Here is a 72,089-nt window from a genome sequence, read left to right on the forward strand (position 1 = left end):
TTCGGGCGCCGCCTCCCCGCCCCCGACCCGAGCTGCACCCCAGCAGCCTGCAGCTCGCGCAGCGAAGCCCACCTTCCAGGGAGCCCCCACCCTCGCCTTCCCTGCCCTTCCGCACACTCGCACCCTCCCTCCGCCCTGAGCTCTGTCTCTCCCTGGGAAACACACACACACACACACACACACACACACACACAAGCTTTTTCTTCCTCCTCAAATAGATAACCCCTATGGCGCGTCCCTGGTACCTTCTGAATAGCACTGGAGTTCAGAGAATAAAAATGCTTATAATGTATGGCTTGTCTTCAGCCAAACATTCAACACTACAGAAAGGGGAGGGGGAGAGAAAGGGGGACTCGCATTAAAAGACCTTTCTTTTAAAAAAAAAAAAAAGTCTGCAAGTCAAAAGGTCATTCTCCAAGTTTGTAAATAAAATTGCAAAGCGAGTCTCTTACTAAGAAAGTGAGAAGGAAGGAAGGAAGGTAGGAAGGCCCACAAGTTACATAAAATAATGTGGTGGCAAAACAAGGCAGGGTGATTCTTTTAACCATTTGTCCTAAAAGGCCAAGTGGGGGGACAGAAGTGGAGAGGAGGAAAGAGAGAGGAAGAGAAAGAGGCAGAGGAAAATAAAAGCAGGAGAAGTTTGCAAAGAAATGTGTGCTTCGTGTCCTACAATAGGAAAATGTAGCCACTGCCCTGCTTCAGACGAGACATTTCTAATTTGTTCCGTCTGTCAGGAGGGGACTATGAGAGATTTGGGTGTAAATTCATTATCTCTGGCAACGCAGAACGTAGTGTGGGGACTGAAAAAGACCGTGGCAATGGATGAACAATAGGGCTTCAGTTCATCAGTAACAAAAGCAGTGGGGAAATTGGTTGAGTTTCAGAGCACGTCCTCCTCGGCAGAGGGGGCTGGACTAGACCTTGGACAGCCCCCCCAAAAACTTGCCGAGCCTCGCACACACCACTTCACTCTCCACTGCGAGGCTCAGGGAGCAAGTGCCTGGCGTGGGGGGGAAAAGTTGGCTTTTTTTGCTCCTTGATCTTTTGCGCCCTGCTCTCTCTCTCTCTCTCTTCCCACAAGGGAAGACCCGTTTCAACTATTTTAGACGCAATCAAGCAAGAATCACCATATGGAATTGAGCGGCAGTTTTAAATGTGCGAAAGAGAGGAATGACCAGAATTTTTTTTTTGTTTTGTTTTTTTGTTTTGTTTTGTTTTGTTTTTTGAGACGCCAAAAGGAACCTGTATGTGTGCTGCAGCCGCGGTGGGACTGGATCTTGTCTCTTCTGGCTAGAGCGCCTCGACTCCTGTCTTGCTGGATTTGGGGGGCTGCACTGCCTGGAGCTAGGAGGTCAAGTGAGTATCTCGGCGGCCCGCAGGCTGCCACTGGGTCGGCGGTGCGGGCCGCACAGCCCGCCGCGCCCGCGCCCGCGCTCTTCTCCTCGCTCAGGAGCCCGCGTCCGCAGACCCCACCGCGGACCGCTCCGAGCGCCAGTCCGGGGCTTTGCTACAGCTAATTGATCGTGAGCCTTGGATGCCAGACCTGTTGATATCGGGAGCTGACTGAGCCTGGACTGTTAATTATGCACCAGCCTGAATCCCCCCCCTCCCCCAGTCGCAGAAGGAGGCCAGGAAAATTTCGTTTTGGAGAACAGAATTTTGTATAGGATTTTGTGTTGTTGGTGGGACTTTTCCTTCTTAAATCTCCAGCTAAATGCAGTGGTCTATTGCGTTCCTAATTTCTAGATTTGCATTTTGAATAATTCACCTCCTTTAACCTCCCCAAAGTTGCAATTACGTCCCAAAGAAAGGAGGGTCTGATTAGATCCTGTTGCAAACTTATGTAAGGAAGCTAACTCGAGCTGCTGGCTCTCCACTTCCATTTTCTCCATGCCTTTTGCAATTGGAGAGGCGAGAGGCTCTGAGCAGGGTCATCCCAAGTTAAGCTTCATCTGCGTGCCTGCCACCTTCCTGGTTAGTTGCTGGCACCTAACTCCCAGCTCCGGGAGCTGCTGGTGTCGGAGCGGAGCCTGGGGCTTAGCGGTTTGCTTGCGCTCAGACCTGGCTGGGGAAGACGAGATCTTTCTGTGGCCTGGACTTCACCGCAGAAACCCAGGGCGTGGGAAACCCGCGCGATGCATTTGCAGGAGGGTCTGTGGCGTTTCCTCTTGCACTTGTGCCCGCAGCGTCTGATTGGGAGCTGTCTGAAGGGGTCAGGGCCGTAGTGGCATCGGTCAGAAGTTAGACCGCAGGCCTGTCAAGTCACGGCCACGGCCGGGGCCCTTGGAGCCGTGGCCGCCTCAGGCTCACACGCACTTTCCTCCCTCTCTTGTGCCCACAACCGTCTGCCTCGACACCCTCCTCCACCTTGGCACAGTAATTAGGGCGCTGTCTCAGGACCGAGCTACTGTAGTCAGCGTAATTGAGCCGGGGCAGTACTTTCATTTTGCAAAACCAATAGCCCCACCCTACCAGTCCATAATAACAATAAGCATAAAAATCATAAAAGAAAAGCACCCTATTTCGGGAGGGTAAGACTTCGCGAATATTGGGTCATGGGGGGATGGGGAAAGGGAATAAAAAATCCACCACTTTACAGCAATCAGGTTTTACATTATTCATTGATTTACTGGAGAGGAGAGCCAATCAGGAGCCACAGACATGAATGCGCATCTCACGGAGCTGTGGCCTTACAGTAAACTATTTGCATCTTGCTAATGGATTAGACATTTATCCAGGGATTCCCATTGTTTGAAAGGCTTGCAAATCCACTCTCTTAAACATTTAGAAAATAAGACTTTGTTCCCAAAATCCTTACGTGGAAGGACCTTCACTCCTCTTTTGTATGGCAGGTTACAAGGTTCAAATCCCTAATGTCTCTTAAGTCCCTCTCCTTTGCAAGCTAAAAATAAAAGGGAGAAAGAAAAAATTAATTTTCCAAACCCCTCCAGATTCTGCATATTTTGCATTTCTATTATTATGCATGTCTCCATTTAAATGCAAATTAGCATATTTAACCCTGTGAGTGCTGGAGGCCATGCAATGCTGTACTGGATTTGATGGCGTCTCTTAGCATTTTAAGGATTCCTAGTAATTGCAATCCTTTAAACGAAGCCATATCCAGATACAATTTTGTGTGTATATATGTATATATATAAATTGTAATAATTTGTTTTCTTCACTATTTTTCAGATGAGACTGCACAGAAACATAAAATGAATATATTGTTCATCCAACCAACCAAAGGTAATTTTATAATATACATTTGATAAAATCAAAATGTTGTACAATCAAAACAGAGTATTATTTACTAGGTGCCAGGCCCAAAGGGTGTTCTATATCTTCTAGTGCAGCAGATATAATTCCATAAAAATTTAAGTTTCTGTATGTTAGTATTTTGCCTTGTAAGGAGTCTTTGTATATAATATGCATCAAGCATAACACCAACATAACATATACCTGCCGATATAGAAACTTGAGATACAGAGGAGACAATAGGATATTTTATTAGAAAGTAACCTAGTCAAGTACCTCACCTGAAGTATACAATTGCTATACATTAAAGCCTTTCACAAAGAACGTGCTTGTCTTGGCTGTGTCAGTGGACTGTGGTTCACATGCATGGGAATCACATAAACTGAATGCAAAAGGGAAGTTGCTGGTAGGCCAATTCTTTATGTACCTGCACTAGTGTGAATGGGTTTCACTGATGTTCTAAGTATTGAAGCAAACTTGGTGAATTTGAATTTATTGAATTGTATATCTCAGAACCAAATATGTAGAAAATCATAACTTTTTACTTTTAACTTCAGCAAAGCTTGTTATTCCCAAGTAAACTGGGATGTTTCAGCCATCTGGAGACCTATAAAAAGATTAAAAAAACAAGCATGACAATCACGTCCTAATCTACTAGCTATTAATGGGAACTTATTATAGAAGGAGCAGGGAAGCCATTTGAATTCAATGTGTCCTTCACTATGCAAATTTTAGGACAGTGCTCTGTAGCTCAGCTAAGTAGCTTTCTGAAAGCAAAAGTATGTAATTTAAAAACATGTAGGTGTGAAGAGTTGTTCTGAGTGTGCGGCAGACATTGGCAGGCGTATTTAGAGCTGCACAGTTGCTTTACCTTGTCTCACATTCTACACAATAACACAGTCCTTGAAAGGCATGGGGACGATAAGCTACAATAGAAGCCTTGGCAATACTTGAAATGTACAGGCGCTTACTCTTAAGCTTTGCTGTGTATGTTCTAATTCTTTTATATCTTGATGACAGAATGGCCAAATATTAATTGGTTGTCTAACTAGCGGACACACTGCCCACAATCTTCATACTGGTTCATCCCACTTATTGGGGTTCTCTGATGGTTGGTGGGCCAGGTTAGGAGGCCAGTCCTAGAGTAAGTTGATCTATGGGATGTTGCCTTAGCAGATGCTATTTTAAGACAGTATCTTCAGCTTCTAATTGTAGGAGCATCTCACATATGTGTGCTGGCTCTTACCATTAGTACTTCACGTCTGAAAAAGCATGTAATTGTTTAGTGTGGAAATAGAACCATGATGGTTGGAAGATTTACACAAATATGCAGTTAATACACATACAGACATACATGCACAAAGCCTCTCTACTCCCAGTATCCCCCTCCCAAGTACATATAAGGCAAGAGACATTCTAAAAATATCTGGAGTTTATTGGGCTTTGACTTATGGAATTGAATATATTTGATCACATGCTTACTTTATGTAATACATGCCCAATGGCTAAGGATTCAAGCCTAGGTCTTGGGAAGCAAAGCCACACTGATCTTCTAATACTTCAAAGCTCCTTAGAGTTTTCTATAATGTCAGAAAGGCCCTGTGCCTCTGTGTTGTTTTACATTTTTCCTCAGATAGTTCAATAAAGATCATGAGTGTGTTTCCCTAAATCAGTGTGTGTAGTTTGCATGTACGCTTCACGTCTAACCTAAGGCAGCCATTTCTGGTCGTACTTCTTGTTCCATACTTTGGCAAGATACATAGATGAGCAATCTCCATGGCTTAGTCTTTTCTAAATAATCAGGGCCAGAATGCTCACCACAAAAGTAAATAAATAAAAAAAATAAGGAAAAGTTGGCATCTATATTACTATATCTTACCCTTTAATGGTGTGATATTGCTATTTAAACTCTTCATTGGGGGCTTCTCCTAGCAACTCTGGTTTTCTTCACTTGTCAGTCTTTTCTACAGGGATTACATATGTGTGCTTTGTATGTAATTAGATAAGCATGTTCATACTCATGTCTTAAATGAATAAATGACTGAATTAGTGACACTGCATGTTAACTCTGAAAGAGTTTTAGTCATTCATTAGGGAAATAGTCAACCTATAGAAATGAGAGTATTGTGATAAACTAGGGATGTGTTTAGTGAATATTCCACATACTTTTGTAGCATACATTTTCAAGAATAGTAACATCACCAAACAAAACTTGTAATTTTGAAGAATAGCTCATGAAGTTCACCCATGGTGAACAGACATCTTATTTAGACTACCTAAGATTTTTTTTTTAATACCTAAGATGTTTTGTTGAGGAACATCTGAATGTTAGAACTATACATGTTTGAGATACAATAGACCTAGATTACCTCTTAGGAAGGAGAGAAACTGAAAGAAATAAAAAACAGGGTTCCTTGAAGTGATAATATTTGCACTTTGGAAAAGTTCTTAGAAAAGGAATTAGATGAATTAATTAATAAAATATCATTCCCCTGGAGCTAGGAGGAAAGGGGGGATGGGAGAAGGGAAAGTGGGAGCAGGGCAGGCTGTGAGCATCCAGGTGGCTTAACTGTATTTTCAAGAGGTAACAATACTTTTACAAATAGCTTCATAGGACTAGTGTATTTTGTCCTTCTGTATGAAAATAGATGTTTAAGACAATAGACAGAGGCTCAGCATTTTCATTGCAGCAGAGTTGTGTACATTAGAAACTATTGCTGCAATGTTTACCTGTGCTGCATTGTAACACACACACACACACACACACACACACACACACACTATCGATACAGTCATTATATAAAAAGCCAACACCAGGATGTGCACCTGCTTAAAGCATTCACTTTGAACTTACAGGACAAAATATGCTGCCCTATGGCCATGGCACATAGATCCAGAACACGACTGCGCTGCGAAGCCATTAAAAACACAGCACCAGAGCAAACTGTCAGTGTAATCGCACATCGACTCACGGCGTAATACAGATCTGATTCCCAACCCCAAGAAAGCAAGGCCCTGCTTTAAGCAACAGCAAAGTGCCTTCCATCTGTCCGCCTATGCAATCTGCCAGAAGAGAAATGCAGGCAAAGACATTCCCCAGACCTGAAATGCTTTTATCTGTCCTTAGAGAGAAATTTCTTCCAGTCTTTGGATATTAGCACGATCTACACTAGCGCGGAGGAGGTAAAAGGCCGAGGGTTGATTTTCCAGGAGCGGTTGGTAGCGCTAGAGGAAGAAATGTTGCTTGAGAAAAGAGGGCTTGTTGCGTTGCTGCTGCTGTGGCTGCTCCGGCTGCCTCTGTCGCTCGCTGCTTGGGCGGCAGGCGTGGGGCAGTTGGCTGATCACTGATGCATATCAATAACCGTGTACTTGAGATTTCTCATGACATCATCATTACCTTGGTCTCCCGCGGTCTCGAACCTTTGACCTTGCCGGGCTTGCCCACAGTTTGGCAGTGAAAGCCCCTCCAATGATGGCCCTTTTCTCCTTCTTTCAGACCAGGGGCAGCAGCACACCAGCAAGACGGCATCTTCTCCTCCCCCGCGGAGAAGCCCTGTGAAATCGAGGATCTTCCCCCTAAAATACTCACGTACAAGACGTGTACAATCAAGCTGCCGCCGCTTGGTTAAAAAGCTCGTGATGCCTAACCCCAAAAGATCAGGAGCCATCCTTGAATCTGCTGTCACTTCTAGAGAACGGAATTTTTTTTCCCTTCCTCCTTAACCTGCGCTGGAAATTGCCGTTGGCTTTTTACATCTCTATAGAGGAAGGCGAAAGAGTCTGGCGTGAGAACGAAGCAATTTACAATGCAAATAGAGGCCCGAGAAGGGAAGGCCGCCGCCGCTCCCTCCTAACAGCGTGCTGCACCTTAATAGCTGGTTGTATTTTCTGATATTAATAGATGAATGATTGGCTAACGCTGCCGGAGATTACTTGCTGAAAGGGGAAAAAAAAGTTCGGAATAAACTCTGAAGGCCACAGATCTTATTTGGATGTTTTAGCCACACATACACAAACAGAAACCAGGTCATATTTACATAAAAGGAGGAATCCGAAGAAGGGCCGGGTCCTGGAGGGCGACTCGTCCTGGCAGCTGCGAAGGATGGAGACCCGCAGTCTGGCGAGAGGAGGTCGGAGGCCAGAGAGGGAAGCGAGTTGTTATCTTTGGTTATCTAGCTGTATGAGTGTATTGGTCTTCATAAAGCTAGATAACCGAAAGTAAGAACTCCTTCAAGATCGCCGGGCGGCGTGAGAACGAAAGACTCCAACCAAGAGACAGTAAAAACCAGAAAGGTCAGGAATACTTATTGAATCTAACTTTGTTGTGGTTTTTGTTTTTCCGTAAAAGGTGGGATGCGAGGAAATTAAGCGACACAAGATGCTGAAATTTTTAAAAAGTGCCAGGTTTTGGGGAAGGGTCGTTAGAGCTGTGAAGACTTGGGTCGTGCTCCTGGGTAAAGATGCGTGTGCAATTTGTGCTGTTTTAAGGCCAGAGTTTATATACGAGGGATTTTTTTTTTTTTTCTTAGAAAGCTGTTGTAGAGATGTTGACAACTGGTTTAAAAATGAGTCCATGATTATGTAGACTTGGGTAGGTCCCTTCTTAGGCCCCTCCCCCCAGATTTGATGCTTGTGCTTGGAAAGTACTTTACATGTATTTGGGCTGAATGTCAAATCCTACGAAGTTAGATTTTCAGAAAAGTTTATCCTGTGAAGTTAGTAATTTGCATCTACTGAGGACTTAGTACTAGCAGGGAAAATGGGGGGAAAAGACAGCAAAGGCTGATTTTGATTCTTCTATTCAAAATACAAGGACAGATGCTTCTCTGCTCCAAGAGGGTTTCCTTGAGGAAGCTGCTGAAGCAGAAAGACGTGATGGAGACGAGATCGCCTCCCCTCTTGTCAGAGTGTTAAAAAAATGTTCTGTCTTACTCTGCGCCTAGCATTGGAAATGAAAGTGACATTTACGCCACAACCCACGTGGGCGCCTCCTCTCTTTTTGTTTAAGGATGACCAGGTCTATCCAGGAAACAGCTCTGGCATCCCAAACTGAAATAATTAGGACGTATATAGACCTGACAAAAATGGAAAGGGGGTGGGGAATCGGAGGGTCTGTCTTGCCTAATTGATTCCGCTAAACGGAACGCAGGAGATGTGAACGGCGGGACGCTCTGATTCCCACGCTCGGGGGCAAGTGGTAAAGCGGCCGGCAGCCTATGACGGACAGCCCTGTTGGGGGGTAGGGTATGAAAAAAACATCAAGTGCACACACCATACTCATCTCCATCGCTTAAGAAGGTAAAGGCATTTCCCACCCACAGCCATCTGCAGCCTCCCAAATGGCAGCACCAACTGGTCTGTTAGCTGCTGCTTGCTGTGCGTTTCTGTTCTTCCTTTCTTCTTTTCTTTCTTTCTTTCTTTCTTTCTTTCTTTTTTTTTTTTTTCTCCACCGCTGTTTAATCTGCTGGCCGTGATGAAGTTTGGCTTCTGAAGTTTGGTTGAGATTTTTCATTATGTAAGCAGACCTCGTAGAAAGTGACTCCAAGAAAGTGCCAACACTGCCTGGCCCTGGGTGACATCCTAGGCATGTCCTCAGGGCCTGCTGGCCACCCTTTCTGTTTTTGTTTTGGCTGGGATATACTTGCAAGTCCACAGCTTCTTGCCAGTCACTGTCACGACTTGGTCAGCTTGTTCACCTCTCGGTGTGCCATGCCTAGGAGCCTGGCTCCAGGATGCTAATTGGTACCAGTAGAAGTAAGACTATAAAGTCATCAGTTTAGAGAAAGTGGATTACAGTCACAATGTGAGAAAGGTGGCTTTGGAACAGTCCCAGCCAGATGCATTCCAAATGGCCACTTTCACTTAATTTAAAAATAACTATGCTTGGCACAAACTTTGGGGTTCTGGGAGCCCCCACTGCAATGCTTCCGTGAAAGTCCTTACATTAGACCACACAACCAAGCCAACGTCTGTACGGGCATTTACACATAAATACCACCACAGAGAAATGACCCAACAGCCTGTTTACATCCACATGGCCTACACTGCTTATATTCCCAAGGAGTAGACCATTCTTCTTCAAAGCCAGTCCATTTTGCTTTGTAGCTTCAACTCTTTGTGAGCCTTCAGACTGGAAAAGCCAGTAAAACCACTGTGAGTTTCACTTAGAAGCTCAGACAGACTTTAATAAGGTAAATTCTTGATTTGGCTGCTGAACACGTGCCAAAGTTTTACTACTGTGGTGACCGTTGAGAAGACCCTTGTTTATTTACATTTGAAGCACTGTTTGTGCAAACAACCTTTCGTTGTTAAGTGCCTGTATTCCTTTCATTTATTCCGTGTCCAGGGGTGCTATTTACCTAGAACCATTGTCTACTACAATTAACATTTACATTACAAAGTGTGTGGTTTTTCTTTCTCAAGGAGGTTCAATTAAGGCAATAAGATGTTTGCTGGGGAAACCTATTGTTTACTGAAAGCTCTCAATGGAGTCAAATTACTGAAGCCTTTTGCCTACATCTTGGTCTTTTCTGTAAATATGTTAAATATAACATCTAAGGAAAATAAACAATATTATAATTACGTGTTTGCCATTGTCATACCAAACTTGCTTTGTATCATACTAATGTTGCATAACTTATCAATCAATAAAAATACATTTCAATGTTCTTTTCATTTTATTTTTTGCTCTTGCTGCAACATGTCCCAATTTTTTCTTTTTTCGATTACACATCAAACTCCTGACATTTTGTTTTATTTATGTGTGTTGAAGAGTTACTGTATCTGAGCGTGGGGCTGCAGGGTGCCGAGGTGATCTCTCCAATGACCTTATAATACGGTGATATTTCTTTGAAATCTGAAATATTCCAAAGGCATGTACATTTAAGTCAAAAGAAGTGTAAATATCAGTTAAGTAGTTCTTTGAAAGCTAGTTTTTAACATTGGCAGAAACCGGATCAAGTTTATTTAGCAAACCACTGCATTGTAAAACAGCTGGAGTGAAGTTGCGGGTTGCGTGAGCGTGCATGTTAACTAGCGGCAGCCAGGCTCAGGCTTTGTGAAAGGGAGCAGCAGATTGCTGTGCAAGGCCAATGTTAAAAAGGCAGCTGAATTTAACACCATCTGGAAGAAAAGGTCCCTTCACGACTTTCTCACACCGTCAGACAAAACTAGTGTCTCTTGTTCCTAGCCCTTGTCTACGCAACCATACAATACTGAGTCATTATACTTTTGCTGAGAGAAAATTTGAGAACACAATATGGGTAACCAGTGAATGACCAAGTTTCATTGTGCCCGCTTAAGTCGATTGAAATCTACGTCTAGAGCTATGAATGGTGGTATTGTTTTCCTCACCAGGGCTGTACTAAATGTCAGCACAGTGTAAAGAAAAACCTGAAGTCTGCAAATAACTTACCAGATCTCAATTATAATATTTTCCCACACTAGAACTAATATCATTGCGAGGGGGCTACACTGCAGAAAATAAAAAAAAAAAAAGCAAGGAAAAGAAATAAGAGAGTTCATTAGGAAGTTATTTTATTCAGATAAACTTTACTTTTCAGATGGGAACTTCAATGCAGGCTGCAGGCTGAGTGGAGGACTGGGATTCATTATTTGGAAGTTCAAGTTACAAAAACGCCCCTTGTGCAGTAAAATAGAATAAAATAAACACCTACTTCTACCTGAAGCCCTCTCTTACTAAAGATCAGCAGTCTTCACTTGGTTTTATTGCTATGGTTCTGCTTAGAGTTGTGGGTGAAGATCCAGTTTAAATCTGCCTTAGATCTGAGCATACTGCTCTCTGAAAGTTTGGCACTGTGATTGACATTGGAAAAGAACACCATGGGCGTGTATTTCCAAAAATATACAAGAACCTTCTGGCACCTCCCTGGGTGGATTCTACAGCCCTCAAAAATATGCTTCCCCTTCATGTTTGCCCCTCCCTGCATTTTCTGCTTTTCTTTTCCCTCTCATGACGTGTACAAATCAGTTCTTTTGGGGGTTAACATTCACATAATCTATTTGCCTGTAAACAGTCAAAAAAGGGAAACAAAACAGTTCAAGAGAGGAAAGGAGTTGGTTGTGTATGTTTTATTAGGATGTCTATTTTAAATATAATTGACTTTGCAATTTTGTTATCGTGTCACCAAGTGTCGCATAGTTCTTAACATGTAAGTGCAAAACAATGAGTAATTGCTGTTTTGCTGAATAATACATCTGAGTTGCCAACGTCAAAGGTATTATTTTGCCTATTTCTAAACAGGAACGATAACTGCAGGTTTTGACATCTAGAATTTTTTCTTAAAATACTTATAAAAAGATGATAAAATGATACACTTAAAAGTAAACATGAAGGCTTAACCAACTCATTTTCCTTGTCCTACTTTGTGATGCTAGAAAATTAACAGCAGAAGGTCACTTAATAATCAAATTTGAAAAAAAGATACCATGAACACTGTCAGAAAAAAATCCAAAAGAAAAACAAAAATGAAAGCTGGATAGAGCTTTTAAAAAAATACAGAGGGAGGCTTCTGTAAAGTCTTTGCAGAATGCGAATGGGCATATTTACCAGGATGTGTCCCCTACTGAAGTTACCACTAATATGCATAATAATGAGATGAATGCATTATTTATATTCAAAATGGAGTATTTTCCAAAGTGGCTTTTCTTTAAGTCTTCTTAAACTCTAAATTTTGTGCCACTAGTGCTCTTTGCGTATCTCTTAAAAAATTAAAATGATTTTATTTGGAAATGTATGAAATTCTAATCTGATTTTGTGTAGTTTTATGATAATTAAGAAGCCATTTATATATAAGAGATAAGGATGAGCAATGTTGTGTGTCCAGAGAGAGACTCTCTCTGTTCATAGACCACATGTAAACACTGGAAGACGTCTTAGCATTTTAAGAATTTTGGCTTTTTAGAAATGGAGAAATGAGCCCAAAGAATTTATTTTCTTTCCAATGTGGCTAGAAAATAAATGAAGGAGCATGTAAGGATCTAGGTCTCTTCCCCAGTAGATCTGTGGAGCTATGATTGTGCCTTACGAATACTGATGCCCTTGTCCCACTTGTACCTTTCTGTGACTTACCTTTCCCCTCATTTTCTAGAACGAGTGAAACCCTGGATCATCTTTTGCACTGGGATGGTTACTGGGTGGTGCTGTGACGAGATCAGTGACAGGGGATGAGGTGTCCCTTATGATTGAGAACTCATTGGAATCCAAGTTCCTGAGTAAAAGCTATCTGGAGGAGCGGGTCAATTGTTTTAGCATTAGTGCTTGGAGACCGTTAAACAGTCCTACAGCGGTGGGGCACGTCAGGCCGTTTTTCAGTGTCTCTGGATTGTAATGGATGGCTTTGTGGACCCTGTTTTCTCTGCTCCCGAGCTTCTCAGCACAAGTTACAGAAGCTGCTGCAGAAACGAGCAGAAACCGCCAGTGCTTGGCTTCCAGAAGCCCCGCGCCCCTGGCGGGAAGCGCTCGCGTTCTCCGGGCGGGCGGAAACGCGGGCGCGCGCTGGGTGGCTGCCGAGGCGCCGGGCGCGGGGGCGAGCTCGCACGCCCCGCAGAGCCCCGACCTCCTCCGCCCGACCCTGCGCTCGGCGGACCCACGCCGTGTTAGCCCTGCGCCCGCACAAAGCAGGCTGCAGAGCTAAAAATGGTGCGGCGTGGGCGGCCCTGCGCCCAGCCGCGGACGCGCGGGGCCCGGCGAGGCGGCGGCGCAGGCTCCGCTCGGCCCCGGGCAGCACCACGCCGCCTCCCGCGACCGCCCGCTGCCCGAGTCCGCCCGCAGCTGCGGCTGCTCAACGCCCTCCCCGGAAGCCGGCGCCTGATTGGTGTTTCCCGGGAGACGGGCTCCGGGCCGCTGCGCTAGTGCGCAGGCGCGCGCGCCCCCGGAGGCGGGGGGGGGAAGGACGGGGAGCAGCCGGGTTTGCGCACGCGCGCGGGCCACCGCGCCCGCCGCTTGCAGCGGGAGCCTGCGGGACTCTCGGTGGCTGGGGCTGCTGGGCGTTCGTGGGTTCTGGAGCCACCCCCACTAGCCCCTCACCCGAAGCCTGCGCGCTGAGCCCGCCGGGACCGCGGCGGCGGGGGCCCGGGCACGGTGGCGTCGAGGCTGCTCCTGGACATGCGTCCTCGGGCCTCAGAGTCCGGCCGTGCCGGAGCTGCTCCTCAGGTGTCCTGCGGAGAGTCGATGTCGATCATACCTAACTCCCTCTTACAACCTGCGAAACCAGACGCGGGATGGGGTCTGGGCAGGGTGGTTGTTGGGGTCCCGGGCGCAGCGCATCCCGACCTGGGCCCTGGCGGTCGGCGCCGCCCCAGGCCCCTCAAGCGGAGCTCGAGGCGCATCTTGTCGCCCACCAGATCGCTGGAGATACTCATCTCCTTGTTGGATGGATACCGTAGAACTTGTTCGGAGATTACTTTAAAAAGAGAACTGGGTCTTAAGCACGCACTAAAGCCAGTTAATAACATCATGCATGGACATTTAAACTTGATGTAAGTTGCAGAGAGGATTAGCGGGAAGTCACGCTGTGCACAGCTAATGATACCATCTTAACTCTAACCGGGCTAAATCCACCTCGCCCGCCCGCCCGGCGCAGGTCTGGCTCCTTGGTGAGGCTGGGAGGAGGGCGGACCCGGGAGAAGCCACCCTGTCCTCCTGCGGGGGACATTGGTCGTCCCGGGAGGCCATGGGTGGGCGCAAGCAGGAGGTGAGCCCAGGCGTCCCGGTGTGCAGGGCCCCCCCAACGCATTTAAACTATTCTGATTTTATTGACCTTTAGGCAGAGTCTGTAGGGAGCTCCAGAGAGGTTTTGGGGTTCCTGGGACGTTGGCGTTCTTGCTGCTGGTCTATTTGCATAAGACTGATGACTTTCACTGCTACTTACAAAAGAAGTCAGGCTCAGTACTTCACAGGTAAATTTCGGAGCAAAGTATTAACAACTCCCTGTCACAGGCTTGCTCTGCTAGTTTCAAACTGATTACTGTTTTAAGGCGGTTTGCAACTACTTTATGACAAGGCCAATTAGAAATAATCCTGGGAAAATACTTCAAAAATGCTGCGTTATTAAAACACTTACCTAACGGTATTCATCTGCTTCTGTCGCTAAGTAGCTATCTGACAGGTTTCTTGTGTTCCAAGTTTCTTTTAATAGTCACTTGCCCTGGGAAAACAAGCTATCAGGAGGGTTTTAACTGTATCCTGGCTCGTGGCGTTATTTTCTTTCCCTTTAAATTTAAACTTGACAAGGCTAAACTGTTTATGCCTTATATCATTAATAGCTTGTGGGGCTTACGAATGACTAGATGCTGATTACTTTAATAATTGGTTGAAAACCTGCAAATGGTGAAGAACTGCTTGAGATAAAGATTGTGTGTAACAACAACAAAAAAACAAACAAGCAGTAAACACCTTTTGTTATTTAGGCCACAAGAGTAACCTAGAATGTGTCTTAGCTTTATCTTTTAGGGGTCAGATACAATGTTTTTGCGCCTGCGCGCGCGCACCTGCGCGATACAAACAAACTTACTAGGGTGGAAGGATTTTTAACATGTATGATTAAGATACTTTCACTGAATAAGTATCTCAAACATGTTAAAGTACTGTTTATCAAACCTGGCCTAATTTAAAAAAAACCCTTATAATTTATTTGGAGATAATATCTTCATGAAGGCAATAATAGATTTAATATCATTGAAATTCAAAAGCCATAGACTTGCTTCCTGTCAAGACATCTCTTGTACAGTAATAATAGACGTGTACTTAGTCCTTATTTTTAATTCAATGAATAATAGGAAGGTACTTCAAACTGTTGCACGAATGTGTCAATCTTTGAGAAGAACGCAAATAATAGATTTTAGGCCTCATTTTTACAAAACACATAGGTTGTATACTGTAGCTGCTCAATGTATATTATTTTGATGTATTAAATTACTCCTTGGATATGTTGATGTTTTGAAGTGATGGAGCTGAGGTAGTTGAATGGTCTGCGGATATCTCAAACCTGTTCAAAGGTTTAATTTGAAGTTTCCACCGTGGCAAATTTCTACCATGGCAAGTGGGTTGAAAGGAATGGAAGGGAAGGAATGATATAGGCTCTGTCTTCAGGGTTCCAAATATATGTGTCTTGAGTCATTCTGATAGGTACACATACCTAGGGAGCAAGGAGATAGGAATTAACTAATAGATGTACAAGTGTGCAGCTTAGGAAAGTGACTCATCACAATTTGTATGTTCTTAGAGTAGTAGAAGTAATGAAAAGTTCAGCTGTTCTACATCAAGTTAGAAACTGCTGAGTAGCTTCCATTTTCACATGGAGACGCACCCTCCATTACAGCCTGAGATCTCCATTTGCAGGTATCATGTAGGAGTCCAGTACAAATACTGCGCCTATTCCTGCCAGATTGGGCTCGGGTGGGCTAGTTGCTAAGGAAGAGCTCATAGCATGACTGAGCTATCAGCACATGGGCTACCTCCACAGTGAGGAATCTCTCCATTTGCATTTTGGGCTCCCTGACAAGAGATGACTTGAAATTCTGTCATTTTTCTGGACTTTAGCCTTAAGGTCTATATTGTCACTTCAAAACATATAAAGTGAACTACACTTTTATTAATCAATAATTATTAAGGCAGTCTTATTTTCTTAGCCACTGGAAGTAGAAATCTGGCTTTATTCCTTACAAGTTACACTTAACTAGCTCCATTTTATTAGCGATTGTCTAATTCAATTTTGATTTTTCAAATTGCATTTTATCCTATAAAGAGCACTTCTGACTAAAATGCAGTTGGAAAGGAGAAAAATATTTATGCTTTTATCATTATAAGTGATCAGATACTGCAGTACTAGACATTAGAATATTGTGTGCATCACTACACTATTAACTTAATCTAATGCTCAGAGTCATTACCACATTCATGGGTGTCTTTCTGATATCTCTCCAGTCCACTGGATTTTGAAGTGTGATTATGTAAATTTTCTCCTGATAAATAAATGACTATAATTGTACTTGAAATACCACTCAAATTCTTAAGACCATGGCATCTAAATAATATATTATGCATGCCTTAATTATTTATCAAGACTAATTCAAAATAACTAAAGGGCAAAGTGTACATTTATTTTTAAATAGTCATCCCCTTCCCCAATTTTTTTTAGGTTAAAAAATATACCAGATGGTGAAAAACGGGGGGATAAGAAAAAGGCTGATGGTTGGAATAAATAAGCAGCAAGTGTATCCTTCAAGTAAACATCTCTGGTTTGCCCAATAATATTGTAAAGTTTGAGTGAGGGTTATGCCAATCAGATTTTGGGCAGGTGATCTTAATGCCAGCTCAGTAAGAGTATTTTGGTGATGAGAAAATTCGTGTCTAAATGTTAAACGTCGTGCAGGAAATACCTCACTATTCTTTGACAAGGAAAAGGAGAAAGTTAGGAAAGGAAACATACCATTCGTGGTTATTTTTCAAGCCATTCTGCAACGTGGTTAGGAAATTGCAAAATTCGAGTAAGGGTTATGCCAGTCCAAGGGTGCTCCCTTCCAAGGATGGCTTTCCTTTGCTTAATTGTGGCTGAAGAGAGTCACAGTAATTGAATGGCGCCATTGTTTCACGTTGCAAAGGCTGTATTCAGAACTCTTGCCCTGCGCCTTTAAAGGAAGCATGTGTGTGTTCTACCTACATAAATTCTAATTGCAGAATCTACTCTAATCACCACATAGAAATCATCTAAAGCCTCCTAAGTTCATGAGCTACACACTTTTCTTTTCTGTTCTGCAAACCACACCTTATCTGGTTGCTAATGAAATACAGGAGATTGATTGCAGAAAATCTTCCAGGGAATATTTGCTGTCCCACGTATAGTAAGCTCCATTTGGCGCATTAGCATTTAGCCATTTTATGCAAATTTAGAGAAAATGACTCATGTATATGATTTAATATGCATCAGCGATAACTCATACCACCCTTATAAGAAAAAAGAAATTAAAAATTCATTAGAAAACTAGACTAGTGTCACTACATGGTTAAAACATTATTAAAGCATATTTCAATGTTTTGCTTACACTCGTGTTCCCATCACGGTGCCACCATTTCATGACAAAGGCCGTAGAGGAGAAAACATTCAACTTAAAATGTCTGCTGGCACACATCGCTGGATTTGTGTGTCACTAAACAATGAGGGAGCGTAGCCTTGAATACCAACTATTTAATTAGCACTTTTGGAAGCCATGCATAGAAAATAGCTCATTTACATGCATCTGCTTAGCGATTAGTCCCATAAAAAGCTACCATTTTTTTGTTGTTGTTTAATATAGCGAGCATTTTACCACTCGGCCATGAACAAAAAAATCAAAACATATGTTATTATTTTCAAATCCTGAAATCCAGAGATTTAATTAAAACAGGCAAAAGTCTTCATATTTCTCTTCAAGGTATATTTAAATTATTTAATTTAACCTTAAGTGTACCATAAAAGGCTGGATACAAGTAATAATTAAGAACTTCAAAGGGCAACGGAAACCCTTTAATAGTCCTTGGTTTAATTAAAGGCTATTATTAGAAAGCTGTGGAATATACAGTTACACTTAATGACAAATGATGACTAGTAAAAGCAGTATTTGAAAGTTATGAGTATCTTATTTTAAATACTAGTGATAGACTCTAGGAAGCATTTCTATCATTCCATTTTGAAAATAAATGACATGTATTTCTTGAAAACTCAAACTGATAAAATTAAAAGCCTGTTAGCTTAAGATGCTCTGCCTTTCATTAATTCTCTAGTCTACACATACCTGTCATGATCACAAATTAATTGTATGCTTCTTCAAAATCATTTCTGCCAATTTCAATGCCTTTAGGAGGGTATGTTTTCCTAGCACAGTGGAGTATTTATGAAGACATGCATGCAACTGTGGAAGGGCGAGGAACCCCAAGGCTGGGTTTTGCTTGAGCATTCTGGAATGTACGTTCTTCTTGGATGCCAACTGATACTTCATGTAACACTGACCAGTCCTTCCAAGTATTTGTATTATCTACTGCATTTGTGTGAATAGATGATTAGGCAGAAAATGGGTGATTTCTAATAAATTTTGAAGCGCGTAAGCCATCTGTAAAATAAGAATAGGCCATTTATGTAAAATTTACTGTTTTATTATAAGGATACTCACTAGCCTCTTTTGATTTATGTGTATTTATTTGTATAAGGAATGTACTTGGAATTTCCATAGTTATAATTCAGGAATTATAATACATATATTATAATTTAGTGATATATATATATATATACATATATATATCACTAAAACTGTTGAATACTTTCAAAGTTTATTTAGAATATTTCACTGATTCTAATTGTTAATAATCTTTACTAATTGGCTTAGGAACACATCTATAATAAAAATCACCTACTTACTAAGCATATCAAATTTCACTTTTAATATGTCACTTAGAATGGCATTCACTGTAGGCTACGGAATACCAGGATGTGTGATCTTGGAAAGATTACTTAGATTAAATATGTGGACATGAATCAAAATCTATCTAGCTTATTTTGCCACCTAGATGTGCCTTTTATATATCAAGTTCTATAATTTGAAAGCATTTGACTTTGATTTCTTACTCGATTATCCTCAAAACAGTATTATTCTTTATTGCTCATTGTTCTCTCCTGCTCCTCTTCCCAAGCATTGGCTCTCAAGATATGAATGCAATGCATAGAGTAAGAACTATTTCTGCCTTTTAAAAAAAATTATGAATTTGGTACAGGGTTTCACTATACAGCTCAGATTTGCAGTGATCCTCCAGTTTGTAGTGATCCTCCTGTTTTCAGCCTCCCCAGCACTGGGATTACAGGCGTGTGCCACTGTGCCTGGACTTGGTGGCCTGCTGAGTGTACCCAGAGGAGGGGCTGACATGGCATGTGGCATTAAGGATTGAACCTTGGTCCCTGTGCTTGCCTAAGCAGGCCCTTAATCCACTGAGCTATCTTGCTAACTCTTGAAATACTCCTGTCTTGCGCTCTGATCAATGTTATATCTAGAAGACTGTTGGACACAGGTGCTCAGTAAATGTTAGATGATGAAAGAATGAATGTCTTTTGATAAGAGATTGATCTTTTTGCGTAGCTATTTATTTCTCTAGGAATCTAAGAAACTGATTCAGATAGACTGATTTCCCCAACATGGAAGCCTCCTGAAGAAGCTGCCCAGTTTTGTTGATGTTACCTTTCCTGGATGGAGTAAACCCACTGTCATTTGGGAGCGAGCTAGACTGTGAAGCCTCTGAGCTAGCTTTGGGCTCTGCTTGCAGGATACACAGTGGGGGTTCCCCCATGGCTGTGTGCAAAATTGGCCATGGTAGAGGGCCCACTCACTGAACACCCGGAACTAAATCCTACAATGCAGGATTATAAACATATGTCAAACAAAACATGTTCAGCTAATTTTAATATTTTTATTTCACTTTGATTAAAAAATCTAATGCATAGAGACATGTTCCTGGTCAATGGCCTGAAGCACATTCAGTTCCAATGGATAATGAGAACTAAAGGAGGGTCAGAGTCTTCCTGCATAAACCCTCTCCCTGCCCAACTTAGGACCATTTTGTGAAGATTCTGTTGGTTTCTTTATAACACTTGGAATTATGAGGAAAAATGTGAGGCAAAGCAGAACTACTGAGGCTTCAGAATTGGTCTTTGCAAGTACATCACCTGCAATCAAAGAGCTACTTGGAGAATTTACATCATTGATTATATTTTCATGTAGAAATTGGAATATATGTTTCTTTTTTTTGGAGGGGGAGGGAACCAGGGATTGAACGCAGGCCCTTGAGCTTGCCAGGAAAGCGCTTATTCTACTGAGCCATCTCCCTGCCCACCCGCTGTGATTCTTATAAATAGTGAAACATTGTCTTTTCACATTTTCTCATAACATGGGTTCAAAATAGCAAATGTAAGATAGGAAATTCAATCTAATGAAGGGTTTATTATGGTCCCACCATTTTATACCAATAAAGTTCTGAAGTTCTTATAAGATAACCAGTCAGTTCCTGAGATGATAAGCAACAAGCGGGTGCCTTCCCAAAAAGTAGAAAAAATGCATCATTAAAGAAGTGCTACCCTTTCCCATTTATGTGCTATTGAGAACAAATATTCTGGATTTTGGAGTGGGTTATACATTTGATCAACTCCATTAAGTCTTGCAAGATTAGTGTTTTCTTGTTTTGTTTTTACTTTTTGAGGTAGGGTCTTGTTATGTAGCTCAAGCTAGCCTCAAACTCATGACAATCCTCCTGCCACAGCTGCCCAAGTGCTGGGCCTACAAACATGTTGCTGCCTGGCTATTTCTTACAAAATTACGAATGTAGTACTTTAATCTATGTACTAGGGGTGGGGGCTGGGATGGCAACCAGGGCTTTGACACTAAGATATTTTTGCTGCCTCTCTTGACCTTTGTTTTTATTTTAAAATAGGATCTCCCTAAATCATAAAATTTCCCAGATAAGGCTTGAATATACAGCCCCCTTGCCTCTGCCTCCTAGAGTTCTTGGATTACACGATTGCACCACCACACCGGACTAACCTATGCATTTTTTAAAGTTATAATGAATTCTGTTTTGGTACAAGAAGGCACCAAATGATAAATTAAGAGACGTAAATATGATGACTGACTCTGAACTCTGGTAAAATCTGGGCACAGACTGATATTGTCAACAAGTTTTATTATGAAGTAAAGAAAAAAAATTTACATGAAATATTTCATATGGATTATGTTCGTGTTTCTGGCCTTTATTTACAAAAGAATCTCCATATGGAAGCTGCCATTTACTTTTTCCTTAATTGGTGTGTGGAAATCAAGTGAGACTTTCTGGACCTACCGACAGTACCCAGAAAGCACGTATGAAGAACCTTGTAAGAGTATGCAATGGCCATGGCTAATTATGTGTTTGTACATGTAGGCTTGGAGGATAGAAAGCTTTGAAAAAATTTGGATGGGGAGACTTAATAAATATGAAAAATTAGTGAACAATGTAAGATAATATTAATCTATGGAATACATTAATAGCATCACAGAAACTCGCAGAAAAGATGAATCGGTGTGGGGAACCTAGTGCTTGCAGCTTTGAATCTGGGCCTTGAAAGGACTGGAGAGTGAAGATAGAGGTGGGAGTTACTTTGGGCCAGAAAAACAGAATGATTAATAATTATCGGGATGTGTGAATGTGCAAGGCATGCTTTGGGGAATAAAAGAGAAGAGCTTTTGATTCCATAAGAGTGATTCCCGCTTGCTGATGGGTGAGGTGGGGCCAGACTGTTTATATTCTCGAGACCTGGCCAGACGTGATGGTAGAAAGTACAGATTGGTACGTTGGGTTTCTTCTTTGATATATTTGATATGTATTTGCTGACCATTTTCTATGTGCAAAGCACAGTGCTAAGCGCTGGGAAAACAATGCTCAACCAAACTGCTTCAGGCCTAGTATCGTAAAGTTTGTATTCTAGCAGCAGGCTGAACTTTAAACAACAGATTGCAGAACCAACCATGGCTCTGACAAATTCTACAGTGTCATGGGAATGAGTCTAGCACAGAAAGCAAGAGTGTAAATCTTCCCTTTAGATGCCATGTTTGAGAAGTTGAGCTAAAGGAAGAATAGGGGATGGCTTATAAAGGACAGGGAGGCCGACTGAAATCTACAGATGAGAGGGCAACATCGGCTAAGGCCTTAGGCATGAAGAAATCTGCCACATATGGAAAACTTCAGGATTGGCGTGATTGGAACACAGCCCACAGATACGAAGAAGAAAGGTAGAAGAGTGGTAGACTTTGGTAGACTTTGAATGGTTTTCATATTTGTGCTGCATATAGGTGGAAGCAACTGAATGTCTGGAGTTAATCATGGACTAGCTTGTGTGCATTTACATGTTAGGCAGGTCCTTCTGCCTGCACCAAAGATTGGAGGAAGGCAAGAGTGACAAGGGAAACCCAGTCCCAACACTGTGCTGAGAAATGAGGGTGGTTCAGCTAGGGTTGTTGCGGTGAAGCTGAAGAGAGACAGATACGCTTGGGAGGTGTTGAGGAAGCGGACTGTCATCAGTTAACAAAATGAAGCAAGCAGCATTTGAAGCCGAGGGCACTGTCATCAAGAGTTCAGCGAAGGCTAACACTGAACTAGGGGAGCCAGGTGGAGATGTTGCAGTGCTGACAAAGGTAAGTCCTAAAGGCCTTTCACAAAGAATAGCACAATGGAATTCTTTGACTTCAGGGTTTTATTTCTGTGCTATACCAGGTTTTCATTTTGGTAACAGTTATTGAGATCTATTGGCTTATAAAGAGGAAAAGTAAGGTAGGCACAACATGGTGTGCTCATGGCCTTGGAACTGTGGGAGGCTGAGGCAGGAAGACTACAAGTCTGGGGCAAATATCAGGGCAATGTGCAATATGGCAGGACCTTGTCTCGGAAATTAATAATAATAATAATAATAATAATAATAATAATAATAGGGGCTTCAGCATCTTCTAATCTATTTCATTGATCTTTAGGTCTATTTTGTTGCCAGTACCATGCTGATTTTATCACAGTGGCCTTGTAGTATTATTTCAAGTCAGGAATAGTAATGCCACCTGCCTTGTCTTTATTGCCCAGGATTGCCTTTGCTATTCTAGGTCTTTTCTGGTTCCAGATAAATTTTAGGAATGATTTCTCAACCTCTGTGAGGTATGTTGGTGGTAGTCTGATAGGGATTGCATTAAATCTGTACAGCAATTTTGGGAGTATGGCCATCTTCACAATGTTGGTTCTTCCTATCCAGGAGCATGGAATATCTTTCCATTTTCTGAAATCCTCTATGATCTCTTTTTTTTAAAGTACTGTAATTTTCCTTGAAAAGATCTTTGACTTCTTTAGTTAGATTAAAGCTACAACTCTTGCTGCATAGGTCCTGCTTTACCTTGGTCTTAACCATCCAGCAGAAAAGTATAAAAATGAAGTATAACAAGTAAAGCTATGGCATTATGTTGAGCTGTAGGGGACTCAGGTCAACAATTTCTGACATTGCCAGTGAAGCGGAAGACCCAATACTATTATGGGCTACTGGACTTTTTTAGAATATTTTGCTGAGTTTACACACCTATAATATTTAAATGACAGAATTTAACAAAAGAAGGGGATACAGATGAATGTCCATTTTGTATCTGTTCATTCAAAGTGGTTAGGATAGATATATAGTTACATTCTCTTAATGAATAGAGGGATTTGTTCTAATGGTGTTTGTAAATAGGATATCATGTCCACATCTTGTACAGCAATTAACCACTAGGAAGAATGTATGCAATGTGTTAATTATTGAAACTGTCCTACCAATTTGGTTTGAAACTGTCTCATTGCTATTTGCTTCTCAATAAAATTATGGGAAAAAATAATAATAGTGAGCTGGTGCCAAAGCCCTGGATTCAATTCCCAGGACTGAAAAAAAAAAAAAAAAAAAGAGGAAAGATGCAGTTTCTGCTCATAATTCTGGGCAGTTCAGTCTGTGTAGGTTGACCATTCCACCAGGTCCTGTGGGGAGGCATTTCACCACGGAAGGGTGTGGAGGAGCTAGCTGCCGTCTTTGTGGCACCAGAAGAGAAGGAGCACGAGAGCATGTCCCACAGCCCCTCCTCAAACCTCTGAAGCGACGCACTTCTGTGGGGTCCCACGGTCTTGCAATGATCTCCAGGAGAACAAACCTCCCACACAGGGCTTCTGGGAACTCCGCAAAGCCAACTCGGAGCACTGAGAAACTTCCGCTGCCTCAGGAGCTACAGCACCTAAACCGGAGAGAAGTGAAAAAGACCAACTCGTTTCAGAAGCGCTAGGCTTGCGCTAGGTTTGCAGTCCACATGCAGGAGCATCGTTCTATTTAGGAAGGACAAATTGAGATTTGGGATCAAAGTCAGAAAATGTGTGGAGATTGCCACGGGAAAGTAGAGTACGGAGTAGCAAGCTGTGGTACCAGTTCTGAACCCGGTAGAAGTGAGCAAGTCTCAGTCCTAGAATGGCTAATGTGTGCAAATAAGTCACTTTCAGCTGTTCTTTTGTGAAGACAGTTTAAATCTTAGGTGCGCAGCGCATGTTCCATTACTTGATTGAGTAGGGTCCTACCGCAAAGTCCATGTTGGCTGCACTTAAACACGTGTTATGTTGACAAAAAGAAACAGAGATTAGGTAAGCGCTCATGTCATTCTGGAGATCATTAGAATTTAAGTAATTCTTCATGCAATTTTAAATGATTATGAAGTTATCCAATATATGCTCAAATTCATAGAAATTTCTCTTAAAATATAAACATTTTGGGGAATCAAATGTTTATTCATTAAGCTTTTATTGAAAGCTCATATACCTGGCACTGTTTTTGGTCCTGTTGGCTTTAGTTCTATTTTTATCATCATTACCTTTTATTTTGACATAAGACCTTGACAATTTCACAATCTGGAATTTGGCATCTTCCTGCCTCTGCTCCCTGAGTACTTGGTTTGTAGGGATTCACCACCACGCCCAGTGAGGACGTGTTGTCTCAAGTTATACCTTACTACATAAAAACATAATTCTTACTTTTGAATTTATAAGGAATTACATATACCTGTCTGCCAATTTGAATCTATTTGAATATGCAGGAACAGAAGTTTTGACTTGGTCCCTTTTGACTCTTCTTTTTTTTTTTTTTTTTTGGTGGAACCGGGGATGGAACTCAGACCCTTGCACTTGTTAGGGAAATGGACTCTTCTTTCAGTATCGTAAAAACATAAGGGTAGAAAACAAAACCCTAAGCCATAGGTGGCTTTTTAACTGAATGTTTCTCTTCCTTAATTATACATGAACCTCTGAAGAAGAATATCACAGAAAGTCATTTGTTATCTGTATTTTTGCCCTTTGAACTTCAATGTCTATTTTTGAAAAAGAACTTTTCAAAATCAATATACTTTGATGAATTCTATTAAACTGTATCATGACAAAAATGTTTCTAAAACAATATGGCTGATAATATTAATTGTGTATAGAGAAATTATTTTTTGACATTCTATCACAGGTATAATTAAGGAATAGAGTAATTCAAAAGTAATGATCAAAACCAAGTTTAAGAAATTTTAGGTTGATCATTAAAAAATAAATATAAGAAATAATAAACAAGTGAGAATTTGAGACATCAATTTATTGTTCTAATTTCTTATCAGTAACTACAGTTTACATTCATGTAGAGAGATTGGCAATGATAGCTCTTGATACCTAACAATGTGTTTGTTTCAATGTATCACACAATCTTTATCTAGTAAAAATTTCCCTTTGAAGACATTTGTTAATTTCTTACATGGTAGTTGTGAGAACCACTGGTATTTTTTAATCACTAGTGTAGTTTTGAGAGTCTGACTTGAAATTATTTAAAAAACTTTTTATTAATTTTAATGAGAAAGAAATAGCAAAGAGACAGTTTCAAAACAGGTTAGTAGGACAGTTACAGTAATTAATACATTGTATGTTGTCTTCATAGTAGTTATTCATAGTACAAGATGCAGACATGATCTCTTGTCTAAACACTATTAGTACAAATCTTTCTTCTCAATGAACTAAGAGAAAGTAGCTGTATATCTATCCTAACTATTTTGTATATATATATATTTTTTTTTTCACTACAAAATGGTCTTTCATTTATATCCCCCCTTTTGTTTTTTGCTTTGTTTTGTCAGAGATGGGTGTTTCACTGCTGTTAGAGAAGCTATATTTGGAGAAGTCTTTAAAGGACCTCTTCATACCTGCTGCCAGTTCAAATATTGTAGGTACTTGAATTCAGCAAACTATCCCAATATAATCCAACAGTCCATACTAGCATGGCTTATCAGCAGAACTGGCAATTGTCAGAAGCTGTTGACTTGAGCCTTTTACAGCTCAGCATATTAATATGGCATTACTTAAAAAACATTTTAATTCAGAATTTCTTTAAAAAGATAAGGATGCATGCATGTGTTGTTTCAAAGTTGAAACCTGAGAGAGAGAACAAAGAACACAGCTCTCATGCTTTCTCCAGACTTGGCCGGCAGCTCCTTCAGGCGCAGGAAATTCTAAGTCAGAGCTGAAATTACTTTGCTTATATGCAAGTTCCTCGAGTTATAACTATATAGGACTTGAAAATATTTTTCTACTACTTCACAATTTTCTGTAAAATGCAGTGTAACAGTTATGCAGAAGTAGAATTTCAATATAAATCATTATATATTTCAGTATTGATGGGGTTATTTTTGGTGAAAACTAGACATGGTGAAGTAATATTGTTAATATTTTGTGGAATTCATATGTAACAGTCTTAAGTAAAGTTACGGGTCATTTACCCCCCAAAGGTGCTTATTTTGGCCTCTTGGAACTTCATAAACATTATTGTGAGCCTACAGAATTTACAATTAGGGGTTTATTTATAAACTTTTTCCCAGAAAAACCCTATAGGCTTGCCCAACTTTCACATTCCAAGATAGTTAGTGGTTTCCCACTCCAAATTAATCTGTAAATTTTAAGTTAGGAATCTGTAATTTTCACTAGTCTGTGAATTTTAGCTTGAACCACCACCAATAACCTTTTCGTCAACCTCTAGACTCATACGAATCAGCGCAAACGTTTAGGATGGAATGCTTTTGCAGAATCAGGGGCCAGGCTCATCTTCATCACTGCCCAGTGGATGCCTACGGTTTCAAGGACAGTGACCCCAGGGGGACAGTACCCAGTCAGTGTACCTACGTGTTAGCAGAAAGATTAACAATGGGCATGCCGGTTCTACTCAGATACCCTTAAGTCCAAGCGTTTACCCTTGAACAGTTTATGGCAGTTCAGGCTTTGTACGAAGCTGTCGCGTTTCCGCTAGTCCCAAAGCTAGCCTTCAATCGAGTACCCCCGCTTGGGAGCAGCGGTAGCTGCCGCAGGGAAATCTGACCTCGCTGCTGGGAAGTCTCCCTGGGCAGAATGGAGCTGGAGGATTGCACAGCTGGAAGGGAGTGGAAGCCTGGGCTGTCTCAGTAGGTGGCGTAAGGACGATTCTGAACGTCAAATTCCTGCTCCTCCAGCCTACGCTGAAGATGAAGGAAGCGTGTGGTCGAGCAAACACTTCTCTCTCCGGCATCACGGTGACCACGCTAGAACGGATCAGAACAAGAAAGCGAAAAGGCACCACCGGAGTCCCAGGAGGTGACTCTGCGGAAAGCCTGCCCTCATTACTGCGCTTCTTCCCCGTGGAAACTTTGTCGTTTATGTCAGCTTCATTTTTCAGAGGCGGAGACTGAGGCATAAGATGGTTCTGAACGTAAGCAGAAAACAAGCATGAAAGAAAGATGCTCAGGCGTCACCGGTCAGCTTCAGAATAAGCTTACGCCCAAACGAGCGAAAACTCCACACAAAGCATTTCTCTGCCTGAATGATTAAGAAAATAATTAAGAAATGCTTCAAGCCAGTAAAAATTCACTACTTTGCATTTGTAAATTATCAAAGCAGCAAATTATTTTGGGGAAAAATTAGAAGACTATTGGACGAGGAAAAAAATCCCTCACATGGAAGCCTATAAAATAAAGTGAATAGTTCGTTTTGCAATGAAATGTTGCAGTAACTATAGGTATGATTGATAAACACACTTGTTTGTTTAAATTTACATATATAGGTATTTAGAAATTAAATCTACATTTATATATATAAGTATCTAGAAATTAAATCTACATTTATTATGCTTTCAGTACTTAAATTTCCCTTTTTATCATTTATGTATTTATGTATGTGTGTATTTAGCACGAGGTCTTGCTACGCAGTTCGGAGTTGTAGTGATCCTCCTGTCTCGGCCTCCTCCTCTTCCTCCTCTTCCTCATTTTAGGGCAGGGTCTACAGGGTCCACAGGGTCTCACTGCGTGCATCGGGCTTGTAGGGATTCTCCTGTTTACAACCTCCCAAGTGCTGGGATTACAGGCACGCGCTGCCACGCCCAGTCTCAATCGCCATCTCAACGCTCCCCGGAAGGGGGGGGCGGCATGCCAGGCCGGGGGATCAAACTCCTGGCCCCTGCGGCTGCCAGGCAGGCGCTTTAATCCGCTGAACTATTTGGCCGGCCCTAAATTTCTTTTAAAAAGACCAATTTTATATATTTTAAAATTTTTCCTTAAAGAAAATGTGCATTGAGCATATATTTACCTTATGTGATATTATGGCTCGCTAAACATGTTAACCCTAATATTAAGTAAGTGACAGTTTTCTCTACCTTATGTCTAAGTGTGTGGGGAAAAGTGTCTTTGATGGCGAAAAGAAAGTAAAAATGTGTGTATAACATACTTGGCATCAGGCATCATTTCCATCAAATGTACACTAATTTTTTTTTTTTTTTTTTTTTTTTTTGCAGTATGGGGGCGGCGAGGGGTTGAGCTCACGACCCTGCGCTTGCCAGGCAGGCGCTTAGTCTACTGAGCTATCTCCCCAGCCCACTGACTTTTGTTTTAAACCTCTGACTTGGAACACAAAAATGAATTCGAGGCTCTGTGTGACCTGCAGGAAAAAAGCTGGCCACAGTGCTTCGGTGCGCCATGGCCTAAGAGCGCGGAAGGCGCTGGCCGAGGAAACGTGGTGACTGGAGGCCGGTGTCTCGGAGCCGCGCAATAGCGTTTTGTCTCCGGAGCTGCTTAGCTTTTAGCCTCGCTTTCTCCTCTCACAACCTTCCCTCTCTGAGAATACCCAGTTCTGTTTTCTTTTCTTCAGCTTAACTTTATTAATCCTTGTCTGGATTGAAACTTCCTGAGATGAAAATCGTGCTCCGGTTTGAGGTCTGTCTTAGCCGGTACCGGCTGCTATAACGAAGCGCTCTACATTCCATCACTTATCAGTAATACAAATGTATTTCTTACAGCTCTGGAGGCTGAGAAGTCCAAGATCCAGGACTGCAAGATGCAATGTCCGATGAACGCCTGTTCTGTCTGTGGCATCTCCTCAGAGTGTCCTCATGCAGGGGAGAGGCAGAAGGAGAAAGCCGCGCGTAGCGCAGACAGCTCTGGGGAGGCCCCTTTATAAGCGCGTTAATCCCATTCATGAGGGCGGGGCCCTGCGAGTTTAGCCACTTCCCTAAAGATTTCTGCTCTCACTACTGTTGCATTAGCGATTCAGGTTCAATGTACACATTTTGGAAGAAAAACGTTAAATCATTTATTTTATTTTATTTTTTAAATTCATGTATTTGGTGCTGGGTCTCACTACGCAACTCAGAGTTGTAATAATCCTCCTGTTTTCAGTCTCCCCAGGGCTGGGATTACAGGCATGTACCACCACGTCTGGACTCAGCTGCCAGCTCATGGCGCTGGAGGGTGGGGTTGGCACGGCATGAGATATCAGGGATGGAACCCCAGTCCTTGCACTTACCTAAGCAGGCCCTTAGTCTGCTGTGCTATCTCGCTGGCCCTCAAAACATCAAATCATAGCAATCTTATTCCTTGTCTTTAAACAATGGGATTGAAGCCAGAGCCTCTGCACAGAGCTACAGTCCTAGCCCTTTCTACTTTTTGTTTCAAGGCAGGGTCTTGCTAAGTCTAAGTTGTCTGAGCTGGGTATGAATCTGGATCCTGCAGCCTCAGTCCACCGGAGCGCTGGGATATCGCTGGGATATTGGTTAGCCACGTTTGGCTTCGTATTCTTTAAAACACAATATATGTTAAAGAAGTGAAAATTGTCACAATCATTCCCGCGCTGTTTTTGTCAACATTAACTAGTTCAATCTTTACCTCCTAGGAGGTAAATTTATAATTTGGATTTTCAGATTGCCAGCAGAGGGGTGTTTGGGAAACAAATGATCTTTTTGTCTTTGAAATCAAATTGAGAAAAAAGAGGACACAATGAAAGTGCATTATTTGCATATGTGAAAATGTCACAAACTTATGATATTTGATACTAACAATTATAGTAAAGATAAACAAATTCAAAATTGAAAAAAGAAACCACATCACACAACAAAATTCAATCATTATAACCAGCCTTGTTTGTAACTGCTGTGTTAGTAATTATAAATCAATACCAATTAATCAGAAAAGCTTGTAGTTAGCAATGTGTGTGGTGGCACATGCTTGTAATCTCAGCACTCAAGAGGCTGAGGCAGGAGGATTGCTGCAAATTCGAGGCCAGCTTGGATTACATAGTAAGACCCTGTCTCAAGAAACAAAAAAAAAAAAAAAAAAAAAAAAAGAAAAAGAAAAACTTTTGGCTGGAACCACCATCTTCCAGTAATTTGCCAAAATGACTAACACAAAGGGCAAGAGGAGAGGAACTCCGCATATGTTCTCCAGGCCTTTTAGAAAGCATGGTGTTGTGCCTTTGGCCACATTCATGGGAATCTACAAAAAGGATGAGATTGTAGACATCAGGGGAATAGGTACTGTGGAACAAGGAAGGCCTCACAGATGTTACCATGGCAAAACAAGAAGAGTCTACCACATTACCCAGCATGCTGTTGGCACTGTTGCAAACAAGCAAGTTAAGTGCAAGATACTTGCCAAGAGGATTAATGTGCGTATCGAGCATATTAAACACTCAAAAAGTTGTGACAGCTTCCCGAAACATGTCAAGAAAAATGATCAGAAAAAGAAGGAAGCCAAAGAGAAAGGTACCTGGGTTCAGCTGAAACGCCAGCCTGCCCCTCCCAGAGAAGCCCACTTTGTGAGGATCAATGGAAAGGAACCCGAGTCATTGGAACCTGTTCCCTAGGAATTCATGGCATAAGCTGGGGATGTTGCTCTGTCATTCAGTAACTAATTGGCAGCTTAGGTGTTCTACATCCTGTGTAAGAATAAAATCATCCTGTGTTGTAAGGGTGGTTTCCTTAGTTGAATAGGTATGTGGTGCCTTCTAATCTCAGAAATATTTGCAGCATATTTTCACTGTGCCTACTAACTGTGTCTAGTTTTTACTCTTCAGTGTTTTTCTTGCTGAAAGATATTGCTGAGGCATTGTACAGATGTATATCTAAATATTCAAACATTTGTAAAATATTTATATTGGCTTGAAGATCCTTTAAATCACCATGGGAGAAAATGTTTCAAAATAAATGGAAATCACTTCAGAAACAAATGTAAGTCCATTTCAGTTAAATAAATTTTTAAAGCACAAAAAAACCCAAAAAACAAAAGCCCCAAATAACAGCAAAAGATCTGTAGTCAGTCTGAGTGGACATGGAACAGTGATGACAGATCCAAAGCTCAGACACAGGTAGAACCTCATGACAGATATTTTAATGCCTCAAATTCAACTAGAAATCTTCATGTCTAAGTTTGAAGAATTTATGTAGAAATGGCAATTCTTGAATTTTTGCAAATGTCTTTGTAGTTGAAACACTATGTGTAATGTCACAGATATAACAAATACTTTAACATGTTAAAAAGCTCATTAAAACAATGTTAAATTATCATAGTGCAAGCCCAGCTTTAGAATGAACTGTTGATAAGCAATAGTTGACTTCATTTTCCAATTTTTAACTTCTTTGAAGTGGTGAGAATGGAGCCCAGGACCTGGAACGTGGCAGGCAAACATTCTACCACTGAGCTACATCCTTAGTACATTCACTTTTTAAAATTTTTATTTTACTTTTAATATAGAAATGCAAATTTACACACTCACTCTACCTTTAGTCCCTAACATAGTGCTTTATCTTTGTTTTAAAAATAAAAATAAAGTACTAATTGTGTATTTATCACATTTCTCAAAAAAACCTTCCTTCATAAAAATGAATTGTAATGATACTATACAGTGGTCAAATCTGTCTCAAGGATATCATAAATTGTTTTTCTTTTAAATTTATTTTATTTTATATTTGCTTAATTCCTCAATATGTAGCAATATTTGTGAAATAGTCTTTTAAACTGCTGAATTTTACTCTGTCAGGAATCTCTAAAGTCCCCTTCCAAATACATAAAATAATTAATGAATTAAAATTCACACATTAGGGCTGGGGAGATGGCTCAGTAGGATAAGTGCTTGACTGGCAAACGCAAGGATCTGAGTTCAATCCCTGGTTCGGTAAAAATAAATAAATAAATAAATAAAATAAAATTCATACATTAGGGTCGAGGAGATGATTCAGTACAATAAGCAATTCCCTGGCAAGCGCAAGGGTCTGAGTTCAATCCCCGGCTCCGTCCAAAAATAAATAAATAAATAAATAAATAAATAAATAAATAAAATTCACACAGTATTCATTTAACTGAATTTTCAGCAAGCTTTTTAGAATGTGTGGGGGAATCATTAAGAAAAATATGTAAATAATGAAAGGAACAAAATACTAACAAGAGTAGATTAACTTTAATTGGGAAGTATCCATTTGAATTACACTAATTGTTCAAGTTTCTTAAATTTCATGATAAGTTGGATGACAGGAAATATGTCTACTCCGAAGCTTATTATCATACAGTCATTCCAGGTGTCATTTCATTTCTCAGCTCTTAGCTTCTCAAAGATGTCTTCAAGGAAACAGTACGGCTTGTCGATTAAGCTAATATAGACGAGCCCAGAACTGTAATTTTCAATACTGTGCATCGGAGTCACTTGTAAAAAGTGATGTTGGTGTTCACCTCCCAAGACTTCTGATTTAAGATGAGCCTGAGTGGAAAAAAAATTAAGCTAACAGCTCTATATGTGTCTGAAATTCAGTCCCGTGAGTATATTGTTCAACCACTTGACTTTATGATTTTCATACAGTTATTTCTAACACGTGTCTGTTTTCTGAATGGTGCCTTGGCCCTTAAACATGGAAAGTGAGTTACTAGTCTGTAATGTGTAAATTCTGCTACCATAGTCAGTACAGATTTGGCTCAACATTGTTAACATGAAATGTTTAATCAAACGTTTTGGCCTGAACATGGTCCAGTGAATAACTTGAAACGAGGGAAGAATCACTTTAGAAATTAGATATTAGACTTGGCCTTCTACTACACTGAAGGTCGGTGTGAGACTGGAAGTTTGTGCGACTCAGTTATTTGTGTGGCCAAATTGTCCTCTGGGAAATATTTCAGTGATATTGTGGTGACATTGGTGACTAGCAAGGGAACTGGACCTACTCAGCATTCGAGGATCTAGGACAGATTCAGCACACTGGTGAGAATTTAGCTTTTTCAATGAACATGTTTAAATTGGGAAAAGCATTTAGTGTTCTCTTTCAGATCATTTTCTTCATCAGCACATGTTTGTAGTACATGCCTACATTCCTCGGTGGGAACTGGTCCGTGCACATGATGCATCTGAGATCCTGTTTTCTCTGCTTTCCCTTTCCTCCCTCTTCCTTCCATCCATTCTTGTTCCTTTACTTTGGTATACAGTTCCAGAACCAGGTCTTCTCTACTTGTCCTTGTCAATTTACTATTTTTTTTTAATTTTTTTTATTTATTTATATTTGTATGTGTGGCCAGCTCAGCCCACCAGGGGACAGGGCTGGCATGTGGTGCTGGGGGATTGAACCAGGGTCCCTTGTGCTTTGCTAAGCTTGTTCTAAGTAGGTGCTTTAGACCACTGAGCCATCTCACCAACCCCGTCAACTTACTATTTAATGAATTTTTTTTTGGTATTTTTAGGAAAGGGTCTAGGGGGTATTCAGGGTCTCACTACTGGATTGGACAGTAGTGATCCGCCTGTTTACAGCCTCCCAAGAGCTGGGATTACAGGCACATGCCACCACGCCAGTCTCAATTGCCATCTCAGTGTGCCCCAGGGGTGGGGCCGGCAGGGTAGGCCCAGGGATTGAACCAACATCCCCTGCACCTGCTTGCAGGTACTTTAATCCATTGAGCTGTTTGAACAGCCCTCTATTTAATGAAAGCTAAAATCTAGATTTCTTTTCTTCTCCCTTTCTATTATGACTAACTATGAAAAGGGAAAATAAGAATAAAAACCTATTTCTTTAATGTGATAACTAGAGAAAACTTTATAGATTTTTAACATCTTCTCAAACAGCTATAGATGTAGAGTATTAGAATGAATACAAATCAAATGTGAGCCAATATGTTCTCTTTTTCCTGAGGAATTTAGTTTAATCTCTGTAAGTGGCCTTTCATATGTCTCAAATTAGAAATAAGTAAATCGACAGCTTAGTTACATACAAATTTCTTGCGAGACAGCGTACAATGGTAAGTTTGAAAGAAAGATTAATTTTATTACCTATGTTTTAGCTTCCAAATATCATGATAGGATTTAACTAGGTAAGGAAGACATTTTTCCAGTGATTTGCATGGGAGTTCATCAAGCTTCAAAGTATGTTTTAAAAGTTAACGTTGGTTACTCTTTCTGGTCCACTTATGGGTATAAATCACACTTTATAGGTTACAAAATTACTAGGTTATATGCTAAATAAAATCTACACAGATAGAATATTTTCCATACTATTTTGCAAAGATTGGATTTAGAGGCTGGTTTGGCTTGCCCTTGGATTTGAAAGAAATGCGGAGGTCTGCACCATGCAATGCTAGGAATACATGGCACCTAGCAGCTTTAAAATTAATCAAATTATCATCTATAATTTGATTGTGATTAAATTCCTTCTGAAATAAGTGCTTTATGAGCCTGAATAGTTGCTACATTTAATCAGCATGACTGTGTTCATGCTTTGGAGGACCTGAATCTAAAATGAGTTCTCAGCTAACTGGGACATTTATAGAAAGAAAATGACCTCAAGTTTCTAGCTTTTACTGAAAAACATGGCCAAGAAACCAAGAACATCTATGGTAGCCTTAAAGGCTATTTCTCATGGCAGGGACACTGGTACTGCTGAAAATCTAAGTTGTACTTGTTACACACATTTCTAAGATGAGTTGAATTCACAAGCTAGCCAGGTCTGTTCCTTGCCAGCCGAGGTGTCAGCTGGAAGATGCAGGACTCTGTAACTTGGACTGGAGCTGTCCTGAATAGAGGCCTTTGTCTTTTCATGATGTGAGAGGACTAACCGTTCCATGCTAGGCAACCCTGGAATAACCTTAACCTCACCAGAGGCAGTTGTCTCACAAGGGGCTGTCTACTCTACTCAAGACTTAACCCAACCATTTTTTGCTGTTGCTAACTCATTACCAAGGTCACGTTACATGGGTACAAGTACAAAGTCTTAGCCTAGCCAGGAGGAAATAGTTGGCAAACAAAAAGACTTGAAATTTTTTGCTAATTATATAGCAGAAATCTTGGGAATATATAATAGAATGATTTCTAAGGGTATTGAGGAGGATATCATGTAGCATCAGCTTGAGCCACATGTACTGATATGGGTGCATTTACCAGTGAGTTTGAATTTATGCAGTAGCTTGTGCAGCTAGAAGGGACTCTCTCAGTCTTCTTACTCGTTTGGCTGAAAGTTGGGCTCTTTGGTGGCTTATACATAATGAGGGGAAGATTACAGACTGTCTGTGGAATAGGAGAAGCCCAAGGCTTAAGGAGATAGGAAAATCAGAGTGTATTTATCGTGTACACCAGTCGGAACTGTTCCCTATCCCCACCTTTTGAGAGTCCAGAGGAGTTTCGCGATATGGAGCCGTGGGTGAAGAGGGCACCTGCACTCCTCAGCAGTTCTGTGATGACGATCCTCTTTAACCTAAATGGCAGCGCTTCATTTCCAAAACCAACTTGGACACACATATTGTAATAGACAGCAGGGACATGGTGGTAATGATATTGTTTGCCCTACTGGGATGTCTGATGAAAGGCAACCTTTCCAGTGGGCAGAATTTCAAGTTGTACATTTGGCTGCTCATTTCTCACTTGTTTCTGATTTGAGAGATTGTTAGAAGAACACTGCTTTGGTTTATTAGGGTTTCCACAGCAAGGTACAAAGACGGGATGGACTAAAGAACAGAGATATCTTTCTTCCTAGTTCCTAAGATGGGAAGCCCAGAGTCAAGGTTCTAAAAGGGTTCATTTCTTCCATCTTCTCCCCATGCCTTTGTATGGCCTTTCTTGTGTCTGTGTTTTAATCTCTTCTTTAAAGTCAGCAACCACGCTGTCCTATAGCCCACTGCAGACCACACATACACCCTAATTTTACCCTGATTACCTTTTAAAAGACCATATGTCCTAATACCAATACATTGTGGATTACTGGGGATTAGGACTTCAATCATGTCAACCTGAAAGGGGCACAAGTTAAGTTGTAATATCTATGCTGATTTGTGAGAATTTGGTCATGGGTTGATCAGATGATGAGGAACTGGGATGAATTGGGATTGGAATACTAGACAAGCAAGTCTGGGGCACCCTGCAGAGGATGCTCAATACTTAGGTAGGCAAAATTTAAATATTTGTGGCTTAGATGTGTGTTTTTTTACCAGTTACCTGGGTACTGACATAGGCTTCCACTTCCTTCTGGCTAATTACCAGGGAGCGGAAAGTGTAGATGGCATATATTACACTTGACTTTTTGAGAAACCTCCAAATAGCTTTTAAAGTTATACTATTATTTGATATTTGAGATAGTTGAGAACTACATGTCCACAATCTCAGCGAACTTAATTTGGCCAGTATTTTCAATTTTAGACATGATATGGGTAGTGTTGTCTCATTGTGATTTTCCTTTGCGTTTCCCTAATGATTAGTGAATCACCATTACAATAATGGTAATGAATACATTCATCACCTTCGAAAATTTCATTTTCAAGCACCTGTTCATATTTCTTCTTTGGAAAAATGATGGCTCAATTTTTTTGTCCATTTAAAAAATTAAGTTGGTAGTTTTATTACTAAGGGTAACTGAGTTATGTTTTAAATAGTCTAACCTCAAGTCCTATGCCAGAAATATTTTCTCCCAAAGCCTGTGGCATTTGTCTTTGTTCTGTGACCACATCATTTGAAAAGCAGAATCTAACTTTGATGATGCTCCCATCACCAGTGTTTTGTATGATGGGACATATTTTTCTTTTTTTTTCTTTTTTTTTTTTTTTTTTGGATTTGGTTGTGTGTTTTGTTCCTTGAATGCCTTCAGGGCACTTTTGCATGGCTGGAGTGTTGTGGGGATCGAACTACAGCAAACTGAGGCTGCCAGCATTGTGGAAGCAGCCACTTAAAGAACTGAGCTAGGGCTGGGCCCCCGGGACATATTTTTCTACTTTCTATTTTCCTATCATGTCATGCATAGTTTTTCCTAGAATATTCATATTTGTAAGCTGTACACTTAGGTATATCTATGATTCATTTTATATTAGTTTAACTATGTTTGGTTCTAGCATTTTAAAGTATTGGAGATTGAACTCAGAGTCATATTCCTGCCCTCTTTTTATTTTGAACAGGGTCTTGCTAAGCCCTAAGTTAGCTAGGTCAGGCTACAACTTGAAAGCCCCTTGCCTCCTGCTCCTGGAGGGCGGGAATTACAGACATAGGCCGCGATGCCTAGCTTTCACTTTTGTTTTAGAATTTATTTGTGGTCTAAGTTATGGGTCAAGGTTCATGTTTTATTTTTTTTCTTTTCTTTTTGGTAGAATCGGGGATTGAACTCAGGCCCTTGTATTTGCCAGCCAAGTGCTTATTCTACTGAGTTATCTCCGCAGCCCAAGGTTTATGTTTTCTTATGTAGAAACCCAGCAGTTCCAGCACATTTGTTGATAGATAACTATTTTTCATATTAACTTTTCTGACTATGTCAGGTACTTTCTGTTTTCTGACTGGATTCTGACAAGTACAACCCATTTCTTGAATTGTGTCCGGGTTTTATAAAATATTTTTTATTTTTATTTTTATTTCTTATTTCTTATTATTATTATTATTATTTTTGGTGGAACCAGGGATTGAACTCAGGCCCTTTTATTTTTATTTTTTAAAAATATTTTCTTTATTTTGTACAGGGTCTTGCTACATGGCTCGCACTCTAGTGATCCCCCTGTCTCAGCCTCCCCAGTGCTGGGATTACAGGTGTGTGTCCCCACACCCAGTTCCAGTGGCTGGCACAGCATTCCCAGGGGTGGGGCTGGCATGGCATGTGGTACTGGGGATTGAACCCAGGTCCTTGAACTTATCAGGCAGGCGCTTAGACCACCAAGCTATCTCACCAGCCCTTTAAAATACTGTGATCAATATTTCTTCCCAAATATTTGTAGACTAATGCATATGCAATGACCCACTCTGATCCTAAAAATAAATATATTCATAAAAATTCACTTTGTTGTAAATATTTTTTTAAAGTTCCGTTTACCCAACACCAAATGATAAAATACTTTAGAGGAAAACAAGTGACTTCCTCAATCAGTGCTCCTACTTATTAATATTGATTATAAGTACTCCCAAGGGCTTGAATTGGTATATTATATTAAATGTTAATACATAATATTGAAAATAGATGGTTATCAAATTGTTTCTCTTGTAAATAGTTCTAGGTATGTCAGATGAATTGATAGATATTTGGATTGGATGAAACCAGTCAACCAATCAACCAACCAATAAACAAAATCAAAATAATATAATAAGTAAAACCAGGGTATCTAAAATAAGTGGTTTTTACTTTCTTGGAGTCTTAATCACTCATTGTTTTCTTCTTCAACTCTTCTTAGAATAGCATATAGATAGGAAAAACGATAAAATTGAAAGCACAGAAATTTTGGAACACCTACTGCTCTGTAGATTCACATCATTAAAGTTTTGACCCTTAAGCCAGATTCTCCCCTGCCGGCCCTGATTCTTAGGTTAGTGTCTTGGTGGGAAACAGTAGAGACTGTAAAGCACAAACTTTATTGTCGTAAACTAACTACGCGTCTGCGTTGTCGTTCCCAATAATCCCATGTTTTGGACATTTTGCAAATTAATGAGGATGTTCTTAGTTGTGACCTGATTTATTATTTAATAAGCAAGCACAGTCTGGGCTAATGGCTGCAAAATACACATATTCTAAGAACAGTCCCTAAATGTTGAACATATATAAAATAACCACCTGGGCTGCTACTTCTGCAACTCAAATAAGCCTTCATCTGCTGTTGTGCAGTAAGGAGTGGGGAAGGTTATAATATTGAGAGATTTTTTTTTAATGAGGATGGAAAGAGGCAGAATACATTTACAGAACTGAGAGTGAAATCCCGTACCAATTTTTAGACCAAAGAATAAAGGAGGGGTTGGTTGATAAACTACTCAGAAATAGAAACCATGTTAAAGGTGATGTTTGGGCTGTTAGGCTTTCTTCAGGCCATAATATAGAAAACTAACATTTTTATGTTTCTTCTGCCCAAGGAAGGGCCTCAAGAATAGAATGTTGCTTTTAACCTTATTCTATATTCCACAGAGTGTTTTAAAAACTAGAAAAATATTGCTAGGGCAAAAATGATTGGGGCTCTGAAAGATCAGAATAAAGCTTTTTTTTTTAATAAGCAGACACTGAGAACCCCATCCATGTTCCTCTAAACTCAGTATTCTAGCTGGAGACTTTATAGTAAATAAGACTGACCTGAAGTTCAGTGTATTTTTGGATCTCAATATTATTAGATTGCTTTGCTAGTTACTTTACCTAATTTTCTATAATAGTTCAACTCATATCTTAGTTTTAAATTAAGTATTGAATTGTAAAATGATTTTAATATAGGCAACTGAATTGCTCAATACACTTTATGTATCATTTGATAACAGCTTGGGCCTATTGTTAAATTGTATGAGCATATTTTTCAGAAATTATTAAAAGTAACCATGTTACTTTAATAAAAATAAAAATGATAGAAATTAAAGTATTAATGGCAAAAAGTACTAGAAGGTTGCTTTTCTGTTTTGTTTTTTTCTCTTTTCTGGTTTTTTTTTTTTGACAGAGTCTTGCTGTGGGGCTCAGGCTGACGTTGGCCTCACTATGTAGCCCGGACTGGTCTCAATCTTGCTGTGGTCCTCCTGCCTCAGTCTCTCAGGTCCTGGGATTGTAGGAGTGCACCACCAGGCCCAGCTGTACGATATTCTTCAGGTCTTTTTATTTGTGTAATGAACAGACCAACATGCTTTGACCCAAGAGTTTCTCTTTAACGGACATTCACAGGTTCGTATAATTCACTGAAGATGTAGGGCTAACCATCTGCATCTGTGGTGCACCTCCACAGTCCTGAGGTGTGCTCGACAGTTGTCAACATCTGTAAAGGGGGACAGTCGTCACCATGCACAGCATGAGAGGATCCGTGAGAGGCAAAGTGCTGCTGGTCACCAGGAGCTGGTTCTGACCGTTGTTTTCCACACACTGTCATTCAGCACTCGCAGCACCCCAAGGGGCCTGAGATGGTGGCCCCTTGGATACAGCTACAAAGTGTTCCTGTCTCAACCCCAAATCCACACAGAGCCGCCTCTGAAATGTGTTCCATGCATTTGTTTTTTAATTTGGCGGAAGGCACAAGCGTCTAGACCAAATGGTATTTCATCAGGTACCAGGAATACATTAAATATGCGCGGGAAGTATATCTTCAGTATCGTGTTTTGTATATTCCATAACAACATAGATTTGTTACCGCTTCCTCTCCTTCCTTGCTGGGTAGTAAACACAGGGCTTCTCAAACACTAGGCAAGTATTATGCCGTTGAGCTACAACCTTAGCCTTTACTGCGTTTCTTACTATGTGAGTATTAGATGTTTCAGAAAAGTCAGTTTTGAGTTAAAGTTTATTTGTTTTGTTTTATGCTGTGCATTTTATTTTATGGTAATGAGCCTCAGTTTATTGTATTTTTTCTGAGAGAAAGTGGAGCTCATGTAACTTCATAAATTAACAAAACATTCTTCTGAAATAAGGAAATTAATCTTTGAGCCCAGAGCCCGTGATCATACTTACTGCACTCATGAAGTGGAGAGAGAAATACATTTGAGGCCAGCCTGCACAACTTAGTGATAACTTGTCTCAAAACAATAAAAAATGCTGGGGCTGCAACCCAGTGGTCCGGCTCTTGCCTACTTGCCTATCCCTTGTTTTTTTTTTTTTTTTTTTTTTTTTTTTTTTGCGGGAACCAGGGATTGAACTCAGGCCCTTGGGCTTGCCAGGCATGTGCTTATTCAACTGAGCTATCTCCCCAGCCCCTTGCCTATCCCTTGTGAAGCCCTGTGTTCAATCCCTAGGCCTGCAACAAAAAGAAGAAAGCATTCATGACACAAATGGTCTATCAAAACTTATGTATGTTGCTGGCAGTTATGTTCTCTTATTAATTATTTTTTATTTTCTATTTTTAGGGAAGGGTCTATAGGGTACTCAGGGTCTCATTACCAGATCTGACTCACAGCGATTCTCTTGTGTACAGCCTCCCAAGAGCTGGGGCAGGGCCGGCATGGCAGGCCCCAGGGTTCGAACCCTGGCCCCTGCACCTGCTTGCAGGCACTTTAATCCACTGAGTTATTTGGCCGGCCCTTCTCTTGTTAATTTTTACATTCTCTAGTATTTAGTAAAATTTTCCTTAAAATGCTAATGAGTGGTCATATTTTCTGTTTTGTTCACTAATAATGAACTAAACCATGGAAGACTGACTCAGACTGAGGTAAGATTTTCACATGGATTGTGACTGATTCTTGCACTGCTTATAACTACTTTCATTTCTAAAGAACTGAATAAATTTCAGAGTTTTGATGCAATTGCAGCAGCACACTGGTGAGGGATAAGGCATTCGCTCCTCATGTCAGCCGTGGGTGGTTCATTGATGAAATCTCTCGAGGATGCCAGATACTTCCTCCTGCTCAGGTTTGGGGTGCTTGCTGAGAGTAGCTGTTTCAAGCTAGTTACAGGACACTGAAAGGTGTGGCCTGCAGAGTCAGCTCTGTGACCTCTTTGAAAACATTGTTCAGTGACTGCTGCCTTGGAGGACAGAGCAGGAAAGGACTGAGGTGGAGAGGAATTTTCAGGAAAGACTGAGGAGCAGATCGCAATGCATAGATTCCCCTGCTGTCTTTGAGGGATTTGTACGGGACACTCTGTGCATTCCAAGTCCTCACCTAAAAGGCGTGTTACCTGCAGAGACCAGCCCACATCCTCCTGCACACTTAAATCATGTACAGAGTCCATGCACCAGCTTGGAAGTGCTGTGTGACTACTTGTTAGTCCATAGTACTTAAGGAATAACGAAGCCTGTGCATGTTCAGTGTAGATGCAATTGTTTCTCAAATCTTTTTTATTTACAGTTTTTTTAAAAAAACATTTTATTTATTTTTTAAAAATTTATTTGTTTTATTTATTTATTTATTTGTGTGTGTGGCCAGTTCAGCCCGCCTGGGGGAGGGGCTGGCTGGCATGTGGTACTGGGGGATTGAACCGCGGTCCCTGCGTTTTGCTAAGCTTGTTCTAAGTAGGTGCTTTAGACCACTGAGCCATCTCACCAGCCCCTCTATTTGCAGTTGACTTGAGTCCACAGAGGTGGACCCACAGTGTCCTCTGAATTACAACACTTGGAAGCCACATCCCAGGGCTGAATGAAGCATCCATTGTTCTTTCTCAGAATGAACTAAATTTTGTTTAGGAGTCACAAGGACGTCCATAGCGCCCACTAACTTGGACACATTCTGAAGAGTTGAAGTTGAGCATTGAAGACAAGGAGTTCAGGGTAAAGCCCACAGGATTGCATTCTGGATGTGAGGACCTGAGTGAATTCATGGTTCAGTGAGGCACAAGGCTAAATTGAGAGGTAAAAACGAAAAGTGCAAACATCTTTTGCAGCAGTCTTTCTCATGACCAATACTGAAGGAAGTGCTTTAGTATTTGCAAGACTAAAAATGTTAGTGTGCTCAAGTGCTTTTTCAATTTCAAGAAAATTTCTAATTAAATGAATGCTATTTTTAAATACTTTGGTACTAAATTTAGTATTGGTTCTATGACATTAGCTGTTTTTCTTCCATACTAGGGACATGAGACAGGAGCTAGGGTTCTCGTAGGTGGCGAGGCCAGCAGCCCCGCAATGGAGTCAGGAAGCCAGAGCGGGGTCTGTTGATTCAGCGTGCCGGGATCTTACCAAGCCTTGTCCTGCAGCTGTCCGGGGTCTCTTCAGAGTGTGATCAGGCAGGCCTGGCATAAAGGTGTGTGGACCCTGAGTGGACACTGTGAACACTGCGCAGATGCTCGCGAGAAGTGCGGAGTCCCCTACAGAGTGGAGATCACACGGCTTTTGTGCAGTAGCCCAAGCTCTCTCCTGTCGCCTTTGGACCTAGATGAAGAGGGGTTTCCCGTGCACCGAGGACCCCTTCCAGCCAGCAGAAGCTCCACTTCCTTCCTTTACGTTTTTTGCTTCCTCGCTGTTATATCTTTTATATAAACTTGCTCGCACCCTCCCTCCTCTGTCTTCATCCTTCATCACCATGGGATGCAAGCTCAGCATTCTCACAGATCAGATCCAGGACCCTGGCGCTCAGCTACACTCCAGTCCTTCAGATTTTGATTGTTTTTAATTTTAAGTCAGGGTCTTGCTAAGTCACTAAATTGTCCAGTGTGGGCTCAAACTTGAGATCCTCCTGTGTTGGCCTTCTAGGGTGCTGGGGTTACAGGTCTGAGCTGCTATGAGTCACTCATATGAAATTAGTTTTCTGATGAACACTTAACTTTACTCATTCCTTGGCCGCTGATAGCTCTGTGACTTGGTAAGAATGCTAGCATGTTGCATTTTTGTGACATCTGATTTATGTCCAAGTTGTCTTCCTCCTTTGGAAGGAGTTCAGGTCATCTGAAAAAGTTTTCAACAAATACTTAATAGTTAACTTAGAAATACAGACTGCTTGAGTCAAACTAGATTACTTTCTGATTAACTCCATCACTTAGTCTAAGTTGAGCTATTAACTTGCCCACCTACATGTAGTGGTTTTTTTTCCCCTGTAGGGACAATCTTAGACCTTTATATTTGCATCTTGACATTTTTGTTATTCTTTATTTTTATTTTTATTTTTTTGCAGAACCAGGGATTGAACTCAGACCCTTGTGTTTGCCAATCAAATGCTTATCCTATTGAGCCATCTCCCTGGCCCCAATTCTTTATTTTTAAATAGAGTTTTCTCCATCTTTTTCTTTATTTCTTTTCTTTTCTTTTTTTTTTTTTTGCAGAGTCAGGGATTGAACTCATGCCCTTACACTTGCCAGGGAAGCGCTTATTCCACTGAGCCATCTTCCCTGCCCCTTCTTTATTTCTTTAAGCAAACTAAGACTCATGCTTGTTAAAGACCATTGTATGCTGACAAAAGTACGTATTTTCTATGAACAAAACAACAAATGCAACAGAGGTACCAACAAGTATCTCCTACTCAAGATATTAACCCCAGGCTCCAACTCAATCTTAGCAAACCTGGGAAGCAGTGGAAGGTAGGTGAGACTGGGACTCAGAATATTTTACTTCAAGAGCAAATTAAGAAGGTCGATACAGTGAAGCAATGCTCTGAGGTATTGAAGAAAGCTTTTGCATGAAGAAGCAGCAAGTGAAAATATGAGATGCAGAAAGACTCTGCACAGCAGTTTTAGAGCTTTGATAAAATATAAAATGTCTTTAACCCCTTTGCTGTTCTTGCAAACGCCTGCAATTCAAGAATTTTATTATTCTGGGGCTAACGTATTTTAAACCTCAATAACTGAATGCTTCCTTTGGGAAACCTTCAGGCAAACTATATATTGATTTCCTCAGAATGCACCGTATTTTTCATTAGTACCAAGGTTTGGTGGATATCTAATCATTTGTTCACCAAATTCCTCTGAAAATTAAAATGGACTACTCCATTTTGGTTATGGAGACTTCAGAGCATAGGCATTCCCGTGTGTCTGCTGGGCACCACCAGGAGAGCTATTTTGCCATTCTTCTCAGCCAGGGAAGGTGCTACAGACGACCTCTGTCACTCGGTGTGCCCTTTGCCTGTACATACCATCGCATCCACCTTTGGGTCTCCTGGCACAGTTGGCCTTACCAAGATCACAGTGCTTTTCTGATTTTGTTTTTTGAGCTCTAAAGTTACAGATTTGCTTATATGATACAAATATAGGTACAAATGAGGTAAGTTCTTCTCAGATCAGACTTTCATTTGAATCATCCAGGAAATTTAGTTATATTTACAAATAAATCATATTGTCTCTCAATATTCATTGTCTTCCACTGGTAGAAAGCGACTGTTTGATGTAGAGGATGTGGCTTGTACAGTTACAGGTATTAACTTCTCAAGTAATTTTAGTGCGCATTCTGGTCTGAGCCTTTATACACCACTTCATTTGTCTGACAGTGGAGAGCTTATTTTCCCCCAAGCCTGACTTCATGAAGCCAAGTATACATGGAAGAGGGATGCTCATAACTTATTTTCCCTTATAGTTCTTCTTATCCAAAAGAATTCTGATTTCCCTGTCACTCCAACCTCCAGAAAAGACACTTAGATTGTAATGGTGGGTGGTACCTTTTAGGGCACATATTTAAATCACACAATCTGCCAGTAAGTGAATCAGCAGGCCCTCTGAATCCACATGTCTACATGGACTTGCTGTTCTTAAATCATTCTGACATCCTTCTGAAGTAGCTATAGTAGTGCACAAAGAATCAGGTGAATTTTGTAACAAGAATTGTAGCTTTTGTATTTGATAAGGTCAGTCAAACATAGGTCTTGCTTTACCTTGGTCTTAATCATCCAGCAGAAAAGTATAAAAACGAAGTATAAGAAGTAAAGCCATGTTGTTATGTTGAGCTGTAGGGGACTCAGGTCAACAACTTCTGACATTGCCAGTCATGCAGAAGACCCAATACTATTATGGACTACTGGACTATTTTGGAATATTTTGCTGAGTTCACACACCTATAATATTTAAATGACGGATCTAAACAAAAAAAGGGGGGATACAGATGAATGACCATTTTGTATCTGTGTATTCAAAATGGTTAGGATAGATACACAGCTCATTCTCTTAATTCGATGAATAGAGGGATTTGTTCTAATAGTGTGTTTGTAAATAGGATATCAAGTTTGCATCTTGTACAACAAATAACCACTAGGAAGACAGTATGCCATGTGTTAATTATTGAAACTGTCCTACTAATTTGATTTGAAACTGTCTCATTGCTATTTGTTTCTCATTAAAATTATGGAAAAAAAAGAATCAGGTGAATTTGTAAGCTAAGTTCTGATGCTTAATTTAGTTATGGTTCTGGAGGAGTTTGGAATGTGTCCTTTAGAAATGTCAAGGAACTACTGTTATGGGAATAACTGAAAGAACCAAAGAAGAAATTGGTGCACACATGAATATGAAATATGCAATTTCGTATTTACTGCTTCATCCTTAAATATTTTGAAAGCCCTCTGTGAGCAGGGCACAGTTCTAAGCATAGAGAACTCAAAGGTGAATGTTCAGGAAATGCTCCTGATGTTATAGAATTGACTTCTAACCAAGAAAGAGGAGGAGACAGCATGAGAGGACCTAAGTAAATGAACAAGACGAGTTAGGAAAGCAAGTAAAGCTTGCTTTGAAGATAGTAAGACAGAGTGGTGCAAATAGAAGGAGACGAAGGAGCAGAGTTGAGGAGAGTTTAAATTAGTTGATAATTTTGCTAAGGGAGTGACATATGTGTTAGACTCTGAATGACAGGGAGGTGGTCAACATGGAGACCTGGGGGGGGGGCGAAAAATGTGAAATGGCCCCATGGGGTTCATGGGCTTGGTGGATGGGGGGACTCAAAAGAGACTTGTGTAGAAGAAAGCAGAGAGTGATGCAGCAGTGTCCATCGTGTGACATGGCGTTCTCTACGCTGAATTCGACAAATTCATAATCTGACTATACAAATACTACTTCCACATTATGATCTACTTCTTAGGTCCAGATGAATTTTAACTCACAATGAAATATAAGATTTTTGGATCAAATATCCTTTATGAAACATTCATGTAAAAGGAGGTATACAAATCAACTTATAGTAGCGAGAAAAGAATCAAAAAATTGTTTGTAGAAAGGGTCTCCCTACGTGGCCCAGGCTGGCCTTGAACTGAAGAGCATCCTGCTTCAGCCTGTCAAGCCCAAGGACGGCAGGCCTGTGCTACCACCCCAGAGGTGGTAAATTTAATGAAAAAATATTTCTTTCTGTGCTTTGGATTCTGAATTAGACGGCAGTAGATGCATGAATAAGAAAGATCCTACCATAAAAGAGATCACCAAGAGATAAAAGACAGGCTAAAATGATTGCCTATAAGGTGCATGAAATGCAAGCTAATCACAGTAACGTTATATCTTAAACTGCACTTAAGTATGTCTTTAGTCACATATGTACTTTCTTCTCCAGTATCAACTATTTAAGTGAAATACACGTAAGTAAATTATACAGGCCAGGTGCCCACTAATGATTGATAAGTATCCCCTAAAATTCCAATGTATAGATTTATATCAATTACTACATTAATACTTTGAGACAGACTAAGGCATAAATGCAAAGTATTTAGTCCACAACCTCAAACTTTTTCCATGTTTCTTAGCAGTTTACAATGTATACATCTTACTTTCTTTTTCAAAACTTAAAAAAAATCTTTTATTTATTTGGTACAGGGTCTTGCTACGGAGCTCGGATTCGTAGTGATCCTCCTGTCTCAGCCTCCCCAGAGCTGGGACAATAGGAATGCGCCACCACACCCAGATTCGGTGGCCCGCATGGCAGCACGGCATGTGGTACCCGGGATGCTTGCCAGGCCAGCGTGCAGACTCAGAGCTATCTCCCCAGCCCATTGTATTTTCTAAACTTGACTCAGATTATTTTATTCTAAATTTTTTCATGGAATTTCTAAAATGGATTTGTTTAGGACATGTATGAGTTGACAAATCACTAATGCTCCTTATTTTTCCTTTTTTTTATTACTTGAAAAGCAAAAAAGTGATATATAATCATTATAAGGAAAAAATATCGAATTTAAAGAAATCAAAATCCTCATAGACTGCTCCTCCGCTCTCTGATCTCAAGCCCACTGGCGATCAGGATAAATGCATCAGGGAATTTCTTGCAGATATTTTTCTATACCTTATTCTCTCCTTTCCTATTAACAAGATCTTTTTGATTTTCTGTTTATGTGAATAAATCATACTCTACATGCGCTATAATTTATTTAACAGCCTATCATTATTATAGTTTCAAGAAAATGCACATAGGTTTATAATCCTTTTAGGGTGACATACAATTGCATATAATAATAATTTATTATTACTTATAATCTGAATTTTAAAATAGCTTGCATTCAAATGAGAATGGAGAATATATTAATTAAATTAACAACACTTGGATCCACTGCACCCTGCTCTGTCATATTTTTTTCCCATGGTGCCAGGTATTAAACTCAGGACCTCGCTCTTGCCAAGTGGGCACTAATGCTGCCGCGCTATCTCCTCAACCCTCTATTGTATGTTTAAAAAGTTTCTTATTAATATAAATATATGTTATTTCTATTTCACTGTTCAAAACAGTGCTGGAACAAAAACCAATTTTGCACATCTAGTATTTGGTGCATATGGACTAGTCATGAAAGATGAATGCCTGGATGGAGAATTGCGGGACAAAGGCCTCATGGATTTGGAAAGCAGAGAGGTCTAGCAAAGTCACCGTCCAAGGTAGCTGTGGCTAGACTCTCGTCAGTGAGATGTGTACTTACCTCCTTGAATACAGTCCCACTGAATGAGGCAGAATGAAAAAATTGGGCTCCAATGCAAATGCACAATATCTAGAAAATCCAGTTAAAACTTTACCACTGTATTTTCAAATTTGGAACTGCTAAACTACTTTAATTAATGTCTGTCTCTCAGACCTCAAATTGGTGTCTGTCCCTATGTTCAGACTGTCTTTCTAAAGATAAAGGCATTTTGCAAAGAGGAAGGGGACGGAATTCCACAAGTTTGTTACCTGTGGTTTGTATTTCCATATTGTGTGCATTTATTATTGCATAGATGATATTTATTGATTTCTGATGTACACAGTATTGTTACATATTGTGGAATTCATCAGTAAAGGTTCCCCACAATTCAAGGAGTTCACGGTTCTTTGGTCTCTGTACTAAGTGGAGAGTAGCTATGCATTTAAGGTTAGACTGCAAGTTCTAAAGCTTGTCAAGTCAATGCTAATACTAGATTAAAGTAAACTGTTTCTTGTCCCTGAATTAAACTTCCTTTCCTGTGGAAGACTTCTGTTGAGACAATTAAGAATGCGGAAGCTGCTGGACATAGTGGTGCACACTATAACCCCAGCACTCTGGGTAGCTGAGGCAGGAGACTTTCAAGTTTCAGCCCAGGTTGTGCTAACTGAGCACTGTAGCAAGACCAGGTCTAAAAGTAAAAATAAACAAAGAGCAGGGGATATAGATCAGTGAAGAGGCCCTGGGCTCCCAGCTACACACATAAGCAAGCACCAGGGTGTGGTGCAGGAGGAGGAAGAAGAGGAGGAGGAGGAGGAGGACAAGGAAGAGGTGGAGAGGAGGAGGTGGAGGAAGAGGAGGAGGTGAAGGACAAGGAGGTGGAGAAGGAGATGGAGGTGGAGGAGGAGATGGAGGTGGAGGAGGAGATGGAGGTGGAGGAGGAGGAGGTGGTGGAGGAAGAGGAGGAGGTGAAGGAGAAGGAGGTGGAGAAGGAGATGGAGGTGGAGGAGGAGCAGGTGCAGGAGGAGGAGGAGGACAAGGAAGAGGTGGAGAGAAGGAGGTGGAGAAAGAGGAGGAGGTGAAGGAGGAGGTGGAGGAGGAGGAGGAGGAGGAGGTGCAGGAGGAGAAGGCAGAGGAGGAGGTGGAGGAGGAAAAAGAGAAGGAGGAGACCGAGGAGGAGGAAGTGGAGGAGGAGATGGAGATGGAGGAGGAGGTGGAGGAGGAGGAGGAGGCAGAAGAGGAGGTGGAGGAGGAAACCGAGGAGGAGGAAGTGGAGGAGGAGATGTAGGTGGAGGAGGAGGAGGTGAAGGAGGAGGAAGTGGAGGAGGAAGATGGAGCTTTTCATTGTTTTTAGGTGGTTAGAGATCCAGGGCAAGAGAGATTGTTCACTGAACAATATCCTGGTGGGTTTCTTATTCTTTCAGCAGTGCCAGGAGAAGAGATGGGAACCGTGAATTACCAGACAGAAGACGGAATGAATAGCTGTAATATTCAAAATGCAGGATTTCTACCATCGCATTGTTAAAAAGATGGCTTCTTCCTCACTTGCTTATACAAATTATGTGAGGATTTCTTTTCAAAACAAAAACAGCAAAAGCAAAAGGCAAGTCTAAGACTGTTAGCCTTTAGCAAACCTTGAGCCCTCACACTACTCCCATAGTAGGTTGACTCCCCCGCCTCACAGCCAGAGGACACACTTGTACGGAGGAAATACGTGTCTATTAGTCCCTTTTGTCATTGGTGATAATATCATTATCTGCTAACCCATAAAGAGAATAAAGTGAAACTAAACCCTCGGGTCGCTCAGACTGGCTCTAGCAACTGCGATCTCATGGATATGTCCCCCGAGTGTCATGCTCAATATAAATTCACACACACAGCAACCCAATCACACTACACTGTTTCTCTCATGCTGAAATCTATGCCCTCAAATTAAACCAAGAAGCCACTGAAATTACACCATTTGAAGCATAATACTTACCTAGTTGCTGAAAAAAAATGGACAAACTCTCAGTCTACCTAGTGTGCTAATTTCACAAAAAGAAGACTACATATTTTAAGGCTTTTATGGAAAAAATTGTAAAAATTAGATTTTCTTTACTGAGGTGGTTTAGTTCCATTGTGAACTAGAAATGCCTTCTTTTATCCCTGGAAATGCAAATTAACTTCAAGTTAACCCTTGTTTTTATTATTTTTTTGTGCTAACAGCAGCACACAAAGTGCCTGGCTATTTATTTCCTCCAAGATACTGGACCCTTCCTTCCTTCCTTCCTTCCTTCCTTCCTTCCTTCCTTCCTTCCTTCCTTCCTTCTTTCTTCTTTCTTTCTTTTTATATATATTTGGTACAGGGTCTACATGGTCTCACTAGGTAGATCAGACTCATAGTGATTCTCCTGTTTTCAGCCTCCCAAGCTCTGGGATTATAGGTGAGTGGCACCACGCCCAGTCTCAGTCTCTCTTTCACTGCACACCGGGGCTGGGGCAAGCACAGCACACTGGGGATTGAACCCCGGCTGCTGCACTCTGCCTAAGCAGGCACTTTAGTCCACTGAGCTATCTGGCCGGCCCTGGACCATATCTTTTAATCTGAGATAGCAAATCTAGTGCCCTGGTGTGAACAAGCCCTTTTTCCCTTGAGAGATCATCTCATGGCTCAGTAGCAGCAGCATCCAGTGCACGGGCCAGAAGCACCCGGGGAGCTGCTGCTGGATTCAGATTGCTGGGCCTCTGCCTCCGCGACTCTCATCAGTAGGTGGGAGCTGGTGTGCAGGAGTCTTTATTTTTCTTGGTCACCTTCAGCCTTTCTGCTGCAAGGGATCACACCGAAGCTTGCACTCGAGGAACCCTACTAGCTATCCGGCGAAACCTAAAATCGAGTCAATGAAATATTTGTGGTAAAACATAAAACTTTCCTTTCTTTTTTGCTCTCTGCCATTTCTTTTTCTTCTTTACTACCTCAGACGTAGTCTCCTGCTTGCTCTGCTGCTTTGCCCTTAAGTCAGGGAAACAACACATCTGCTATCTTCCTAGCACTCTGCATTTTTTCCCATAGAAAATACTACTTTATCACTTTATTTTTTTTAAGTCAGTTTTGTGCAGAAATAATGGGTAGCTGCTGATTGTGATTTTCTTCAGAAGTGTCTTCTCTTTTAATTTCTTTTTTACCTTCACAAGAAGGTGATGAGGATTTGATTATCTTGTCAATGACTTGAGTTATAAAAAGCTAGTTTTTGGAATGAGAGATTTTTTGGTCCTATGACATTGTTATAATTTTAAGGGCTCTGCTCCTGTGGCTACGTGGTTTTACCCCTTCTCTACCAGCTGTCTTTGGAGAGTTGAACTTTTTTTTTTTTTTTTCAATGCTAGATATTCAACTCAGTGTCTTCGCACTGAGCCAAATGTCTCGATGTTTTACATTTTTTTATTTTGAGACTGGGCCTTGCTCAGTCACTAATTGGCCCAGGCTGGGTATGAATTTCCAGTCTTTCTGCCTCGGCCTCCCAAAGCGCTGGCTGGCAGGTGTGCCCACCACGTTAGCTGTCTTAGTAATTTTCTCCTACCCACTATTTCAAGGAGGAGAGTCTTATTTTGGATCATGTTTCAATCCATAGGTGGCTAAGGCAGGATGGAGTGGCAGAGACAGAGAAGAGATATGCTGCTCATGAGATGGAAGACAGAAAGGAGATAATTAGAGAGAGAGAGAGAGAGAGAGAGAGAGAGAGAGAGAGAGAGAGAGAGGAGGCCAAAGGGGAACAGAGCCCAGTGACTCACCTCTCCTGACCATAAGCCATCTGCCAACAGGATGCCCCATCTATGAATGCCTGAGTCTGTAGGCACATCTAACCTATAACCACATATAATCTATAACCCCAGCCCTGTTTCCTCGTTAGCCCATTAAGGATTTTGAAAGTTAAACATTGACTTTTCATTGTATGAATACTAATTCATTGCTCAGTAAGTATTAGGCAGCCCCTAGGCCCTCGGGCTTTCTGCTCCTTGTCCTCGAGGGGCTTTCAGTTAAAGTGATGGCCTGAAGTGACGGGTAGTCTTAGGGGCTGACTTCAGTTGCTGATGTGGACTTGAAGTTGAAAACATTACTGGTAGAACATGACCAGTGAGCAGGTTTAGAGCTGGAAGTGACCCTACAGATGATGTATTTTGTTTAAAAAAAAGAGGGCAAACCTGATATCAAAGAGCTGCTATGATTTACATCTAGACATTTTCCCGGGAGCCTCTTGCACTCACGCGTGAGGCTTTCAGGAGAGGACTGAGTGGTGGTGGTGCTAGAGCTAACTGTGATGTCAGGTGGTCAGAGCCGGCCGCAAGGTGTGGGTCTCGGGGGTGTGAGCTGGTGGGGGCAAGTGCTCCCCACGTCCTCCCTTCGCTCGGCCTCCTGGCTGCCGCCAACACTGGATTGATAGTTCCTTTTCTTTCTCTTTATAAAGGGTGGTGCCATTTCCTTCTGCCCTTCATAGTTTCCGAGGAGAAACCCTTTGCCATCCTCATGGTTTTCTGACATCTGTTTTTGCTCAGGGAAGGCTTGTTTTATAGCCTTTCCTCATTCACATTGTTTAGCTTATTCAGGATTGTTCTTGTTTTGGCCGGAATATAATTTCATATTGTATACTCAACATTATTAGCGTTATGCCTGAGATTTTTAGTTCCTATATAATTGTGTGAGTGTTTCAACAAGGCTCCAGCCTGTTTATACTAGGAATGCACATTCTAGCCTATCTTTGCAGTCTGTAGTTCAAATACAAATTTAATTTTCCAAGTCCTTGCAGGGTTATTCTGGTCCTATCTACTTCCGGGCCTTTCAGAGCCTCAGCTAATTCTAAAAAGTGTTCTAAAACTGCTTAATTTTCATTCATTCATTCATTCATTCATTTTTTTTTTTTTTTTTGTATTTTAGGGAAGGGACTACAGGGTGTTCAGGGTCTCACTACTAGATCAGACTCATAGTGATCTGCCTGTTTACAGCCTGCCAGAAGCTGGGATTACAGGTGTGCACCACCACGCCCAGTGTCAGCGTGTCCCATGGATGGGGCTGGCCCAGCAGGCCCAGGATTGAACCCCTCTTCCTGCTTGCAGGTGCTTTAATCTGCTGAGCTATTTGGCTGGCCCTTAAACTGCTTAATTTTCAAAGCGTTGGCTCTGTTGCTTCTGGGGCTATAGGCACAGGTTGCACAGAGCCTGCTGGGGGCATCTGTGGTGCCTGCCTTCAGTTAGGAGAAGAATGTCGTGTCACTATATGGATGGCTAGGTCACCAGAACACTAAGGACAGTGTCTTGCTGGCAGCATCTGGTGAGGAGGGGAAGGCGCGTGGCTGCGTGCCTCTTCCCAGGTGATTCCTCTAGAACAACGCAGGTAAGGTCAAAGGGTTTATGGGCTGCTGAGCTCCCTGACCTCTCTCCGTTGGCTAAAGAGAGTACAAACGCTGTGAAAGTACAAGTGTGTGTGTGCGGGTGCGCGCTTCTTGATATTTTCAGCTGTGGTCCTCTTCAGACCTCAGGCTCTGAACAAAGCCTGAAAGATTCCCAGTCGATCACCTTTAAGGCCTGAGTTCTCTACCCATCTGCTTTTCAAAGTCCGCTTTCTTTACTTTTGCCCTGTTTGAAAAATTCTGTTCAGAGTTTGTAAATAGTAGGAAGAACAGCAGAGGTAGAATCCATTTGTGCCACCTGGCCCTGGATGAAGGTAAAAATGGTGGATTCTATTTCTTGCACACTTGACAGAAGTGGATCTTGTGGATCTGAGTAAGGATGAGACAGCATGTAAGGTATATACTAGAAGTGTTATGCTGGCTGTTGTGCAGAGAATACATGGTATGGGAACAACAAACCCAAGGAAGCCAGTTGAGAGTCTGAGGACACGGTTACGTAGAGAGGATCATGGGTGGGCTGGAGGGATGTGGAGAAATGTGAGGAATCAATAGAATCTTGACAGATTTTGGTGAGAGAAAAAGCAACTGTAGTTTTTTCAAGCTTTTTGACTTGAGGAGTTAGGTGGCATCACTTACTGAGATGGGGACTACCAGGGAAGAAGTCGGTTTGGAGCTAACTAAGAATGTAATCATTCCATATGTCCGGTTCGAGGTGCCTGCGCAATGTCTGATGGAGATGAGTAGGCAACGGGCCATGGAAGTGAAGACATATGGGAAAGATCAGGGTTGATTAATGTGAGTTGCAAAGCATAACTCCGAAGAGTATATTTAAAACCAAAAGAATGATTAATTGCCTAAGAGTTGAGTGGAGACAGAAAGAACAGGTCTAAAGTCCTGAGCGCCAGGATTTCCTAATCATAGTGGAGTTTAATGTAGCTGAGCATTCTCTTGTCTTAAAATGTACTCTGCCCCTTGTCTCCCTGGCATCTTGCATTGTCTTGGTTTTGTTCCTGTCTCTTTGAGCCTCCTATCTCAATACCATTGGCACTTCTCCCTTTGCCTCCTTGACTTATCCCTTTTCTTTTATTCTGATTTTCTCCTCTAGATTGTGGCCTCTAGACGCCATGTTCCTCTGTGGCTTGAAGAAAAGGTTTATCTTAGGTCTAGGGCGGTAAATATATATGATGTAAACCAGAAATGTCTTTCATAATATTAAATAGGGAAGCTGCTGAAGACCAGTGGGGTTATGTCCAAAGAACCCAAGAACTGATTGAAAGAGCTCTCACTGGTTAGGTTAAGAATGAAGTTCTGATGTTAAAAATGACTGAGTTATTTATGCAGTTTCATTTACTGGGAAACTCATCTCCAAGTTAGGGGGTAGTAGCAGATGAGAGTGGGAAGCATGGGGAACTATGCTCCTTTGGCTGCCTGCTGGAGGTGCTCTGGGGTGACACAAATGCTCTAAAGTAGCCATGTCTGTCTCCTCACTTTTTCCCACTTTTCTACCCAGTTTCTCTTACCATCTTTCTTATTTCTCACCCTTTATTTACCTCCTTCAATCTTTTGGGGTTTGTTTTCTCTTCTGGTTGAAAATCTTTCAAGCCATTGCATTCTCTTAATGAATAGAATGATTTTTTCTAATGGTGTTTGTAAGTAGGATCACAAGTCTGCATCTTGTACAGCAATTAACCACTGAGAAGAATGTATGCAGTTTATTATTTGTTGAAACTGTACTTTCGATTTGATTTGAAACTGTCTCATTGCTATCTGTTTATCAATAAAACTTTGAAAAGAAAAAAAAAAAAGAAAAAGAAAGAAACTGCCATACAGAGGCAGGATGATCATGAGTTGGAGAGCAGCCTGGGCTAAAGCCAGCTTGGACTAGACTGTGATGACTTGTCTGAGAACAAACAAACAAATGAATAAAAGTTTGTCAGGAGACTGGTGACCTATAAACATCAGAAGTTTATTTCTCATACTTGTATAGCCTGAGAAGTACTAGATCTGCATCCTTCGACACCTAGTGTCTGGGAGTGCCTGTTGCCTGGTGTGTAGACACGCATCTTCTTGCCATTCCTTCTTGAGGTGGAGGGCTGGCAGGTTCTCCGGCATCTCTTTCATAAGAGCGCCTTCCCCTTTGTGAGAGCTCCACTTTCATGACTTATTTATCTCCTAATACCTCCTAATACTGTCATATTGAAGCTGAGGATTCCAACATATGAATCTGGGAGGGTCAGGAGTCTTTAGTCCGCAGCCCTCTCCTTTCTGCACATGGGAGCCTTACTGTTGTCTCCCCTAATGCAAGTTATTTAATATATACTATAATTGACCAGAGCAGGTTTTGAAGGCATTTACTGATACTAGCTCCTCTCTGGTACCAATATGCCATCTAAAATGTATTAAAAGTTTTTTTAACCTCAGATGCCTAAAATCCTCTCTTAGTTTATTGATAATATTAAAAAAAAACCCAGAAATTTCATTATTGTAGCATAAAGCATGTTTTAGGCTGATTTTAACAATAAGTTTAAATGATATTTTTAAGAGCATGAATTGGAAAGCCTGGATATATTTTGAGAAACATGTCAAAAAGCAGGAAGTGTGTGTGGATCCCGCACTTCCAGTGAACGTTAATGTACTACCTAAGAATCCTTCCTAGTGGGACTTTTGATGATTCTAACAGTTTGAAGTTCTTAAAAAGGTCTTACCTTTTGCAATATAAATAAGAAACTTCTTTACAAAAATATTTTGATTATCCATCTTCTTGACTCCTGAGGAACTTCATACATTCTCTTCCTTTTCTTGCATGATAATTGTCAAAACTTTCATAAGGAAAACAGCTAGCTAATTTGTTGATCTTCAAATGTCAATGTATTACATATGCAGGAAATTAATTTGTATCTCAACTAAAGTCTTTAAATATACCTGGTCTAAAAATCATTGTTTAATGCCAGATTATTATTGGCCTGCCTTAACTTTCACTCCTGATGGTTACAGACACTGGGTGTAGATGGTTCTCAAGAAAGGAGGGGCCGGGGAGATGGCTCAGTGGAATAAGCGTTTCCCTGGCAAGCGCAAGGGTCTGAGTTCAACCCCTGGTTCTGCCAAAAAAAAAAAAAAAAAAGAAAGGAAACCACTACATCTTCCTGAGGAGCGTGGGAATATGGTTGTACAAGTTCTTCTCTCCTGCTACTGCTGTGTGTACATGGACACTACTTGTGTAATATATTAGTTATGAGATCTGACAGCTTGGATGGGAAGATGGGCACATCACTTACTCTCTGTGCAACTCTGGGGGAGGTACTTTACTTCTCTGAGCTTGGCACCTCTTCTGTAATATTGATATGATGATAGCATCTGTCATAAAGTATTAATTTTATTTTTATTTTTACAAAGAACTATTGTCACTGGTCAACAAATTAATACCTAGCAAATGCTAATGTAGTTCTTAGATTTTAGTAAGTTTTTTGTAAGTATTAGTTATTATTACATGATAAGTAGCAATAGGATATTCCTAGATTTCTCATGTGGATAGTCTGAGGTAAAATTCATCTATTTATTTCTGCTATATACAGCCAATTTAAAGATGCAAGGGGCCGGCAAGATAGCTCAGAAGACTGAAGCACCTGCTTAGGAAAGTTTGGGCAAGTGTGGGGACAGTGATTCAATCCTGGGCACCACATGCTGGGCCAGCCCTGCCTCCAGGGCAGACTAAGGCAGCCACAGAGTCTGGGCATGGTGGTGCACACCTGTAATTCCAGTGCTGCAGAGGCTGAGCTGTGTAGTGAGACCCTGCAACAACCAAATACATAAAAAGATGCATCTTAAAATTTGACCAAAATTAAGTATTACATTATGAATATTGACTATACACTTAGTTACCATTTCCTAAATTATCCTACAGAGCCACAATATATGGTAGGATATCTGGGTTATGATAATATGAAGAGATTGCAAATTATTGAAAATAACCTATTTTGGGCTGGTCAGATAGCTTCAGCAGAGCGCAATGGCTTGGGTTCAATCCCCAGCTTGCTGTGCTGGTCCCACCCCTGGGTTGCACTGAGACTGTGATTGAGACTGGGCGTGGTGGCACATGCCTGTAATCCCAGTCCTTGGGAGGCTGAAAACAGGAGAATCACTATGAGTCCCATCTGTGTGGTGAGACCCTGTACACCTTGTCCTGAATTAAAATGAAACAAAACAACTACTTCTAGGATACCTTTTGGCATGCATTTCCCCTATGAAGTTTAGAATTAAGCATGTAAAAATCACAATATACAAAAGAAAGCCAATATTTCTACAATAAAGATTTTAAAATAATGAAAACGAAAATTTATTGTGTACAGTAACGTTTGAAGTCAAACCCTGGAATGTAGCCTCACTGTCCTGAGCTTTGGACCTCACAGACACCTCGGTTACTCCGATATAACTTCAAGTACATGAGGCAAGACAGTGACTGTCACCACGACATGACAAGCACTTTCATGCTTCCCTACTTACACCTAGAAATCATAGCAAAAAATTCTTTTCAAAGTTAGATAAAATGGTCCACTTTGAGCAGGTTGATTTAAGTCACAGCCTTACACCTGAAAATGCACTATAGGCAGAGGACAGATTGGGCTGACTCACGCGGCCAGGGTCATGTTTCCAGCTCTGCGTGGTGGACGGACTGAGGCAGTGGAAGTGGAGCAGAGTCTGCTGCTGGAGCAGGGAGATGCTGGGAAGTCGACACCGACATACTCTGCTGTTGGCGGCAGGGAGAGGGCCCTTGGACTCTCCCTGCCACTGCTTCCTTCTTCATTTCTGGAAGACATCCTGAGTCATCATCATCCCCTTTCCAAGTGAGCAGGCTAGAGCTCAGAGTGCTTTTCCTCTATGACATTTTAAGTGGATCTAACAAGTGGATTCAAGCAGGCATTCAAATTGAAGTCTATTTGCCATACCTTGTTTAAACAAAACATCAACACAACTGTCAGCACTGATTTCTAATGTATTTTATATCACTTGACTATATAAAGGTTAGGTTCTCAAGAAAGACCCTAGAGTGAAGATTTTCATACAGGTAGCTTTGGGGAACATACAACCTAGTTGGGGGAGCAGTTCCGAGGACTGGACCCAGGACCTGCACATGCTCAGTGTGAGCTCTGCCTCCGAGCTATGCCCCAGCCCTTGGGAGTGAAGGAACACCTCTGGCGATGCGCAGTCCCATTCAGAACTCCAGAGCAGGGGCACCCTTAGGAATTGTCTCAGATTGGGGGAAGGAGTAGGGAACCAGCCCTGATGTCCAGTCCTTGGCAGGCTACCATCAGGCAGGGGCTGGGCTTGGGGCAGGAGCACAGAGGTCCCACCTGGGAGCCAGCAGCAGCCAACGCCCAAGACCTCTGCTCAGGTGCAAGACATGGAGCAAACTGGGACTTCCTGAGCACTCACTGACATTTTGTTTTATTTTGCTTTATGTTAACTTTTCAGATCTAGTTTGTGAAGAGTTTGAACAGAGATGATAGTGCCAGCAAATCTCTACAGTATTTTCCACAAAGGGTAGCGTGAGGCACTCTCTAGGTCTGTATGTTTATTTGAGGAGTTAAGAGTTACTGAACCTTGGGTTAAGGAGCTAAGGAGCAAGCAAAATGGCTTCCTGGTATGCGTGAGGGCCTTGGCTTGATCTCCAGCCTCTCTCTCTTCTCTCTCTCTCTCTCTCTCTCTCCCTCTCTCTCTCTCTCTCTCTCTCTCTCTCTCACACACACACACACACACACACACACACACACAGAACTGCATTAGAAGAAGGAGAGGAAAAGAAATCAAGGTAAATGGAGCTGAGCTGCTATAATCTTAACTTTGCTTTTTATTTTTTATTTTTTATTAATTTTAATGAGAAAGAAATAGCAATGAGACAGTTTCAAAACAGGTTAGTAGGACAGTTACAATAATTAATACATTGCATATTGTGGTCTTCATTGTAGTTATTCAAAGGACAAGATGCAGAAATGATATCTGTCTAAACAGTATTAATACAACCTTTCTTCTCATTGAACTAAGAGAAAGTAGCTGTATATCTAGGCTAACTATTTTGTATATACATATATATTTTTTTCACTATGGAATGGTCTTTCTTGTATATCCCCCTTTTTTGTTTTGTTTTGTCAGAGATGTGTGTTCCATTGCTGCTAGAGAAGCTGTATTTGGAGAAGTCTTTGAAGGACCTTTTCATACTTGATGCCAGTTCAAATATTGTAGGTACTTGAATTCAGCAAAATATCCCAATATAGTCCAATAGTCCATAGTAGTAGTGGGTTATCAGTACAGCTGGCAATTGTCCGAAGTTGTTGACTTGAGCCTTTTACAGCTCTATGGTCTAACTTTGTAGGATGCTGTGATACAACACAAATTCTTCAGCAGTATCCCTTATTTCCTCTGATTTATTTTTATAACATTTTATATAACTCATAAACAGTGCTTGCATGAAACTCACATATGCCTGCTAGAGAGTCCTTTCCTCAGCCCTAATGAATCTCAGAATAATATTTTATTAGTGTAACGACTAGCAAAATTCATCCACTCATTGTTCTCCATATATACCATCTTGTTGTCAATAGAGGGTACCTACAAAATAAATAGTATCCTTAAATTAAAATAAAAACAAAAACATAAGTTTAAATATAGAATCATGGGAGGTGAAGCTCAGGGGTAGAGCACTTACCTGTCGGACGTGAAGCCCTGGATTCAGTGCTGTGCACTGGGAAGTGGAGAAGAGAGACCACCAAGTTTGAATGGCAAGTTCGAGGACTTCTGATGACCCCAACAGGAGACTAACTTAGCAGTAGCTTTTAGTTTTACATGTGCCAGACTACTGGGGTGGGATATGACCCCAGAAGTTGACCTGGGAAGTAGAGAAGGAGGAGCCAGATCCAGTTTGGTTAGGTGATTGTTTAGGGTTAGTCAGCTAGTAGTAAGGGACGTCCTGGACTAAAACTTATGAAAATGCACCTAGTTGCAGCCTCAGTAGTTGTACTGTGAGATGAAGCAAGGCTGCATGCTACTTTTCTGGTCCTCAGGAAGCCTGACCTTAAGCTTTGCCTTGGTCAGGTCTATTCTATGTGTTCATTTTAGCAAGGTAATTCATGCTTCAAAGGCTGAGGGAATGGCAAGTTTGGGTGTACAACAATTACGAAAGTATCTGTCACCCTTTAAAGTAAAAGTGGTCTTTACAAGTAGTCTTGCACAGTACAGAATTAGATTAACTCAAAATTGTTATCTGTATTTAGGGTTTTGACTGTTGCAATATTTTTCCATTATGAATCTTTGGAACTCAAAACCACCCTTTAAAAGATTCCCAAATTGGAATTTTCAGCTTGGCTCTTAATTGAGAAATATAATAAGGTGGAATATCTCACTGCTGGGTGAGAACCAGTGAATTTCCAAGGTAGGGAGGGATGTGGGAGGTGGGGTCATTAAGATTATACCTTAGGAAAGGGGGCTTTAGTTTGTGAGAAGAAAAATCCAATCATTTAGACAACAATTTCAACATGAGAACATTTTAAATGCTTTGAAAACCAGTTTTTAGTTTACTTATTTATTCATTCATTTATAAATATTTATTAAAATCAGACATTTTTCTGCCTGCGAAGAATACAACAGCAAACCAAATAGGAGTAAACATCTTCTGTTAGACAGTTTGTATTCTACTATGGGTAAAAGATAGGGTAAACAAATAAAGAGCTGAAAGATATACAAGTGATGATTGAAATAATACGGTGAATATATAAATTTTTAAAATACTCTAGTAACAGATCCATGGCCACCAATGTTGGGCCAAGAATGTCTAAAGCAAGTGGGGTGCTAAGAGGGGATTAATGGCCTGGCCGTGTGCTTTTTGCTGCCATAATTTTAAAAAATGTAAACACCAACCACATTGATCACATCTAATTGATGAAACACAGCAACTTCTGTCAGAAAAAAAGTTACACTGCGTTGTCATCTACCTGGTTCAGTGGGTCTGACGCTATGAAATTTCTGACTCTTCCCCAAAATCAATACAAAAGCGAAACATTTTGGATCAACGCAGGACATGGAAGCAGCTGTGACAGCACAAGGAAGGCACTCAGGCAAGAAGACCTCTCCGGCCGCTTCAGGAAGTGGCTAGCATGATGGGATGTGTGCGCTGGGAACGAGAGGGAGTCCTTTGAGGGGATTCAAGGCAACGTGTCCTATAATGTATAAATCAAGATAAATTAGACCTCCTCTGAAGTTGTCAATCGCACCTTGCTGTATGTTGGTGACGGCACACACTGTGGAGCAAAGGTGACCAGCACCTTGGAGGGACACACAAAATGAACCCAGGGTGACGCAGAGATTTTTGTTTCAATCAGTTTGAAGACTGCAATTGCTGTTCCGTGAGAAGAGAACACTGAGAGAAGCTGTGTATATTATTTGTGATATGCAGTGCTTGCATTTAAATAGAAATACTTATACATTATGCAAATCAAGGACAACTTTTTTTATCTCAAATGTCAGGAAAAATTTAAATATATAATCTTGAATAGTAAACAAGATTCAGATAAATATTAATGGGCTTAATGGTAGACTAATTTCTACTTTTTTTATTTAAGAGAAAGGTCTACAGTGTGTTCAGGGTCTCACTACTAGATCAGACTTATAGGGATCCACCGGTTTACAGCCTCCCAAGAGCTGGGATTACAGGCATGCATTACCATGCCCAGTCTCAATTGCCATCTCAATGTGCCCCGGAGGTGGGGCTGGCCCAGCAGGCATGGCGATCGAACCCCAGGCCCCTGTGCCTGCTTGCAGGTGTTTTAGTCTGCTGAGCTATTTGGCCGGCCCTCTACTGTATGTTTTTAAAGCAAATCCCAGGTAGCATATCTCTTCACTCAAATACTTCTGTAAAAATATTTAGGACTGAAGAATGTGTTTAATCCATTTATTTACCTAGTTCCACTGAAATCTAAGTGGCAATAATAAAATTAAAAATTCTTTCGTGAAAATACACCACACATATCCAAATAAAACTTTTTTTTCCTCATTCATTCTTGTATGAAGTATTTGAGTTTCACTGGAGTATTTATGCAAACATAAGTTATTTACCTTGCTAAGAAGTAAAATTAATACACCCTTAATCAAATTGCAACTCAGCCAGTGTATGTAAATGAACTGAGCTGAAAATTTCCTGGAAGGTTGAAAATATTTTTAATATCCTGTGTAAGGAAGCAAACAATTTTCAGTGATCCAAAGAGAAGTTTATAGATCAGTGAGATCTTGAAAATATTTAAATGGAGATGTACTTTTAGCTTTATGCAATATTGAAACATTAAAGATTATGTAGCAAATATTTTGGATAATAGATTGGTTAACACATGTTTGTCTTCAGCTCCTTCCAGAACTCAAGTGCAAGCTACCATCACATTTGTAGTGCCTACGATAGAAATTTATTTTAGCCAAGACTATTCCGAAAGATATAAAAGAAAGGCACAGATTTCAGCTATTCTCAGATACTTCAAACTGATCTTTGTGGTACATCAAGGATTTATTTTGGAAGGGACATCACAGGCACGCGGTCTGGAAGTGCCCATATGGGTTCATCTAGTTCATCAGGTCATCCTAAGGATTATTAAAATCACCAGATGCAAAATCAGTTATAATAGCCTACTTTCCCAACCTATGAACTCTGGAGAACTCTTCTAAAGGGAGAATCTCCTTTTCAAAGGTATTAAAAATAGGGCTCCTCCTCATTTGACTTCTGCGGAGTTCCCATCAGCCATGGGGTTCTAAGGTTTTAAAGGGTCTCCTGAACAATACTTGAAATCCTTAAAAGAGTTTAGAACTTGAACTTCAAATAATCTTCCCTTTGTCATGGTCTTTTGGTATTCTTCAAATAACAGTATTTTTGTTTAAAGAAAATAAGACTTGAACTTGTGTATTAGGTGATTAAGCTAAAGCTCATTATTATGTCTTCTGTTACTTCACCTCTGATCTTTCAGCTATGACCTCTGCTTTTGATCCATTTCCAAAGTATTAAAATATAACCTCTATAAAGAGCTAGCCTTAATAATAATATAATCACCAACATGGCCCTTGGCTATTTCCAGTTATTCAGGCCTTGTTGCTTAGTTTTGATTCTACCTAGCATTTTATTTTGGTTCAATTCATATTAGTGGTTATTCTACTTTCATTTCCAAGGAACTCTATTTGCATCTAATTATTTTGAGTATTGAAAATCATTAAAATATTAAAAAACCATATCTGGCTATTTTTGCCACTATGCTTATAAAAAGGAAGAAGCAAAAAATTTAAAAATTGTAGATTAGAGCAGGCTAGGTGCTTATTTCCAAACTATCCTTGCAATTGTTACATCAACAATACCTAATACTGGCTAATACCTCATACATACATACCTTTACATAAGCTTGTATAAAATAGTTTAAAATGTCAAGTGTGTTAGGGCCAGGGAGACGGCTCAGTGGCATAAGTGGCTGCCTGGCAAGCACAAGGTCATGAGTTTAATCCCTGGTAGAAAATAAATAAAACCTTTTTATAAAGTATATGAAAATCTCTGCGATAATAATTGTACATTAAAACATGCTTTCCTGTTCTCTCTGGGAATTGTATTGATCAGCTTTCTAGTCACTTAGACACAACACTTGAGACCTACAACAGAGAGAGGAGAGAGAGAGAGAGAGAGAGAGAGAGAGAGAGAGAGAGAGAGAGAGAGAAATGTTCTACTGTGGAATCACCGGTGGGCAAATGCCCTGATGACTCTAGTGTCCCCATGAAGCTATCACCTTCAACACAAGTCTCTGGGAGGACATTTTTAGACCTAACCCATAAGAGAAACCAAGCCATCATTCTGACAATTTATCAGTAAAGTTAAAGAATTGAAAAAAAATCCATTTTTATTTTTTTATTTTATTTTATTTTTATTTTATTTTTTATTTTTTTAAATCCATTTTTAAAGATCTCAGATGTTTAAAAATATCTTCTGTCAGGCCAGAGAGATAGCTCAGCACTCTAGGTGCCTGCCTGGTAAGTGCAAGGACCCAGGTTTGATCCCCGGTACTGCACGCAGTGCTGGCCCTGTGTCATGTTAGCCACTGAAGCCGGGCGCGGTGGCGCATGCCTGTAATCCCTGTGCTGGGGAGGCTGAGACAGGAAGGTCACTTATGAGTGAATCCGAGCTATGTAGCGAGATCCCGTACCAGATCAATCAATCAATCTTTAACAATAACAATTGACAAAAAGTCTTCTGTCAGTTTCCTCTAAGTGTAAAAAGCTTCCCTTCTCATCACTGGTATCCAGATGCATTTTATACCTGCTACAACTGTGGAAGGCTGGGATTTCAGGGTTTCAGGGCTTTATAAGAACAATTTTGGAACATCTGGGGACTTTTTAAATAATGCTCTTACCAGTGACAGAGTTCAATAAAAATTATTTGTGATACTTAATAAACTAGTTTTCATTTAAAAAGAAAAACATGAGTGGTGTTTGTTAGTGGGTAAGAGAAAGCAAGTCCGGATGTTAGAGTCCAGCTCTCCAAGGCTTCTTCAACCCTCCCATCTCAGGATACCTCAGGAGCTCCCTGGTGTCAGACAGAAGAAAGCGCCTCAACCTGAATTTCTCGACTACAAAACACTAAATTCATAGCTCCAAACTCGCGTGGCTCCAGGTCCCTGTTCTGTCCCTTTTGACTTTTGCAAGCAGAAGCCACAGGCGCCTCTCCCTTCCAGATCCAGCCTGTGTGGCGCGGAGCCTCGCGGCGGAGGCTGCTGTGCCCGAGTCCGCCCAAAGCCGCCCGACTGTTGGCTGGCTGGATTCCGTTCTTACTTCAACAGAAATTATGGACTACGAGACTAGTTTGGAATATTTTGCTGCGTTCACACACCTATAATATTTAAATGATGGAACTAAACAAAAAAAGAGGATACAGATGAATGTCCATTTTGTGTCTGTGTATTCAAAATGGTCAGGATAGATACATAGTTACATTCTCTTAATTCAAGGAATAGAGGGATTTGTTCTAATAGTATTTCTAAATAGGATATCATGTCCGCATCTTGTACAGCAAACAACCACTAGGAAGACAGTATGCAATGTGTTAATTATTGGAACTGTCTACCAATTTGATTTGAAACTGTCTCAATAAAATTATGGGGAAAAAAAAGAATTAGAAAAAAAAAAAAAAAAAAAAAAAAAAAAAGGAATTCCACTGCAAAATTCTTCCAGAGCACCTTTCTTTTCCTTAAAAGTAAAAACGTGTTCCTCCCCTACTTTTTCTCTGCGCTTGCCGGCAAACACAGTCACTCATAGTTGGCAAACAGAATCATTTTAAAAATTTACTTTTAGGGGCCAGGGTGATGGCTCAGTAGAACAAGCGCTTCCCTGGCAAGCGCAAGTGCCTGAGTTCAATTCCCGGTTCCGAAAAAAAAAAAAAAAAAAAATTAAAAATTTACTTTGGCACATATTGAAATACAGTTCAGATGGCCCCATCCGCAAGGACCGTCCTCCGGTGCGGCCCGTGGCGCTGTCTGCTCTTCTGTACAGTCGCAGGACCTGGCTAGCGACCATCGTGGCATTCCCCGTCCTCTGCAGTCGCTTACACACTTGGCAGTCTAGCTCTTTCTGGGCATCTACCCTGGAAAGTTCTGAACAAATTGTTTCCGAAGTCCCCCAAATACGGGTTAGTCAAAAAGAAAAAGAAAGAAAAGGGAGAGTGTCTTACTGAGGTTCACTGCCAGCCTATTTGATTTCTAGCTTGCTGCCAGCGCCTTTTCTTCCCTATTAGTACACGTTTTGTCATCCGAGAGACAGCAGCACGCCAGCAAGCGATATCAATCTGGGAATGTTTCCCACAACTTAAGGCAAGCGGTAATACTTGTACTTTCTAGCTTCCTCCTGACCCTGTCTCTGTCCCTCTGCCACCTGGTCATGCTCAGACGATCGCCTTCTCCTCTCTGTTCCCCTGCAAAGACTCTGATTTTGGTTCAGGGCTGATGTACTCTTGGATGTTCCCTCAGTAATTTCTTCTTTGGTAGAGAGATGTAATGAGACCTGGATAACTATGAACAACAAACGCAGAATGCTCAGCAGAGCTGCTGAGGAACCCCAGAAATGAAGCAAACACGAAGGCCGCTGTTTTGATCTATCAGTTCCAGGCCTGTAGCGCCAGATCGTTGAGTCTGTATCCTTCCTGATAGCAACTAAGTAATGCCATAATCCCATCTTACTGTAATTGGGGTGTGCCTAGGTCGTGCGCTTGGAGGATTTTAGTTTGAAGAAGAGGCTTCTTTGTCTGGTGTCGGAGAGTTGCAGGCTCAGATGGGGTCAGAGGCCCAGGGGATGCCTGCTCCTGGAGCACACGGAGCTCGAGGGGGAAGCTGCAGAAGGCCTCCACACCCGAGATGACCCTGTGGGCAGCGCACCAAGGCAGGAATTGGGAAGGGTTTTGTTGGTTTTTTATTTTTATTTTTTTTTTACAGAAAACTAATGTAGAGAGTTAAAAGGAAATTTATTTTGTAAACTGAACCCATAATCACAGCATTTGAGAAGCTAAGACAGGAGCATTATAATTTTCAGCCCAGCCTGGCAATTTAGTAACTTGGCAGGACCCTGTCTCAAAGTTAAAAAGAAAATAAATAAATAAATAAAAAGACATAGCTCTTGGGTTCAAACTCCAGTGCTAAAAATAAAAATTTGAACAGTGAGATTTTAGATGAGGAAAACTTTCTAAATGAACTGCGCTGTGCTTTTACTACCTCACTTCCAGTAGCTCTGCTGATAGCATTCCAAACCAGCTCATTTGAAAGCAGGGCGGCTCCTAAGCGTGCTGACATACCCCGATCCCAGGGCAAGAGCGCCCGTGCTTTGGGTCTGCGGAGCAGAAGGCATCCAGGCATGCCTGGGCTTTCAGGGCAGGAAGGTAGATGCTAAGAAAGCCTATGGTGCATGTGCATAAGCAAACACTTGCATGGAAAATATGCTTCTTAAAAATTAAAGGAAACAAGTGAAATTTTATGTGACCTAGGCCATCTTCTGTGGTCTTCCAAGTAATCTTAATTATATATGACAAAATTTGGAATATTTCTAACTTTAGTTTTGGCTTTATTTTTTTGAGACCAGGTCTTGCTATGTACTTCAAGCTGGCTTGAACTCACTATGTAGCCCCAGCTTGTCTTAATCTCACGTTAGCCCTTTTGCCTCAGCCCTGTGTTGGAGTGCTGGCATTGCAGGTGTGCACTACAAAGCCTGGCTTCTACTTTTATTTCAAAATAAATATTTGGAGGAAAGCTAACTTGGGAAGATTACAGAATAAAGGAAAAGACATGCACTAAACCTCAGTTTCTAGAGAGTTCCTGAGCAGTAAAAAGTAGCAAGATGGTATTGATGCTAGATAGTTTATCATTAGAAATATCTGCTTTGCTAGCTTGTTGTGTTTTCCGATATATGTAGTTAGCTTTACCATCTTTAAACATCAGTGCTATATGACGAATATTAGAACTATGTAGTTTGAAAGAATTGAAATGGAGTAACAAAAGAAGTAAAAAAGCAGGAAAAATCCATTTCCTCCTTTCTAGGTGACATCTGGAGGAGTTTCTTTTCCCAGTGTTGTCATTCTTTATTTTTACTAGCTTGTCATTCATTGTCTCATTAGCTAATTTTTCTTCTGGACTCTAACTCTGAAATAATGAATGGTCAGTCATTAGCCATCCGCTTATTATTCATTTTTTATCGTAACATATTGTTTGATGCCTAGGTACTCTATAAAAGGTTATAAATGGAGACACTATTTTATATCTATAATATAATTTTATGCAGAATGGATCAGCTTTTCTCACCCCATCTTGTATGTGTATTATCCCACTTTTGAAATGGAAACATTAATTTTATATATGACCCAGGCTGTGCTGATTTGGGATGACAGCTCCGCCTAAAATCAGTTCAAATGACACCCAGGGAGGTGATGGTTTGGTCTCTGAGGGGCCAGACGCATCTGCTTGTGCCATCCCAGCCTCCTTCCCTCCTTTCGTGCACTCTAGCCTCAGGGCCCTCATTCCTCTCTGGGCTTTCCTCTTGCTCCTCCTCCTCTTGGTCCCCACTATAGCTGCACTGGCTTCCTGCCTATGTCCAAAATACTAGCGCTGTGCTCCATAGGAAGGGCTGTTGCTCTGCCCGGGACCTTCTTCCCGTAGACGGCTCTCCCTCAGCTTTTCCACCTAATGCTCTAGTGCTATTACTACCGTTCCCCCAAGGTCAGCTCCCCATCACAGGGCCCCTCATGCTTCTCCCCTGAAGTTAGGCACGACCATGTGACTTGCTGTCGCCAGAGAAACAGGAGCAGAGGTGACACCTGCTGTTTCCAGGTGACTGCTTTGGAGAGGCTGTGTGCACCTTCCCAGGCTCCCTTCCCTGTGCTGCTGTGTGTGGATTGGTATCAGCCTGTGTCCCTGCGCGAGGGCAGCCTGGCCATTGTGCCACCAACTGTAACGGACAGTTGTACAAGCCAAAAGCAAGTCTTGGTTTTTTTTAGAGCAACTGCTGAGATTTTGGGGTCATTTACCACTGTAAAAATAACTTAGCTGATCACTGTACCCTTGTCCTGCTACTCAGCCCCTGAACCCGCCCCCGCCCCCAGGCCCCAATTCCTCCCTTTTCCCCTTTCCTTGCCATGGCACTTATCATCTTCCACCCAGATACTGCACAGTGCGTTCATTATGTTTATTTTCCATTTTCTTTATCACCCCACCTGCTCGCCTGCACTAAAATGGAACTCCATGGCGAGGGCCATTGCTTTGTTTAATTATGTGAACATAAGGATTTCAACAAATATTTATGGAAAGAATGAGTGAACAAATGAATATTAAGCACTACTATATACTCTTCTGGGTGCTGGGCATGCAGAGATCGCTAGAATTCCTCTGCCTTCCCCAGGTCTCATGGCTGATGTGTAATTATTCCAGCAAAGCAACCCAAGAACAGAGGGGCAGCCGTGGCATTGCAGGGAAAATTCAGTAGCCACCATCCAAGATTAAGGAGAAAGGAGAATAGATCAGTAGAGGCTGCGAGAGGAGAGAGTGTCAAGGGTTCAAAGCGTGAAACTCTGCCTGGAGATGAAGAACGTGGAAAGTAGTCACTGGATGTTGCCTGCAGGACCACCAGACTCCAGGGATTGCAGTTTGGTGAGCTTGCTTTCACTCACACAGATATATAGAAATCCTTACAGCCCCTGTTGAGGGAGGGCTCTGTGTTCTTTGAAGGAGCTGAGTGTCGAAGAGTGATGTGCTTGGAATCACACAGATAATCTGTGGCAGACTGAGCTTTCCATTGTTTCTTTGTTTTGCAGTTGTGGGATTGATGGCAGGGCCTTCCCACTGAACTACGATCCTAGGCTTTTTGAATTTTTAATGTGGAACTAAGGTGGTGTTAATTTTCCTAGGCTGCTCCCAAACTTTCCATCTTTCTTCATCAGTCTCTCAGAGCACTGGGATGACAGGCATGCATCGTCATTCCCTGATCCTCTGAGCTCTTTATCCATTCTTTGGCTTAGAGTTTTTCGATACTTGAGATGTTCTTTCAGATATGTGTGAGGGTCCAGGAAAGCAAGCCTAACTGATGGACAGTAGGACACATCTTTGTTCCCTTTTCGTCTCACTTGATCCCAGCACTGTGGCCAATCCTGCTGACTCTTCCTCTGAACCATCTCCTCTGTAATCAGTTGTTCTCTCCAATTCCACCACGCCAGCTCAAGCTGGTTGTCCTCATCTCTTACCCTGTGACTTCGTAGTCTTGACACTTCCTCTATGCCTCTGTCATAATCCAGCTTCAAGTCCCTTTAAAAAACAGATTGTTCGTTATCTTGGTTGAATAAGCCCCAACTTTCCCACACACCAAGCATGAGATCCAGGCTGTTTCCCCGTTCTGCAAGGCACTACATGCGTCCGCATTTTGGATTGAGCCCCACCCTGCGTTCTCCCCCTGTGCTTTCAGATATTGTGCTTTCCGTTTCTTGAAAGATGGGACATGTTTCTGCACTGCGGCCTTTGTGCTTCCGTCTTCCTCCTGGATACTCTCTCTCTCCAGATTTTCATTTGGTGAACTCTTCCTTTTAATCAGCCTGAAGCTCAGATAACAGCTCCTGTCCTCATACAGGACTCCTCTGTTCAGTCTGCATTCTCACAAACTCTACAGAGCTTCTCCTACTCTTGGAGATGATATTCATTATTTATGTTTGTTCTGATGGCACCTGTCTTTTCCTTGAGAACAAGGGTCATAGCATGTTAGTACTCCCACAGCCTAGTAGAGTGCTGAGATGACAAAACGAGGCTAACTCTCCTAACTGCTGTTATGTGACATTTTTCTCAACACTTACTGTACAGATATTGATTGATTGATTGATTGATCGATTGATTGCAGTATTTTGGGGATCAAACTTGGGACCTTGCAGTTGCCAGGTGAGCTATCTCCCTGGCCATCTCACTGTATGATATTAATTCATTGAATCTTCAATTCTTTGAGGTGGTGTAAACTTTCTTGTGTGGTCGAGGAAACTGAAACGCTAAGTTAGGTTATCAGAGTTTTTGCCTAAGCTGTGAGGCAGAAATGTTTTGGAGCAATTTCAAGACACAGCAGAATCATCCAGGGTCTGGTTGAAACAGAGGTTTCTAGTCCCTAACTTTCCATATTTCTCTGTAATGCATCTGAGGGGAAGTCCAAGAATTTTAGTTTCTATTAAATTCTGAAAGGATGCTGACGCTGGCACCCCATGGGCTACATTTGGAAAATCAATCCAGTAGATTTCACAGAGCATTTCTCCATATTATCTACATTAGTGTTTATGTTCCTACCATGTTATATATCCATTTTGTAGACCAGAAAACTGAGGCTCAGAGAACTTAATTGGATTTCCCATGACCAGAGAGAGAGAGAGA

General features: G+C 41.2%; 1 pseudogene; it reads left to right on the plus strand.

The window, feature by feature from the left end:
• Positions 1-30,523: 30,523 nt before the first annotated feature.
• LOC105743937 lies at positions 30,524-30,991 on the plus strand (annotated as a pseudogene).
• The last annotated feature ends 41,098 nt before the right edge of the window (positions 30,992-72,089 follow it).

This window comes from Octodon degus, unplaced genomic scaffold, assembly GCF_000260255.1.
Source record: "Octodon degus isolate 3935 unplaced genomic scaffold, OctDeg1.0 scaffold00190, whole genome shotgun sequence".
Lineage (NCBI taxonomy): Eukaryota > Metazoa > Chordata > Mammalia > Rodentia > Octodontidae > Octodon > Octodon degus.